This window comes from Bos grunniens, chromosome 8 (assembly GCF_055505025.1).
Source record: "Bos grunniens cultivar Pamir isolate PY7600 chromosome 8, Bosgru_T2T1.0, whole genome shotgun sequence".
NCBI lineage: Eukaryota > Metazoa > Chordata > Mammalia > Artiodactyla > Bovidae > Bos > Bos grunniens.
This window is the reverse complement of record NC_141172.1, coordinates 89,217,354-89,289,034: the sequence shown is the minus strand read 5'-3', so window position 1 is coordinate 89,289,034 and position 71,681 is coordinate 89,217,354. Positions and strand designations below refer to the sequence as shown.

General features: G+C 45.9%; 1 protein-coding gene and 1 long non-coding RNA gene across 3 annotated transcripts; one reads left to right on the top strand and one right to left on the bottom strand.

Moving 5' to 3' along the window:
- Nucleotides 1-13,775: 13,775 nt before the first annotated feature.
- Nucleotides 13,776-30,888, bottom strand: LOC147367648 (uncharacterized). The gene is made up of 2 exons (XR_015131944.1): nucleotides 30,614-30,888; nucleotides 13,776-14,230 (listed from the first exon to the last, which is right to left on the bottom strand). It is a non-coding gene; the product is annotated as an uncharacterized LOC147367648 (long non-coding RNA).
- On the top strand, nucleotides 27,059-38,512 carry NXNL2 (nucleoredoxin like 2). Of its 2 annotated transcripts, none has more exons than XM_086315667.1 (3): nucleotides 27,059-30,825; nucleotides 31,229-31,581; nucleotides 37,649-38,512. In XM_086315667.1, the coding sequence occupies exons 1-3, from the start codon at nucleotides 30,742-30,744 to the stop codon at nucleotides 37,815-37,817; spliced, it is 606 nt and encodes a 201-aa protein (XP_086171793.1). In that variant the 5' UTR covers nucleotides 27,059-30,741; the 3' UTR covers nucleotides 37,818-38,512. The 2 variants fall into 2 exon arrangements, with proteins under 2 accessions (XP_086171793.1, XP_086171792.1); XM_086315666.1 differs by lacking the exon at nucleotides 27,059-30,825 and adding an exon at nucleotides 30,897-31,124.
- Nucleotides 38,513-71,681: the final 33,169 nt, after the last annotated feature.

The window sequence follows — 71,681 nt, the reverse complement described above, 5'->3', positions numbered from 1 at the left end:
AGCAAAAAAAAGACCAGGAGCTGACTGTGACTCAGACCATGAACTCCTTATTGCCAAATTCAGACTTAAATTGAAGAAAGTAGGGAAAGCCACTAGACCATTCAGGTATGACCTAAATCAAATCCCTTATGATTATACAGTGGAAGTGAGAAATAGATTTAAGAGACTAGATCTGATACAGTGCCTGATGAACTATGGAATGAGGTTCATGACATTGTACAGGAGACAGGGATGAAGAACATCCCCATGGAAAAGAAATGCAAAAAAGCAAAATGGCTGTTTGGGGAGGCCTTACAAATAGCTGTGAAAAGAAGAGAAGTGAAAAGCAAAGGAGAACAGGAAAGATATAAGCATCTGAATGCAGAGTTCCAAAGAATAGCAAGAAGAGATAAGAAAGCCTTCCTCAGTGATCAATGCAAAGAAATAGAGGAAAACAACAGAATGGGAAAGACTAAAGATCTCTTCAAGAAAATTAGGGATACCAAGGGAAAATTTCATGCAAAGATGGGCTTGATAAAGGACGGAAATGGAATGGACCTAACAGAAGCAGAAGATATTAAGAAGAGGTGGCAAGAATACATAGAAGAACTGTACAAAGAAGATCCTCATGACCCAGATAATCACGATGGTGTGATCACTGACCTAGAGCCAGACATCCTGGAATGTGAAGTCAAGTGGGCCTTAGAAAGCATCACTACAAACAAAGCTAGTGGAGGTGATGGAATTCCAGTTGAGCTATTTCAAATCCTGAAAGATGATGCTATGAAAGTGCTGCACTCAATATGCCAGCAAATTTGGAAAACTCAGCAGTGACCACAGGACTGGAAAAGGTCAGTTTTCATTCCAATCCCAAAGAAAGGCAATGCCAAAGAATGCTCAAACTACCACACAATTTCACTCATCTCACACACTAGTAAAGTGATGCTCAAAATTCTCCAAGCCAGGCTTCAACAGCACGTGAACCGTGAACTTCCTGATGTTCAAGCTGGTTTTAGAAAAGGCAGAGGAACCAGAGATCAAATGGCCAACATCTGCTGGATCATGGAAAAAGCAAGAGAGTTCGAGAAAAACATCTATTTCTGCTTTATTGACTATGCCAAAGCCTTTGACTCTGTGGATCACAATAAAATCTTCTGTGGAAAATAAAATCCTATATGGAAAATTCTGAAAGACATGGGAATACCAGACCACCTGACCTGCCTCTTGAGAAACCTATATGCAGGTCAGGAAGCAACAGTTAGAACTGGACACGGAACAACAGACTGGTTCCAAATAGGAAAAGGAGTACATCAAGGCTATATGTTGTCACCCTGCTTATTTATCTTATATGCAGAGTACATCATGAGAAACGCTGGGCTGGAAGAAGCACAAGCTGGAATCAAGATTGCCAGGAGAAATATCAATAACCTCAGACATGCAGATGACACCACCCTTATGGCAGAAAGTGAAGAGGAACTAAAAAGCCTCTTGATGAAAGTGAAAGAGGAGAGTGAAAAAGTTGGCTTAAAGCTCAACATTCAGAAAACAAAGATCATGGCATCTAGTCCCATCACTTCATGGGAAATAGATGGGGAAACAGTGGAAACAGTGTAAGACTTTATTTTTTGGGGCTCCAAAATCACTGCAGATGGTGATTGCAGCCATGAAATTAAAAGATGCTTACTCCTTGGAAGGAAAGTTATGACCAACTAGATAGCATATTAAAAAGCAGAGACATTACCTTGCCAACCTTGTTTGTCTAGTCAAGGCTATGGTTTTTCCAGTGGTCACGTATGGATGTGAGAGTTGGACTGTGAAGAAAGCTGAGTGCCGAAGAATTGATGCTTTTGAACTGTGGTGTTGGAGAAGACTCTTGAGAGTCCCTTGGACTGCAAGGAGATCCAACCAGTCCATCCTAAAGGAGATCAGTCCTGGGTGTTCATTGGAAGCACGGATGCTGAAGCTGAAACTCCAATACTTTGGCCACCTCATGCGAAGAGTTGACTCATTGGAAAAGACCCTGATGCTTGGAGGGATTATGGGCAGGAGGAGAAGGGGGCGACAGAGGATGAGATGGTTGGATGGCATCACTGACTCAACGGACATGAGTTTGGGTAAACTCCAGGAGTTGGTGATGGACAGGGAGGACTGGTGTGCTGTGGTTCATGGGGTCGCAAAGTCGGACACGACTGAGCAACTGAACTGAACTGACATGGTCCAGAGTTTGAAGGTGGACTTGCTGGGACAGGGCGTTTAAACAGAGGCCTGAAGCGGGAGGAGGACTAGTGAACTGAAGAGAGGCAGAAGAAACAGCATGTGCAAAGGCCCTGGGGTGAGGAAGCACATGGCTTGTTATGTTAGAGAAACTGGAGGGTGGGCAGTGAGGGTGAGAAAGGAGGAGAGATGGGCAGGATGAAGTTTGGTCTCAACAACCATCTCAGGCAATATTTTAATTGTCAATGTTAGTGTACTCAGGCCAGAGGGGGCCAGTGAGAGCTACACCTGCTTGTGTCCTGTATCCTCTAACATGCTCTCACACTTTGTATTTCTCTGTTTTAATTCTCTCACAGACTTCTTTGTAAGATCAGCTCTTATCAATAAAGATTTTCTGACTTTCTCATGGGGTCTTACCTGGTGGCTCAGTGGTAAAGAATCTGCCTGCCAGTGCAGGAGATACAGGAGACTCAAGTTCAATCCCTGGATTGGGAAGATCCCCTGGAGGAGGAAATGGCAACCCACTCCACTGTTGTTGCCTGGAAAAGTCCATGGACAGAGGAGGCTGCCAGTCTAGGGCTCATAGGGTCACAAAGAGTCAGACAGGGCTAAGCAACTGACCATGAGCATGAACTTCCTCATGCCACATATTTGTGATCTATCAGAGAGCCCTCCATGCATTTTGTTAGTTCATTCAAGGGTGTTAAGGGATTTCCATTTGTAGTTACAATTGAGGTCTATGAGACTGCCCATTGGCTTCTGAAAACAATAGTCCTCTCTGACAGAGTCATTGCCTGTGGACCAGATCTCTGCAGCAGAGAAGGCAAGGGGGTGGTACATAGAGCCCTGTGTTTTAGGGGATCCTCTGTAAGCAAAGCAACAACATAATATATATTCTGTTCTGGCAAAACAAGTTTGGGTGCCAGGACAGTAGGTCGAGGTCCCATGTATGTGTGTGTGTGTGAGAGAGAGAGAGAGAAAGAGAGAGAGTGTGCGTGCAAGTGAGTAGTGGCAGGGGTTACAGGGAAAGGACAGTCAGAGTGCTAGCCATTCACCGTGTGCTTTTAGAGCCTTGAAGGATGCTGTACATGGGGAGTCTGGAGACAGTTGACACAGGTACCTTGAGCTAATGGTTTCCATTACTGTACATGAGGAACTCTAGATCTCTCATTGGAAACTAACCATCTCTAAGCAAGAAATCATTTCAGCTCTTTATGTCCTAACAGGCGACTCATCTCTGCCTTCATGCCTTGTCACGCAGGGTGTGGTGGTCAGGCTTCAGATCTCCACCTTTAAAATGGGCTCATTACCCCCTTTAGGAACTCTTTAAGGGGCTGTCACAAGGAGTGAGTGTGACCTCCACCAGAGTGACCCCAGGAACAGGCAAAGGCACTGCAGGTCTGACTAGACGCACCTGTCAAATCATGATTCTGAGCTGCGTTGTCTCCCTGAGATTCCGTCACATTCAGTAGGAAAAGTATGTGGCATGACACCTTATACAAGATAGAGATTTTAGACAAAGCACCACCTAGGGTATTTTCCACAACAGTGACAGAACACGTTGGCTCGGACAGGAATGGGTCACCTCCATAACTGGAGGCTCTCAGAAGGGGCGGACAGGAATGGGTCACCCCCCATAACTGGAGGCTCTCGAAGGGGCGGACAGGAATGGGTCACCCCCCATAACTGGAGGCTCTCGAAGGGGCGGACAGGAATGGGTCACCCCCCATAACTGGAGGCTCTCAGAAGGGGCGGACAGGAATGGGTCACCCCCATAACTGGAGGCTCTCGAAGGGGCGGACAGGAATGGGTCACCCCCCATAACTGGAGGCTCTTGAAGGGGCGGACAGGAATGGGTCACCCCCATAACTGGAGGCTCTCGAAGGGGCGGACAGGAATGGGTCACCCCCATAACTGGAGGCTCTCGAAGGGGCGGACAGGAATGGGTCACCCCCCATAACTGGAGGCTCTCGAAGGGGCGGACAGGAATGGGTCACCCCCCATAACTGGAGGCTCTCGAAGGGGCGGACAGGAATGGGTCACCCCCATAACTGGAGGCTCTCGAAGGGGCGGACAGGAATGGGTCACCCCCATAACTGGAGGCTCTCGAAGGGGCGGACAGGAATGGGTCACCCCCATAACTGGAGGCTCTCGAAGGGGCGGACAGGAATGGGTCACCCCCCATAACTGGAGGCTCTCGAAGGGGCGGACAGGAATGGGTCACCCCCCATAACTGGAGGCTCTCGAAGGGGCGGACAGGAATGGGTCACCCCCCATAACTGGAGGCTCTCGAAGGGGCGGACAGGAATGGGTCACCCCCCATAACTGGAGGCTCTCAGAAGGGGCGGACAGGAATGGGTCACCCCCATAACTGGAGGCTCTCGAAGGGGCGGACAGGAATGGGTCACCCCCCATAACTGGAGGCTCTCGAAGGGGCGGACAGGAATGGGTCACCCCCCATAACTGGAGGCTCTCAGAAGGGGCGGTATGATGAGGCACAGTGTGTCAGGGTCGCCTCTGTCTTCTCCATCCTCAGTTTTACCCATAAAACTGCATCAGTCTGACAGCAAGACGGGTGCTGCTGTCCCAGGTATCATGTCTACTCCTCGTCCAGTCCCGAGGACCTAAGTCTGTTAAGGGACAGTAGGACCCGGGCAAGAGGAGCAGGACATAGGCGAGAAAGTCCACACAGACGGGTACTTTCCGGGGGATCTCCCTTGCCTGCTGGGAGGCCAGACGGAGGGGTTGGAGTGGTCAGGACCCTGCTCGCAGGATGCATGCCAGCTTACCAACAATCAGGGCAGAGAGAGATGGACTGCTACCTTGCTGCACTTCCCAGCCCGAAATGCATACCAGATGGGGCTTCTAGTACCAGCAGCACCTAGGCACTGAATCTGGGGTGGATGGGCCCTGGGAGAAGACTCAGTCTAGCTGCACAGAGATGGCCTGGGGGTCTGGGGTGTGATATGGTTTGAACCTTGGAGCCCCTCGTTAGCATGAGAATGACAAGTGTGGTCCTCCACTGGAGCCCATTGTCAGTGCATTAACAGTGGGGCACAGGTCCAGCAGAAGCAGGGGTGCTGGCGTGCATATCTGGGTGGTGCCTCAGAAACACACGTCTCACGTGGACAGCCCCTGGGGAGGAATATGCAGCAGTTCCTTTCCTGGGAGGGGTGCTCTGCTTCTGCCCACCCCTTACCACAGTTTGGAGCTGGATCTGGGATGATCAGGTCCTGGGAGAGACCTACTATAGAGGCGTCCAGGTCCCATGCAGCAGCACAACTACCCAACTACCTTCGTCCCTGTAGCCACAGTGCCCTGGCCCCCAGCACCAGCCCAGGATGAGGTGTAGGATAAACACAGTGGAGGAAAGGATGTGACCTTGGGCTGCTTCCACGTGACCGTGGACTACAGCACAGGTGGTGAGTGGGTTCACTGTGACCACAGGGACCTCAGTTGCTTCAGCACTCACCTCCTTTGGGACAGAGCATGCAGTCAAAGGCAACAGAATGTTATTTAATCCATCCATCAGGGCTTCTACTCCAACAACAGGGGAGCAGACCCTGCCCCTGACAGGGCTGTGATGGCTATGGAACAGAGAGGAGCCCCTGCCCAATAACCAGTGCTGGCTCTGGATCTCACAACATTAATTATACCCACTGTCGAGTGGATAGGGCTTCCCAGATGGCTCAGAGGAAAATAATCCATGTGCAGGGTAGGTGATGCAGGAGACACAGGTTCAGTCCTTGAGTTGGCAAAAGCCCCTGGAGGAGGAAATGGCAACCCACTCCAGTATACTTGCCTGAAAAACCCCATGGACAGGAGCCTGGTGGACTATAGTCCTTGAGGTCGCAAAAAGTCGAACATGACTGAGCAGCTGAGCACAGCACATCACGTGGGGAACAGCCAGCACACACTGACAAAAGACACCCGTATCAAAAATACTGGACTCTCACAGTCTACACAGAGGAGCTCCCACAGAAAAACACCCCTTCAAGGACCATAAGAGGTAATTTTCTCCTAAAGTTATACAGGCAGAGAAAGTGAAGTAAAATGAGGAATCACTCTCAATTAAAAGAACAAGAAAAATCCCATGAAAGAACAAATAATGAAACAGACCTCACCAGTCTATAAGACACTGAGCTCAAAAAAGAGGTAATAAAAAGGCTAAAGGAAATAAAGATTTTAAATAGAAATGCAGATCACTCTAACAAGAAACTAGAAACTGTAAAAAGGAATGAATCAAAATTAGACAACTCAATTGCTGAGATAAAAACCAATCTAGAAGCAGTTAATACCAAACTAAGTAACACAGAAGAACAAGTAAGTGATCTGGAAAATAGAATAATGGAAATCACCCAATCAGAACAGCACACAGAAAGGCAAATGAAAACAAATGAAAGCAACATACGAGATTTGTGGGATAATATAAAGCATGAAAAATAAAGGTACCAGAAGGAGAAAAGAGAGAGAAGGGGATCAAAAATGTATTTGAAGAAATGTTGGCTGAAAAATTCCCAAACTTCAAGAAGGAAATAGATATTCAGGTGCAGGAAGTACAGAGGGTCCCAAATAAGATGAATCCAAACAGACCCACACTCAGACATAAATATTAAAATAAAGAGTTGATATAATTAAAGAGAGGATTCTAAATGCAGCAGAAGCAGGGACAGAGGATGAGATAGTTGGATGGCTTCACCAACTCAGTGAACACAAGTTTGAGCAAACTCCAAGAGATAGTGAGGGGCAAGGAAACCTGATGTGCTACAGTTCATGGGGTTGCAAAGAGTTGGACACTACTTAATGACTGAACAAAGGTAGCAAGAGAACCTTCAAAAGGCTATCAGCTGATTTCTCTGCAGAAATTTTGCAGGCCAGAATGGAGTGGCATGATATATTCAAAGTCCTGAAAGAGGAAAACCCACAACCAAGGATACCTTACCCAGGAAGATAAACATTTTGAATAGAGAGAAAGAATTTCTCAGAAAAGCAAAAGCCAGAAGAATGCAACAGTACTAAACCTATTCTAAAAGAAATATTGAAAGGTGTTTTCTAAATAGAGAAGGAGCAAGAATCCATAGAAAAGGGAAAATCACAATAGGAAAGGCAAATATATGAAACTATTGAAGATCACTTTAAAAAGTCAGTTGTTTAGTCACTAAGTTGTGTTGAACTCTTTTGCAACCCCATGGACTGTAGCCCACCAGGCTCCACTATCCATGGGATTTCCCAGGCAAGAATACTAGAGTGGGTTGCCATATCCTTCTTCAGGAGATCTTCCCAACTCAGGGATCAAACCCGGTTCTCCTGCATTGGGAGATGAATTCTTTACTACTGAGCCACCAGTTGTTCAGTCACTCAGTAGTGTCTGACTCTTTGCGACCCCATGAACGGCAGCATGCCAGGCTTCCCTGTCCTTCACCGTCTTCCTGAATTTGCTCCAACTCATGTCCATTGAGTCAGTGATGCCATCCAACCATCTCATCCTCTGTCCCCTTCTCTTCCTGCCCTCAATCCTTCCCAGCATCAGGGTCTTTTCCAATGATTTGGCTCTTCACATCAGGTGGCTGAAGTATTGGAGCTTCAGCTTTAGCATCAGTTCATTCAATGAATATTCACGGTTGATTTCCTTTAGGATGGACTGGTTTGATCTCCTTGCTGTCCAAGGGACTCTCAAGAGTCTTCTCCAGTACCACAGTTCGAAAGCATCAATTCTTTGGCACTCAGCCTTCTTTATGTTCCAGCTGTTACACTGGAAAAAATCATACCTTTGGCTATCTGGAACTTTGTCAGCAAAATATGTCTCTGCTTCTTAATACACTGTCTAGGTTTGTCATAGCTTTTCTTCCAAGGAACAATGTCTTTTAACTTTATGGCTTCAGTCACTGTCCACAGTGATTTTGGAGTCTAAGAAAATAAAATCTGTCACTGTTTCCATTTTTTCTTCTATTTGCTATGAAGTGATGGGACCAGACACCATGATCTTAGTTTTTTGAATATTGAGTTTTAAGCCAGCTTTTTCACTCTCCTCTTTTACCTTCATCAAGAGGCTCTTTAGTCCCTCTTGCTTTCTGCCACTAGAATGCTATCATCTGCATATCTGAGGTTGTTGATGTTTCTCCCCACAACCTTGATTCCAGCTTTGATTTATCCAACCCAGCATTTCACATGATGTATTCTGCCTAGAAGTTAAATAAGCAGGATGACAATATACAGCCTTGTTGTACTCCTTTCCCAAAATTTGAACCAGTCCTTTGCTCCATATCCAGTTCTAACTGTTGCTTATTGTCCTGCATACAGATTTCTCAGGAGGCAGGTAAGGTGGTCTGTTATTCCCATCTCTTGAAGAATTTTCCAAAGTTTGTTGTGATCCACACAGTCAAAGGCTTTTGCATAGTCAATGAAGCAGAAATAGATGTTTTTCCAGAATTCCCTTGCTTTCTCTATGATCCAACGAATACTGGCAAATTTTATCTCTGGTTCCGCTGCCTTTTCTAAATCCACTTTGTACATCTGGAAGTTCTCTGTACATCAGGAAGTATATCGGTCTCCTGAGAAACCTGTATGCAAGTCAAGAAGCAACAGTTAGAACCCTACATGGAACAACAGACTGTTTCAAAATTGGGGAAGGTATACATCAAGGTTATATACTGTCACCCTGCTTATTTAACTTCTACACAGTACATCATGCGAAATGCCAGGCTGGATGAATCACAAGCTGGAATCAAGATTGCTGGGAAAAATATCAACAAGTCCAGATATGCAGATGAAACCACTGTAATGGCAGAAAGCAAGAGGAACTAAACATCCTCTTGATGAAGGTGAAAGAGAAGAGTAAAAAAGCTGGCCTGAAACTCAACATTAAAAAAAGTAAGATCATGGCATCTGGTTCCATCAGTTCAGTTCAGTCGCTCAGTCGTGTCCAACTCTTTGCGACCCCATGAATCGCAGCACGCCAGGCCTCCCTGTCCATTGCCAACTCCCGGAGTTCACTCAGACTCACGTCCATCGAGTCAGTGATGCCATCCAGCCATCTCATCCTCTGTCGCCCCCTTCTCCTCCTGCCCCCAATCCCTCCCAGCCTCAGAGTCTTTTCCAATGAGTCAACTCTTCGCATGAGGTGGCCAAAGTACTGGACTTTCAGCTTCAGCATCTTTCCCTCCAAAGAAATCCCAGGGCTGATCTCCTTCAGAATGGACTGGTTGGATCTCCTTGCAGTCCAAGGGACTCTCAAGGGTCTTCTCCAACACCGCAGTTCAAAAGCATCAATTCTTCGGCACTCAGCCTTCTTCACAGTCCAACTCTCACATCCATACATGACCACAGGAAAAACCATAGCCTTGACTAGATGGACCTTTGTTGGCAAAGTAATGTCTCTGCTTTTGAATATGCTATCTAGGTTGGTCATAACTTTCCTTCCAAGGAGTAAGCGTCTTTTAATTTCCTGGCTGCAGTCACCATCTGCAGTGATTTTGGAGCCCCCCAAAATAAAGTCTGACACTGTTTTCATCACTTCATGGCAAATAGAACAGGGAAAATGGAAACAGTGACAGACTTTATTTTCTTGGGCTCCAAAATCACTGCAGACAGAAACCGTAGCCATTATTGCAGAAATTATTAATAAAAGATGTTTGCTTCTTGGAAGGAAAACTATGACAAACCTAGACAGTGTATTAAAAAACAGAGACATCACTTTGCTGACAAAGATCCATCTAGTCAAAGATATTGTTTTTCCAGTAGTCACATGTAGATGTGAAAGTTGGACTATAAAGAAGGCTGAGCACCGAAGCATTGATGCTTTCTAATTGTGATGTTAGAGAAGACTCTTGAGAGTCCTTTGGACTGGAAGGAGATCAAACCAGTCAATCTGAAAGGAAATTAACCTTGAATATTCATTGAATGGACTGATGCTGAAACTGAAACTCCAATACTTTGGCCACCTGTTGTGAAGAACTGACTCATTTGAAAAGACCCTGATGCTGGGAAAGATTGAGGGCAGGCAGAGAAAGCGGTGACAGAGGATGAGATGGTTGGATGGCATCACTGACTCAATGGACATGACTTTGAGCAAACTCTGGGAGATAGTGAAGGGCAGGGAAGCCTGGTGTGCTGCAGTCCATGGGGTCCTAAAGAGTCAGACATGACTAGTAGTTTGTAAAGGTGGCTCAGCTGGAGAAATATCCCCAGAGAGGCCAGTACTCCCTGCAGGGGGACGTCACATTTGTAGAGTTCACTGTTGAACCAGGGCACTGCCTTAAGCCAACACTTGTAGCAACTGCAAGGCTTACCATGCCAGCAAACTGAAAGGCAGATGCATGTCATTCTTTTTTTTTTTTTTTTTTAAGGAGAGTAGTTTACAACTGCTGAGTTTGTGCATGCATGCTTAGTCGCTTCAGTTGTGTCCTAATCTGCAATCCCATGGACTGTAGCAAGCCAGGCTGCTCTGCCGACAGGCAACCATTGTCAGAGTCTGGTTACTGCACTAGGTTAGTAATTCTCATTCCTGCACAAGTTAAAGGCAGCAAGTTGGAAACTGTATTTTTAGTTTTGTATCCATTGCCCTACCGATGCCCGGTATTCTATGGCTGGTTTGAGACTGCCTCCAAGAGCCGTCAGACTCCTTTTCCTCAGCGGACCCCGAGAACTGCCCTCTGCATGTGTCAGAATGGGGCTATTGAGTGCACTGAGCCCCCAGATCACATTTGTTCTAACAGTGGGTGGCATCCTCCCATCTCCATGTGGCCTAGGGGAAGAAGAATGAGCACGTTGGGCCCCTGGAGGGCCTGGAAAGATAGGAAGAAAGTCTCCTGCCCTTGCAAGCAGACCCTGAGCCAGCAGCACCCCAGGACACTTCTGTCCCCTTCCTGGGAAGGGAAAGAGGCCTGCAGGATATTCCTGGTCTGCAGCAAGGCTGTGTCATGGCCTACATGGGGATGTTTATCTTAAGCTGCATCTTTGTTTTATGTGATTTTACAAATCCCTTTTTTTCTTTACAGTAAAAACTTAAAGAAGTACACAGATGAGATAAGAAAAATCCATGGAGGAGCCAAAAAGAACACCAGAAGCTAAGCGTCTATGGAGAGATGCCAGATGCTGTTGCCTCTACATGTCAGAAGTTGGGATGGAAAAATTCTACATAAAGAATACTTGCCTTTGTCTTTGGCCTTTTAGTTAAGAATTGAAGACAGTTTCCCTTGGTGGGGATACCATTGGCTTCTGGATATGATTGCTTTGTGCTTGGTGTTGATAAAAATGTGAGCAGGCCTGGGAGTTGTATGGTTTTCTCATTATCCAAATGCTAGCTCCTTGAGGCCACCAAGTTTGGTCTGATGTGGAGCCTCCTCTATAGATGGATGTGAGGATGAAGTAAGATCAAATATTATAGCTGTGTTCATGCTTCCTGTTTACTCCCACCCAGCTTATCAAACTTCCTGCCAAAGTCAGGCCAACTGCTCTCCCAATGTGGCTGAAAGAACCCTCAGGACAGATGTGAGAGACTGGAGAGATGGGGATTCTTAGAATGCTAAACGTGAGAGCTGGAAACACCTCCTTCCATCTCTGCCCAAACTGGACAGCTCCTTATTAACTCATTATTAACTGGGGGATTTTTGCAGAAAGTAATGCCTGTGGCCAGCGATTTTTATTTTGCCTGGCCGAAAATTAATTCTGTTACTTCACTAACACTCTGCGGGGTCTTGCATTCAGTTGTTACACCTGATACACCAGTAAAGTCTTCTCCAGCACCAGGAGTTTCATTTTCACTTTCCATGTAAGAATCAATCACTGAAGCTTTTTGTCTTTTTGTTGGTCTAATATTCCCATCATCTGAATCAGAACCAAGTTCTGAAGAAGTATTATCTTCTGAGACACTGGTATATATGTCTCTCAGACAATCAGAGAAAGTATCTGGATAAAATTCACTGAAACATTCTTCTTCACTCAAAATTTTGCAATGCATCATGTTTGAAAATTTTATGGTAATTAACTTATGTTTATAATATGCACAAAGTTGGAACAAAACCCAACAGAGCAAAACGTGAATGATAATGACAATCATAAGTTGTATAATAATCAATGTTAAGCTCCAACAGCTTCACACAGTGATGTTAATTGTATCATTCTGTCAAAACATATTGTCATGTCTCAGGTCAGTAATGTGTTAAGTCACCAGCAGTCTCACAGCCCAGTCATCTTCCTCCCTCCTTGCTCCAGAAGGAAATTAAATCAACCAATAGAAATAGACAAGTTAAAAAAAGACAACATGAAACTGGAAAGAGAAAATGAGGGTGGGGAAGCCTGGCTGGGCACATTGGCTGATCTGAGCCTGAGTCCCCAGGGAAAGGGCCCCAACTTTTGGGGGTCCCCAAGGCTGGATCCCCATCTGTGCTGTCAGTCAGTGTAGGGCCCCTGAGTTCTGCTTGGCCATTGAGGCGCCCATGCTCCTGGGGAGTTGCAGCTTTTCTTTCTGTTTTTCCCTGTGCATTGAACTATCTCCAAATCCTATTTAGATTAGTTATCTTGAAATAAAAAGACCAACAATCACCAAACACACTGGAAGTGAGGAAAGTGCCCTCAATGGGCAGCATGGCCTGGACTGGATGTGAAGGCCCGCCCAGGAGCAGAGGAGAGCAAGAGGAGCTGCTGGCAGGTGGATGCTGAGGTCAGGCTCATGGGGCCTGGGAATGGGGTGGGAAGCCCAGCAAGTCCAGCTCCATTGTAAATTTAATGTGACGTGATAAGAAGTGGTTTTAAAGCAATCAACGTCATCTACCGTAGGCGTATTTTGTAACTTCACATAATTCTGTAAAATCCGGTTCACTTTTCCTAGACAATCACACAGACATTAAAGGTTTATGAACAGGGGGGAGCAGCAGAGACAGATGGATCTCTTTGCAGTGAAAGGAGAGGCATCACAGCAGCAAAATGTGTCTGTGGAAAAGAGAGTGCAGTTAAACTCACTCTGTTTCTTCGGTTTGATTAGTGGATTGGCTTGCTTCATCATGATTAGCCCTGGATCATCAATAGTCTCTATTCTTTAGCTCCTCTGATCAGCACAAGAGAAGGGATTTCCAGCATTACTTACAAAAATGAATTCTTCTGTAGCATGAAACAGACACTAGCACTGACCTTGAAGACCCCAGACTTCTCAGACTTCTGTTCTCAGGATCCTTTGTAGTCTCATGAATGATTGAGGAGCCAAAGACCTTTTATTCATGTATGGTGAATGTATTACTATTTACTGTATTAGAACTTAAAAATAATAAAATTTTTATGTGCGTGCTGCATGCTAAGTTGCTTCAGTCATGTCCGACTCCTTGCGACCCTGTGGACTGTAGCCCGCCAGGCTCTTCTGTCTTTTGAAATCTCCAGACAAGAATATTGGAGTGGGTTGCCATGCCCTCCTCCTGGGGAGATTCCTGACCCAGGGATCGAACCTGAGTCTCCTGCATTGGCAGGTGGGTTCTTTAGCACTAGCACCGTCTAAAATAACACTAATAAACCCATTAAATGTTAATTCACATATTTTTAAAAAAATGATGTTTTACCAGTAATTATTTTGTTTGAAGAAGAGTGTCACTGTGTGCCTTTTTGCAAATCTCTTTAATGGCTGGCTTAATAAAAGATAGCTGGATTATAATATCTACTTCTGCATCCAATCTTCTGTGATGGGTTTTATTTTTCATTTTATTTATTTTTGGCTGCATTGAGTCTTCATTGCTGCACGCAGGCTTTCTCTAGTTGCTCTCTGCAGGCTTCTCATTGCTGCAGTTTCTCTTGTTGTGGAGCATGGGCTCTAGGCGTGCAGGCATGTGGTTCAGCAGTTGGTGCTTGAGGGTTCTAGGGCACAGGCTCAGTAGTTGTGGCCCATGGACTTAATTGCTTTGCTGCATACTATGGCATATGGGATCTTCCCAGATTAGGGATCGAACCCAGGTCTCCTGCATTGGCAGGCAGATTCTTTACCACTGAGCCACAAGGGAAGCCTGATAGGTTGTTTTGATTGAAGTATATGAAGAAAATCCAACCTCACTTAGATCTGTAGTTTTAAAAGAGAAGAGAATTTGAAAAGCCTTTCAGATAGTTGTGAATCCTTCTTTGATATGACATCAACACTTGACTAGTGGTAGCTTCTTAAAGGTTAGCTGCAATATGCAATCTGAAATCATATCAATGGACTTTTTGTCCTCCATTAAAATAAAATCAGTTAGAGTATCTTGCACTTTGAACAGATTTTTCAATCTGTGCATGGTTTTGTACAAAAATGCATTGGCCATTTGGAAAATATTGGTTCACTAAGGTACATGGAACTTCCAAATGTTGATCTAATTATTACAGAACATGAAACAAATCACAATTGTTAATATCACTACCCACCTCTCAAGTATTTTAATGATTGAAAGGCTCTTGAGCTCATGGTTCTTGGTATAAGCTTTTCAAAATTTCAATTTTTGCTTGAAAGATTGAATGGTATCACAGGCAACAAAAAATGTCAATCGTTTTTCTTGAATCGACAGGCTCCATTTATTCATTTCTGAGAAAACATCTGCCAAATACCCAAGTCTAAATATTCAGTTTGTCTGCTAATTGTTCTTTCAGGAAGAAATGATGTTCCATGAAAAAGTGGCTAGTTTGGCTTGCTATTCAAACAATTGCACAAGTGTTTTTCCTCAAGAAAACCATAGTGTTTTGGGATGCAACAAAAGTCCTTTTTGTGAACTTTCCATTTTGTCATACAGAATACAAAACACTTGTACTCAGAGATTGAGAGTTAATAAATTAATAACTCATAGCATCATCATGAGCGAAACTGGCCTTTGTTTTTTAAGTGTGTGAATGCATGTGAGGGAGGAATATGATCTACAGTACAGTCTGGTGCTGCTGGCTTGATTCAGGTTGTGCCAGCAGTTTTACCCATTGTTTCTTTTATACCATTTGGGCAAATGTCAGTGCAATGAACGTGAATACCATTTTAGTGTTATTATGAAAACAGTTTCTACCCTGTAAGCCATCTGAAAGGCTCTTGGGTCACACAGTGTTCTGCAGAACATACTTTGAAAACCCCTGAGATAGGTTTTTTCTTTTTTCTTTCTTTCATTTTACTTTTTCTCTTTTTGATTTTTATTTCTTCTTCCAGTTTTATTGAGATATGTTACAGCACTGTATAAATTTAAGGTGTACAGTGTAATGATTGGAATGATCATCACAATAAGTTTAGTGAGCATGCTTCATCTCATATAGATACAAAATTAAAGAAAGAAAAATTTTTCATTGTTATGAGAACTCTTAGAATTTACTCTCCTAATGACTTTCATATATAACATGTTAATTGCTCAGTTGTGTCTGACTCTTTGTGACCCCATGGACTGTAGCCTGCCAGACTCCTCTGTCTGTGGAATTCTCCAGGCAAGAATACTGGAGTGGGTAGCCATTCCCTTTTCCAGGGGATCTCCCCAATCCAGGGACTGAACCCATGTTTCTTGCCTTGCAGGCAGATTATTTTGGTCTGAGCCACCAGGGAAGTCCCATCATATATAACATACAACAATATTAATTAGTGGTTTATTTTTCTTATAAGCCATCTTGCCAGCCTTCTGGAGATAGGTAAGCTCCAGACAGGGGGTTCTGCTTATTCCTTTTGTACCACTGAAAGAAGATTCCAGGAAAAGCCTTACTTCCCACTGGTCAGGCCTGCAGGAGGATCAGAAAGGAAGCATTTGGGTTTTCATACTTCTTGGGTGGGTGGGGGGAATGGCAGCAGAGAGAATGGAGGATGGGGTTAGTGAGGGGAAGCCTCAGTGCCTGAACAAGGAAAGTATTTCTGGGCTTCACCATTTCTCATTTTAATAAAACAAAAGTCCACATTTCTGATTTTACAGTTTCTTTTTTAAAGAGAGGAGCTACATATATTGCTTTGTTTCTGCGATACCTTATGAGACTTTTTGGAGGACTGAATAAGATAACACGAAATAGGGGATGCACATAACACAGTGCCTGGCACATATCATGGATTAAATGCCATCATCATCACATATACCAGGCATCCAGGGCCCTGCCTGAGCTGGCACAATCAGCCTTCCACCATCCTCTCCATCCACCCTCCTGACAAATGTCCACCCAAGCCAAATCGAGATGCTTGCCATTTCCTCTCCCCAGTCTGCTTGAGTTCAACTCCCACCACCTCTTTCTTGGGCTCCTGTCTCTACAAAGTCTCCCAATCCTCCTCCTTGAAATAATTGTCCTTCCTCTAGACTCATGTTATGTCCTGAATCATATCCCGCAAGGAATATATATCGATGTCCTGATCCCCAGAACTTCAGAATGTGACCTTATTTGGAAATTGGGGCATTGCAGATGTGATTAAAGTTAAAATGATGGTCTACTGCAGGAGACTGGGCCCATGATCCAGTGTGACCAGTGTCACAAAAAGGCCCTGTGAAGGTGGAGGGCTGGAGAGATGAATCTGCAAGCCAAGGGACACCAGCAATTGCTGCAAACTCCTGGAAGCCAGAAAGAGGCAAGCACGGATTCCACTACTGACTTCAGAGGGCAAGGGTTCCTCTTGGATCCCAGCTCTACTCTCTTTGCATTTTGATCTCTCTGACTTTATTTTACATACCTGTATTTTGTTTGTCGAAGCTTCTTGATAAGTCCCCCTTCTATCTGAAGGGGAGAAATCTGTGCTTCTCTGTGTTTTAGGCAGCAATGGCACCCGACTCCAGTACTCTTGCCTGGAAAATCCCATGGACGGAGGAGCCTGGTGGGCTCCAGTCCATGGGGTCGCTAAGAGTCGGACACGACTGAGCGACTTCACTTTCACTTTTCACTTTCATGCATTGGAGAAGGAAATGGCAACCCACTCCAGTGTTCTTGCCTGGAGAATCCCAGGGACGGCGGAGCCTGATGGGCTGCCATCATGGGGTCGCACAGAGTTGGACACAACTGAAGTGACTTAGCAGTAGCAGCAGCAGGATTACTGGGACTTCCCTGGTGGCTCAGTGGTAAAGAATCCACCTGCCAATGCAGTAGGATTCAATCCCTGGGTCGGGAAGATCCCCTCCCTGGGGGAGGGCATGGCAACCTACTCCATTATTTTTGCCTGGAGAATCCCATGGACAGAGGGGCCTGGCGTGCTACAGTCCAGGGGGTTGCAAAAGAGTCAGACATGACTTAATGACTTAACAGCAACAGGATTACTCTCCTCAGAGATTGTTTTAGGGAATTCAAAGGCAAAGATGGGTTCTACCTGGTCTAAAACTCTTTCTTCACTGTCCTCCAGAATACCTGTTTCTGGAGACTTCCCTGTCAGTCCAGTGGTTAAGACTCTGTGCTTTCAAAGCAGGGCATTTGGATTTGATCCCTGGTTGGAGAACCAAGATCCTACAGGCTGAGTGGTATGGCCAAAAGAAAAAGCAATCCTGTTTCCCATGTGTATACCCATTATGGACCAGGAACTTGGCCTTTCTGGGTAATGGGTGAACTTTTGGATAATTTGGAACTGTTAATGGCCACTTTGGGGAAACCTCAATTTAGACAAGTCAACCTGAAGGGGCATCCTTGAAAAAAGGACCTCACATCTTTCAGAGACAGTGGAAAGCAGTCTTTGATTGGTATGCAGAAACAAAGACAAAATGATTCCAAAAATATCTTTTCTAAAAGAATCCTTACAGCATTAAAAAACAAAAACAAAAAAAACTTTAGCAAAAAACTGGTCACCTGAGCAGGTAAACTTAGTCCAGCAGCCAGAAACACAGTTAGTATCCAGCTATTCTTTTGGGTTTTGTATTATTGTACCTGAGACATGGCTAAAATTTTTAAGTGAAAGCTATAAGGTCTCTGTTTGTGTCGGTCTATATTATTATGTGTATCTCTTCAAGTATTTATATTATGTATGCATTATTTTTTAAAGTGTTCTATTTAATTGGCTAAAAGAAGAATAAGTGATTATAAAAAGTATTTGCAAAATACAGAAATATAGAATCTAACACAAATATTTTTTAAGTTCACATGATCTGGGGTAATCTTGGGTAAATAAAATGTAGTTTAAGTGTGTTGGTTTAATAAAACAGGAATGTCTTCAGAATTGCCAGCATTAAATGTAACACAAACATGCAATTTTTCCTACCTAGGTTTACTATTCAAATTAGGTCATCCTATCTCTACATTGGCAAAGTAATGTCTCTGCTTTTGAATATGCTATCTAGGTTGGTCATAACTTTCCTTCCAAGGAGTAAGCGTCTTTTAATTTCATGGCTGCGGTCACCATCTGCAGTGATTTTGGAGCCCCAAAATATAAAGTCTGACACTGTTTCCACTGTTACCCCGTCTATTTCCCATGAAGTGATGGGACCAGATGCCATGATCTTTGTTTTCTGAATGTTGAGCTTTAAGCCAACTTTTTCACTCTCCACTTTCACTTTCATCAAGAAGCTTTTTAGTTCCTCTTCACTTTCTGCCATAAGGGTGGTGTCATCTGCGAGAGTTGGACTGTGAAGAAGGCTGAGTGCCGAAGAATTGAATCCTTTGAACTGTGGTGTTGGAGAAGACTCTTGAGAGTCCCTTGGACTGCAAGGAGATCCAACCAGTCCATTCTGAAGGAGATCAGCCCTAGGATTTCTTTGGAAGGAATGATGCTAAAGCTGAAACTCCAGTACTTTGGCCACCTCATGTGAAGAGTTGACTCATTGGAAAAGACTCTGATGCTGGGAGGGATTGGGGGGCAGGAGGGGAAGGGGACGACAGAGGATGAGATGGGTGGATGGCATCACTGACTCGATGGACGTGAGTCTGGGTGAACTCCGGGAGTTGGCGATGGACAGGGAGGCCTGGCGTGCTGCGATTCATGGGGTCGCAAAGAGTCGGACACGACTGAGCAACTGAACTGACTGATCTCTACATTACAAAATTGTCAATAAGAAAAATAACTTAAGATAATGGTTAGCTGTTTGATGTCTAACCTAGGCATAATTGTTAAGAGTAATTTAAATAAGATAAAATTTACACTAAGTTTAACTATATAATGGATATATTTTGAATATTTAGGTCATATCGGATAAAGTAGTATACTGAGATTTTGATCACTAAACAGCAGTTTGTCTACTTTTAGCTTTTAATTTTTATGGAGAGACAGTGGATATCTGGGTCTGTAATCAATATATCATTTGACACATTAACAAAAGGATGCTATGAAAAAATGTCTCTACCAAGTATAGATTTTTATAATTATGTACAGTTGGCCCTGTGCATCCTTGGGTTCTGCAAGCATGGATTCAACTAACTGTGGATCGAAAATATTCAGAAAAAAATTTCAGAAAGTATGCCACATGTTGGCAACTATATACATAGCATTTATACTGCATTAAGTATCATAGGTAGTTTAGAGACGATTTAAAGTGTATAGGAGAATGTGTGTAGATTTTGCAAATATACATCATTTTGGAGAGGGAAATGGCAACCCACTCCAGTATTCTTGCCTGGAAAAATCACATGGATGGAGCAGCCTGGTGGGCTATAGTCCATGGGGTCTTTGAGTTGGACACGACTTAGCGACTATACAGCAACAACAATGATATACATCATTTTATGTAAAGGACTTGAGCATCTGCAATTTTAGTATCCATTGGGGTCTGGAGTCAATCCCTAGAAGGTACAGAGGAGCCATTGTATTTATACATTTGCTAATCTACTGCTGCTGCTGCTGCTAAGTCACTTCTGTCGTGTCCGACTCTGTGCGACACCATAGACGGCAGCCCACCAGGCTCCCCCATCCCTGGGATTCTCCAGGCAAGAACACTGGAGTGGGTTGCCATTTCCTCCTCCAATGCATGAAAGTGAAAAGTGAAAGTGAAGTCGCTCAGTCGTGTCCGACTCTAGCAACCCCATGGACTCCTCCATCCATGGGATTTTCCAGGCAAGAGTACTGGAGTGGGGTGCCATTGCCTTCTCCTGCTAATCTACTACATGATGTTAATAGGTGATCGTTCACTAGGGCCTGCTTCCTAGTTTTCACTGGGAAGTAAAGATTGTAATAGTTAAAATTTATAATCAATATGTAAAAATAGAACTACTGGTAACAATAAGAACAAAGGAAAACAACTTTGTATATAACATATGTGAAGAAAATGGGATATATTTTTATATGAAGAGTATGCAAGTAATATAGAATGTGTTTTTGTTAAAAGAGAGGGATGTTGTCTAAAATAAAATGACTGGTTGTTCAAGAATAAGAAGAGAAAAAATAAGACAAAACCTAAATGGATATAGAAAACTGCAGGAGGTTTATGGAAAATATATTTTATGTTGTGAGGTCACAGCTGGCCAAAAATGAATAGATACAAGGGTTTTTAAAAAATGAGCTTTAATAAATAGGGTACTTATGTAAAACTAAAACAATGCTCTTTCATCTGCTAAAAGGACAAAGTTTGGTTAGACTCTTAGTCTGCTCTTGCTGATTTTGAAAGGTTTTTCTTTACTTTTTAAGTAGTCTGCCTAGAAAACAAAGATTCTGTTGTTTATGAAAATAATTTCCTGTGCTTCATGTTGTCTCTATTGAGTCTGATTACTTAAGAAAACTGAGTCTTCTCTATTAAAAGAGCTAGGGTTTTTTACAACTACAGCTGACCTTTGAACAACATGGGTTTGAACTGCACAGGTTCACTTATACTCATATTTTTTAATAAATAGGTATTATGATACTACAATATCCAAGGTTGGTTGGATCCAAGGATACCGAATCTCAGATTTGGAGGGCCAACTATAGAGCTACATGTGGATTTTTGACTGCACAGAGGGTTGTGCTCCTGCCTTCATGTTGTTCAAGGGTCAGCTGTATATAACTTTTTGTATTTGCCTTTGAAATCTTTTCATTGTCACTTTGGTTGAATGAATAATGAAGTGTTGTTTTACAGTGAACTGTGATCTTATTTGATCAAGTGTCTTAAACATTTTGACATTTTTGACACAGTTCCCAAAATCAATTATGAAAGTCTTTTTGATCTCAGAGTAACTTTGGGATTTTTCCAGAGGGTCCCTGGAAGATCTCAAGAGAATTGCTCTCCCTCCCTATAATTTATTAGGCTTAATTTATTAGGTTTTTAGGCTTATTTTAAATGTTAAGTTACAGGGGAAACATAATCAAAATAAAAACTGTTTAACTTTCTTAGATTTTATTTACATGGTTATATATTAACATAAGTAATTCAGAAATTATGTGAAATTCCTAAAAATCCAATATGTCCTGCTGTAATGTTATCAGTCATAACTTCAGTTATTATGTTATAGTATTGAAAGTGAAAGTTGCTCAGTTATGGACTACACAGTCCATGGAGTTCTCCAGGTCAGAATACCGGAGTGGGTAGCCTATCCCTTCTCCAGGGGATCTTCCCAACCCAGGAATCAAACCGGGGTCTCCTGCATTGCAGGCAGATTCTTTACCAGCTGAGCTACCAGGGAAGCCCAACATCACAAAATAAACGTTTGCTTCTCAATTGCATTATGATTATTATTATTTTGGTCTATTTTAACCATGGCTATTTTTAAGCCTTTTGTCACCCTCAGACAGGTATTTTTCATTCTCTATTCTTCTCTGAATGCACTTACAATCAACTACAGATGAAAATGCTTCATCTTCAAAGAGATTCATGAAAGGACCCTGACAACATGACAAGTACTCTAACTGGTTTTTTGGTTCAAGTCGCGATCTGAGTTACAGGGTTTCAGTCCCATTTCTAAAAGCAACCATTTAATAGTGTCTTTAGAGTGGAAAGGCAATTGAGAGAGGGGATTATTAGAATAAGTATTCAAATAAAGGAGTATTAAAAGGAGTAGGAGTTAAAGTTTTTGTCCCTTTTATATCATTAACCTTTAGTTAACCATCTGCAAATCTTTCCATTAGGCTATTTTGGAATTCTGAAGCCTTTTGGGGCTTCTGTATACCAATTAAAATAGATACAGTGGTTTGAAATAAGAGCTCTCTAAAACGTTAACAATTTGAAGACTTTTGAATTCTGAGGATCCAAGGAGCTAGCTCTTGCCTACAAATATTTCCCTCTGCTAATCTAATTTTAGAAAAGAGAAAAACTTACTGCTGTTATTTCCAGTAGACCCTGCAGACAGAGATCCAGAAGTCTGCAACCCACTCCAGTATTTTTGCCTGGAGATATTCCATGGACAGAGGAGCCTGGAGAGCTACAGTCCATGGGGTGGCAAAGAGTCAGACACAACTTGGCAACTAAACAAGAACTAAACAAGAATTTTATGTGAAAAATTTCTGGAGAGCCAGAAGAACCCAATTTTTGCCATTTCAGGGTCTGATTTCCTTCAATTTCTAATCAAGTACTTGTAAGCATATATAAACCCAGCTGGTATTCCCATAGGTGACTGTCTGCATGGGACCTGTTTGGCTTTTGAGTACAATTTCCCATTACTAATTTGGTAGGCTAATTCAGATATGAAATATGATCTGAACAACTTTCTGAGGCCAGTGTGGTAGATCAAATGTGTGCTGCTTCTGAGTCTAGATCCCCAAGGGGTTACCCTTGGGTCAATTCAACTCTGATACTTCTCAGTTTCTCCCTGTTGCAGTCTAAAACTGCCATCGGCGCTAGGTTATCAGCCTCTGTCTCAGCCCTTGAACCTCCTCACCTCACCATGAGCAGTATTTACTTGATGGTGGTAGAGGTCAGTCTCTCTTGTTCTTTGGAGCTGAATAATTCAGTCTCATTTCATCAGCAGAAGTTTTACTCAGGCCATATATCAACTAGTTTAAAACAAACTTAACAAAACCCCAGCCATCCATGTTTCCCTGGATGTCTTGCCCAGATGCCTTTAGGCCCCTGCCTAGGAAATGCACTGGTGCCCATTACAACTTCAAGAAAACAGCTGGAATAAAATTTTCAGGACCATCACTCAAATAACGGGATGCAATATCAGGAGAACTCATCAGAATACCTGAGCAGTGATAAAAAGGTAGTGGGGTTCAATGGATCCTATGCTGGTTTCAGGTAGGTTCCAGGTGTCCCCTGTTGGATATCTCTGATATTCTGCTGACCACACCATACATATCATGAAAAATTGATCAGTTGATCTAAGAAAAATTTTGAGTCAAATTGAGAGTTATAACATGGGAACAACCATCCAGAAAGCTCCAAGAACTGTTCTGCCTGTTAGAGGTCAGAGTGAAGTTATTTAAGCTTTTGAGACAGAGGTTGTTGTTGTTTAGTTGCTAAGTTGTGTCCAACTCTTTGCAACCCCATGGACTGTAGCCCTCCAGACTCCTCTGTCCATGGAATATTTCCATGCAAAAATACTGGAGTGGGTTGCTATTTCCTTCTCCAGTGGATCTTTCGAACCCCGAGTCTCCTTCTGCATTAGCTTTTACTGCTGAGTCACTAGGAAAGCTTGAGATTAAGGGCTATACGTTAAATGAAGTATTATTGATAGTTCATGTAACCACATCCATGTGTAATGGGTCATCATGGTCCCTTACAAGGTTAAGAAGGGAGGTTATCTCCTAACGAGGTCAGGTTAATGTGAATGCACACTACACACTAAAAGGGAGGGAGGAGCCCAAAAGAGGAAAGAAGAATTTTATGTTTATTTTTTTTCTCATCTTGTCACGGAATATGAATTTTATTTCATCACCACTTACAGACCTCAGAGCACTCACTACAACAGATCATATGTGGACAACCTCCATTTCTGTTGCTGTATGGTACACGTGAGGACATGATTAAAGACCGTCAAACTGCAAACAAGGAAAATCCATCAGATTGAAACTGCCAGCCTCATTCCATCATCTAAAGATGCCTCAAACTCAAATCTAGAAATTTTCTCAACTAGCTGTTCTCCAAGCTTGGAAACTGAATTTATAATTTGCTTGAACTCTTAACCTTTGTTTTTCTTCTGTTTTCATACCTATTTGCCCACATAATATAGAGGTCAAATTTAGGTGGATGCTCACCTAACATCACCTCTTGAAAGAAAACATTTCCATGTTCATCCATTCCTAAATAATAATGATGTGTGTTTGCTAATACATCATGCTATATCTATGTAAATAAAGATAATATAGATTGACTTAGACAAGTAAAACCTGTATTTGATTAGAACCTAAGTTATTTTATTGGTGAAATTTTGGCTTAAAAACAAATCTTGGCTTCTCGGAATCTCTGCTAAGGGGAGTTTTACAATCCTTGGCTATTTTCCTCCTCATCCTCATCATATTAACCTGTCTAGTTTGTTGTATTCTCTCAAGGTTTTCAATACCTTTTGGTAGCCACTCACACTTCAAATGACATCTGTCAGGATTGGACAACCTAACGAACTTAATGATTGACATCCAATGTGTATGATGCTGATGCAACTGTTGGTAACAGTGACTACAATGACCCTCTGTCCTGATGATTCAATTAGCTGAAACATCCAATATCTGATTCTTCACCCTGGTGGCAACAACAGTGGGAACTGAGAGTAATACCATATAGTTGGTCACACTCCCAACTTGCTGAGAGAATGATTAAACTTTTGGCTGTTGGTGATTGATCCAACCTCCATTCCCTTTTTCTTCCCCAAGGGACAGGATGGTTGGGATTGAAAGCTCAAACCTTCTAAGCACCTGGTTAACTCCTTTGGTAACCAGGCCCGGTCCTCTGGAGCATTTCAAAAACCTCATTAACATAAAAAAGATACCTTTATTCCTCTCATCACTTAGGAAATCCCAAGGGTTTTAGGAGCTCTGCACCAGGATTGGGGAACAAAGACCACATAAAGATTTTTTTTTGTTATTAATAACAATATCACAAGAAGTCACTGGATTAAGGAGCCTTAATCCAATAGACTATGGCTTTATAAGGGGAGGAAGATATCTCTTCCTCCTCTCTCCTCACTCACCTCTCTCTCTCTGCCATATGTGGACATAGTGAAAAGATGGCTGAAAAGCCAAGAAGGAAGCTCTCACCAGAACCTTGAACTTGGACATCCAACTCCAAAACTGTAAGAAAGTAACCTTCTGTTGTTTGATCTGCCCAGGGCGTGTCCTTTGTTATGGTAGCCCAAGCTAAGTGAGACACACTGCCATCTTCTGCACCTGTTCTGCATTTTCTGTTCTAAGCCATCTGGTGGAGCAATCCAACTGCTTCTAGAATTATCTAAAAGCATCACTGGGAAGAACTAATGGGACCAAGGAGCACTTCCTTGTCCATCACGAGGCCTGTGTGAAGTGCTAAACATTATCATCTCTGAGAAGCTGGTATCCATTGAGGATGACTTGCCCCCGGCCCCACAGCTCATCATTGATAAACCCAGGCTTCTGTTTGTCACTTCAACGTCCTTTCCCTGCAATGGGCCAACCACTGTTTTGAAAAATGAGTCACAAAAACCTCATGATACCAATCCTTAGGAACAAATATTTAAATACAGGAAAATAAGTAAGCATGAATATTTAAAACCGGGAAATTCAGAATGTAATATTTGCACACTAGGATATCTAATTTGTTTGCTATGCTGATCAGAGCAGAACAAAGTTCTCATGGTTCTATTTATATATTCGTAAGGAGTAGTACACAGAAATGAACCATCATTTGTACATTTTGGCAATGAAAAGAAAAAGTCAACTTTATGTCAAGCAGCTGAGGGTACCATATTCTTCACACGTTCCTCTTGTGTCACGCAGAAGAAATTCAGTGTGTCAACAAAAGAGGACAGAGCAGAAGTGCACTGATGGGAACTTCAAACATTCCTGCTTAGAAAAGGAATTTCACTAGTGAGAAATAGCCTCATTCAGAAGTGGAGAGAGTGTGCATGCTGAACACAGAAATGCAGAGCCATAATTTTACTGGAGCGTTTCTCCTTGGAGAGCCTTTGAAGACCCCACATACGCAGCCAGCCAGTAGTTAGCTCTGGAAACATTCTGCCTGTCAGTCTATGTCATGGTTATAAGCAAACTGAGGTGTCACAGTCTTTGATGACTGTTCAGAAGAAATAGAGCCAGACCCTAGTTAAAGGCAGATAAGATTTTATTCATACTACTGCAATAAGGGGAAAGAGTTGAGCTCAATTCCTAAGGCAGGAAAAAGTGGGAATTTATGGCTAAGAAAGGGGAGTCAGTCAGTCAGTCCAGTTGCTCTGTTGTGTCCAACTCTTTGCAACTCCATGAACCGCAGCACGCCAGGCCTTCCTGTCCATCACCAAGAGTTATCAAATGGAAGACTACTGAGAGGGACATCAAGGGTGAGCTACTCTTACTAAATCTACCTAGGATTCTTGCTGAAGGCAGGCCAGAGTGGTCAGTTCAGGGGTGAGGGATGACAGCAGGATTCTTGGCGAGGACTGGCTGAGGCAGGCCAATGATGGGCCCTGAATGAAACCGCAGAACACATCTCAGAGCTCAGTGGCTCTCATGTTCTTTCTGTTTCAGTGTGGAAAGAATTCAGGGAGAGGCAAAGTGATAGATAAGAAGTGATTTATTTGAGGGGATATATGTATACCTATTGGAGAAGGCAATGGCACCCCACTGCAGTACTCTTGCCTGGAAAATCCCATGGACGGAGGAGCCTGGTGGGCTGCAGCCCATGGGGTCGCTAAGAGTCGGATATGACTGAGCGACTTCACTTTCACTTTTCACTTTCATGCATTGGAGAAGGAAATGGCAACCCACTCCAGTGTTCTTGCCTGGAGAATCCCAGGGATGGGGGAGCCTGGTGGGCTGCCGTCTATGGGGTCGCACAGAGTCGGACACGACTGAAGCGACTTAGCAGCAGCAGCAGCAGCATGTATACCTATGGCTGATTCATGTTGAGATTTGACAGAAAACAACAAAATTCTGTAAAGCAATTATCCTTCAATTAAAAATATTATAAATAAATTTTTTAAAAAGAAGTGATTTATTTGTATAAGATGCTTGTGAAGGATACACGTGGGCAGGTAAAAGGGCTCTGCTCTGAGAACTTAGTAGGCTACATTTTTACAATCAAAGGAAAAGTGGGATGGGGGAGAAGACCATCTCTTCTTCATTCTTTTTAAAAATCAATCAGTTAATTAATTTTTGACTATGGTGGGTCTTTGCTGCTGTGAGGGCTTTTCTCTAGTTGTGGCAAGCAGGGGCTACTCTCTAGTTGCGGTGCGTGGTCTTCTCATTACAGTGGCTTCTCTTGTTGCAGAACACGGGCTCTAGGGTGTGTGGGCTTCAGTATTTGTGACACATGGGCTAAACAGGATGGATCCCAGGCTCTAGAACACTGGCTTAGAAGTTGTGATGCAGGGTTAAATTGCTCCAGGGCAGGTGGGATCTTCCTACACCAGGGATTGAACCCATGTCTCCTGCACCGGCAGGTGGATTCTTTACCACTGAGCCACGAGGAAAGCCCTCTCATTCTTTTTAAAAAGTATTCATCTATTTATTTGGCTGCCACAGGTCTTGATTGCAGTGTTTGCATCATGTTGCATCATGCAGGATCTTTTGTTGAGGCACGTGGGCTCTCTCCAGTTGTGGTGCATGGGCTTAGTTGCCTGTGGCATGTGGCATTTCAGTTCCCCAACCAAGGATTGAACCTGTGCCCCCGGCATTGCAAGGCAGATTCTTAATCACTGGACCACCAGGGAAGTCTCCTCTTCCTCATTCTAGACTAGACATCAAGCTTCCTTCATCAGCTACTCCTCCACCCTGGGTGGTACAGTTTTTTGATTGCTACGTAATCAGACTGGGATTGTCAAGGTGCTATTCAAATCAGCAGAAGGGTGGTAACATATGCTAAAATATGGTTAATCATCTCAAGCTTCTGTATAATGAGGGTCTTCTACTTTGGAATGTTGCCTTTCCTATATATATATATATATTTATATTTATATACACACACATAAATAATTTTATTTATTTAATTATTGGCTGTTCTGGGTCTTCATTGTTGCAAGAGGGCTTTCTCTAGTTGAGGAGAGCAGGGGTTACTCTCTCTTGTTGCGGAGCACAGGCTCTAGGGCACTTGAATTTCTATAGTTGAGGTGCATGGGCTTAATAGTTGTGGCTCTTGGGTGTTAGAGCATGGGCTCAGTAGTTGTTGTACACAGGCATAGCTGCCCTGAGGCATGTGGGATCTTCCCAACCCTGGGATCGAACCTGTGTCCTCTGCATTGGCAGGCAGATTCTTAACCACTGGACCACAAGGGAAGCCCTATTTTTGTTTTTAGTTCATATACAGAGGAACATGTGCTAGGGATCATTAACTTACTGACCTCAACCAGCAGGATGCAGGTGTCACTGACTTGACACACAGTTTTGTTATTAAGCAAGCCTGCTTTGTTTCACAATTTTCTGATTGCTTTCTTGATGATCATTCACTTACAATGGTCTCTCAAAGCCCCCTAAAGTTCCCCGTCTATTTATAATTTCCTAGTGGGATTTTTAAACTAGCTATTTGACTGTCTTACTCTAGACTTATCATGAAGACAAGGCCTAGTGGAGAAGAGGGTTCAGAGGAGCCTGTCTAAAGTTTGATCGAGGAAACCCTTTAACAGAACTGAAGTTATCAGACAGAGACAATGCAGAAAATGTTGCCCTTAAATTCAGGTGGGAAATGGGTAATAAGGTAGAGTATGTGAACAGTAAATTATTTTTAGAGTAATGGCAGGGGTCTGGGAGAGGAGGCAGGGGAGGGAGGCAGGTGTGAGGAGGCCCTCATGGAGCTGCTCTCAAGCATCAGGAGTAAGAATGTTGTTCAGTTCCGCTGAGATTATCCAGGACACATAAAGCTGGTTAGCAGAGGCCAGCAATCCAGCCACCCTTTGATGCCCTGGAAGGAAGTCAGGTATGAACGGATGCTGCATGTCTCAGCTGGGGTTAGTCACCCTATCCTGTTTCCAGGACTCCATTTATGGCTGTTCTTGTGCTCAGTGGAGGAAAAGGGGTAGGAGACTTGGTTCCAGAAGAGGCAAGGAAAGGGTTCTGGGCTTCCTCTCATAGCATCTGCAGCCCTCTCCCACCTTAAGGATCAGCCAGTGCGATGGGTCAGAAGCAAATGACACAGGATCATGGCTCAGGAAGGGCCTTGGGAAAGTTCCTTCACAGACTGGTTGAGAATATCCAGTAGATGCAGAGCTGGAGGAGAGCTGAGCCGCGCCTATGTTTCTCTTGAGGGGGTTCTTGAGGGCGGGGTCCCCGACTTACACACACACACACACACACACACACACACGCACTCACTCAAAGCAGTCACAAGAGGAGGGTCCCTAGGTGCGGAGAAGTGCTGGCTTGCTCTTCTCCCCAGGATTTCTCTTCCCTGGAGGGCTGTGCCCCTTTCACCACGGTAACTGAGTGGGGCTGTGCTCCCAGGAAGGGACATCTACTCCTCCCCCAAGCACTCGGAGGGCACATAATACTTATACCCCAAATCGGGAATTTGTTGGTGGGCAGGTGGCATCATCACTAAAAGGAATGTTCCCTACTTTCCCCACTATGGTGATAAACGAATAAAAGCCAAACATGAAAAATACAGTCCTCACGATATTTAGTTTCGCTACATTTATCTTAGTTCTGAGTTTTAAGAAATGTCAGGGACCTGTACATGCAAGATTTATAGTGCTTGTAGTTCCTCTCAATCTTTTCCTCCCTTCCATTTCGCCTACAAATCCCCCCTTCTTCCAAGAGGACAGTGAATCGGAGCTTTGGCAGCACGCTTCATGGAACAGCATCAACCCTCGGAGAGAATTTCCCTTAGCCCTGGCTCTGCCAAGCGCAGGTACACAACCAACCGAGGAGGTGGGGCTAGTAGTGAAAACTGTCCGCGCATTTTCGTCCCATTTCCCTGGGAAGCCGAGGGGACAGCGGGTGGCTGGAGGAAGTTCATCTGCGGGCGACCCCGCCTTCACCATCCGCGCTTCCTTTCCCTCCTCGTACCATCGCAAGGGCTCTGTATTTTCCTTATTCACCTTTTTTTTTTTTTTCCTCTTGTCCCCGCGGGAACATAAGCACCGCGAGGCTGGGCTCGAGACGGGACTCAGGGCGAGAGGAGCTCGGTCGGCGTCCAACGGCAGGGTGGTGGGATCCTGTCCTTACATGTTTGATGTTTTGCTCATCATAAACTTTTTTTGCATTAACATCAGAATACTATTTTTTTTTTCAGAATACTATTTAAATTGACCACTGAACTTTTTTTTTTTTTTTGGCTCTAAATCTTTTAAAATGAGTCCCGCGCGAATGCCTCACCCATCCCGGGCAGGAAGTTGAAGCTGTTTCGCTCGCTACTGAATCCCAGTGCCGGGCACAGTAATACTCTGGTTCTCCGAATAAAACATTCTTTAAGAACCGCCCCTAATTTCTTGCAGGGACCCTCTCTGCCAGGGCGCAGTACTTCGGGACAAACCTCGAGAAAGAACAGGGCCCAGGTCTCCCCAGCGCTGGATCCCTGCCCCCTACAGATCGAACCGCTCTTACCTTTCCTCGCTGGTGGGACCCCTGGGACAGGTGGGAAGGGATTGAGCGCCGACTGGGGCGAGCGCCCCGGGGACTTAGGGCGAGGGCGCGGCGGGAGGGGCCCAGGGGAGGGCGCGGAGGGGGAGGGCATGCGAGGGTGGCGGAGAAGAGTGCGTCGCCCAGGAGCGCGGAGGCGGCGAGCAGCGAGCAGCGCAGGGCACAGAGCTGCGCAGGTAGGTGGGACGTGCAAAGGGTCGCGGAGGAAGGAGTGGGGCGGGGCGCCGAGGCAGGAGGGGGCGGTGCAGAGGCAGAAGGGGGCGGGGCAGGGGCGGGGCGGCTCGGTTCCCTGGAGGCTGGTGCTGCGGTTGTTGGTGCTACGGCCGCTACACCTGGGGTCGCGGGTGTTTGTGAGTGTTTCCCCTTACCCCAGCGCGGACGTCCCTGCTCCCGCCGGAGGCCGAGGCTCAGGCTGGTGCAGAGGTTCGGGCACCCGGTGGTGCGAAGGGAGCCAGACATCGCTGCCCGCCCGCAGGTGACCGTTCCCCCGCAGGGATCAGCCACCTGAGTTCATTCACCCAGATCCGCTCCTCCGCTAGGATCCGGGCCCCGCGCTCACCGCCCCGCCTCTCCCCTCAGGTGTCCTTCTGCCGCAGGTGTCCTCCCCCGCAGGTGTCCCCGCGCCCGGACATGGTGGACGTGCTGGGCGGGCGGCGCCTGGTGACCTGCGACGGCGCGTGGGTGGAGGCCGAGGCGGCGCTGCAGAACAAGGTGGTGGCGCTATACTTCGCCGCGGGCCGGTGCGCGCCCAGCCGCGACTTCACGCCGCTGCTCTGCGACTTCTACGAGGAGCTCGTGGACGAGGCGCGGCCGCCGGCGCCCTTCGAGGTGGTCTTCGTGTCCGCCGACGGCAGCGCGCAGGAAATGCTGGAATTCATGAAGGAACTGCACGGTGCCTGGCTGGCGCTGCCCTTCCACGACCCCTACCGGCAGTGAGTGGAGGCAGTGTGTGTGGGAGGTGCTGGGAGCTCCCACACCAACCCCCACCCCAGTCCCTCTTCTCCGGGCTTCTCCCAACTCTCAGGGCCTCTTTGATAGCCTCCATCCCCACCCCTTCGTGTTTGAGCCTCTTTGCTTTGGCTTCCCAGGGAGGCTCTAGCGTTGGCTGACGGGGAACTCGGTGGGCGCGGACCTTGGTCCACCTTCGTCTTTGGTTCAGTAGATCTGAGGCTCTGGGAATCTGAATGTATAAGTTCTGGTGATGATTATTCTGCGGCAGGGAGCCCACTCGAGTAATCATAGCCCTGAGGTGCTGCACCCGACTATGCAGGGAGGGCTTCCCAGGTGCCTCAGCTGTAAAGAATCTGCCTGCCAATGCAGGAGACACAATCGCCGCAGATTCCATCTGTGGGTTGGGAAGATCCCCCGGAGGAGGAAATGGCAACCCACTCCAGTATTCTTGCCTGGAGAATCCCATGGACAGAGGAGCCCGGCGGGCTACAGGCCGTAGGGTCCTCAAAGATTCGGACACAGCATTGAGCACACAGGCACTGCACAGGGAAGACACTGACGCTTATCTGGAGAGTAAGAGAGGGAGATCCAGAATGGATGCTCAGGTCAGAACTGGAGATGAGGGGTGGACTACCCTGTCCCAGTAGCCTGGGCCTGGGTACCAGGTGCTGGGAGAAGGGTCAGGACTCAAGTCCTGGAGGAAACTACTGTAAGCCAGGTTGCAATTTCAGTTTTATTGACAGTGACCGAAATTTCATAAAGGTGTCTCCTGCTCCTATACCTGTAAGAAGCAGCAGCTTCCTGGACTCTTGAGACAGATGTCAGAGGTGACAAAAATCCATGCTCCCTGAAGGGATCTTGCCCCACCCTTGCTTTTAGAAAAATATGTGACATGGATTTCGGAATTTGTGAACAAACTAGAAATTGACCCTAGCGCTCAACTTTTTTTTTCATTTTCATTTTTTTTTTGCCATTCTGTGTACCATGTGGAATCTTAGTTTCCCAACCACGGATTGAGCCCACAGGCCCTGCACTAGAAGCTCAGAATCTTAACCACTGTACCTCTAGGGGAGTCCCAGCCCTGGTGTTCTGTTGGCTGTGGTCATGGGATCTATGGAGGGGAGGAGGGAGAAGGTGGGGGGGTGGTGTGTTAGGGAAGAGAGAGGACATGGGAGGACTTTGTGGAGGATTGGAAGAGGGAAGTGGGGCACAGGCACCGATTGTCTGGAATGCTGGGGTCACCTGTGGTGTAAGAGTCCAGACTGAGGTTAATTGTTCTTCACCAAGTACATTACCCCACCATCCCCTTAACAGATATGGAGGCGAATTTCTGGATTTTTTTTTTTTTTAATAGCACCACGTGGTACATTTTTCTGGGAATTAGTTTTCAATTGTGACGTTCTCCCAAATTAATTATTCTGAAATGGTTTTCCTTCTGGACACTTAAAAATGAAAGCTAACTTTGGAAAGTTCCCTGGAGGAATAATTTTTCCCAAGCACATGCTTTTGCTGATGCCAAGCAAAAGGTGAGGCCCAGGCCCTTCAAGGGAGGTTACCTGCTTCCCAAGGCCTCACTCAAGGCAGGACTAGGAAAAGTCATCCATGATACATCCAAATGACCATGATTTACTTGGTTGAAAGTTCCTATAGCTTCACATCTAGTGGTAGTTGTAAAAGGAGTTTTGATTTGCTTAGCGTTCAAGTTACACACCGCTTTTGAAAGAATACACTTATTTTTGAAAGTGACAGTGTTAGTAATCAAGCAAAGAGCTCAGGCCCCCGGCAGAATTCAGTTGTGGGATCTATTTGTGGGGTGACTGTAGGCAAGGTATTCAGTTGCTGAGTATAATGACATGGCACGTGATGGATGAGAACTGCACTGATGCACGCATTCAGAGCTATGCCAGCTGGTTGTGTAGCAGCACTTTCCGTGTTGCCCATTTCACTGATGTGCTATTGAAGTGCAGAGATGGGTGCCCCTGGCTCTGGAGCCAGTCCTTTCTGCTCCAGCTTCCTCTCCCAGGGGACACTGAGCCTCAGGACAGTCTTGCTGGGGGTGGGGATAAGGGTGGGGTTGGGGGGCTTACAGCGTGCTCTCTGCTTCCTGGATTAACTGGTCAAGGCCCTTTGGTCCACTGCAGGTGCTGAGCTGTTTAGGGCCCGGCATGGGGCTGCACTAGGCCCTGGCCATCTCCGGCTGCCAGCCTCACCTAGGAGGAATCTGATAAGGGTTGGGGGGTGGGCAGGGTGGGAGGCAGCAGTTTGGGGAGAAGTTAGTTCCTGGGGCCTCCCCTTCCCAGATTGAACTTTGTTAATCCTGTCATTGCAATTTATAAATTAGGAAATGTGGTATTCTGTGGGAAATTCTTGGAGCTAAGCCCTAAATTTTGCTTATCCCAGCCTGCATTTTGAAATCAGATCGCGAGCAAAAATGGAAGTAACAGCCACCAAGGAGAACTAAAGTATGTAGGAAGCCTCCAGGAGGCCTTTTGAGAAGTTCTCAATATGTGCAGAGCATGGCATTCTTCTTGGTGCTGTGAGAAGGTGAGGGACCCGGGCTGTCTTTTTTCAGTGGTCCACACGTGTCATCTGCTGTCCTCTGGTTTTCTGATGACCTGCCTGAGGCTCATGCGTCCATGCATACTAAGTCGCTTCAGTTCGTGTGTGACTCTTTGCAACCCTATAGCCTGCCAGACTCCTCTGTCCAGGGGATTCTCCCAGGCAAGAATACTGGAGTGGGTAGCCATTCCCTTCTCCAGGGGATCTTCCCAATCCAGGGATTGAAACCACATCTTTTACGTCTCCTACATTTGCAGATCAGTTCTTTACCACTAGCACCGCTTGGGAAGGTTTGCCTTAGGCTCAGGAGGTGGTAGATCACCACAGAGGCACTCCACCCCACTAAGCTTACCCTGGGCATGGCTGGAGGCGGTGACGATGGAGATGCAACTGCAAGAAGAAACTTTCTAGAACCGCTCACCTCAAGCTCGGTCAGATCTTGGCTGTCCAGAGAAGAATGCACACAAGACCCAACCCCAAGTGCCACCCTTCTGCCTAGAGAGGCAAATATCTAGTGACGTGCCTATAGCGAGGGGCAGTGGGGGCCCAGGGTGGGCTCTCAGGTCCTGCCTTGATGCCTGTGTGTGCAGCTGGGCGAGAGGTCTGAGCAAGGGGGCAGCGTTGAAGACAGATTCTGTCCTGCCTTCCCTCCCTCTTTTTATGAGCCAAGTAAGGAATAAAGAAAAATCCCTGACTTTGCCAGCAGGAATTTCTGTTGCATGCTGCCAGGCATGCAAGACCCACTCAGTCCATGTCTCACACATCCCCCTCCAGTATTTGACCCTCACTCATTTTATTTCTTGTTGTCTCGTTTACATCTGTGTTCTGGTCAGACTTGACAACTAATATGCCAAAATACTCCACACACTTTCCCACCTCCAAAGGTCTTACACATGCGGCATCCTCCAACCCTGGAGCCTCCCACTTCTCTTCCTAGGAGCTCTCCCTTTGTGCCCCCGGGGACACAGGGCACATGTCTGGCTCCTGAGGCCTATGCCCTCCATAGCTTGAGCCAGCGCCACTCCTGTTGTCGGAGTGTGTGTCTGGTGGGGGCGGTGGTCTCTGTAGTCCCAGAGGTTGAACTAGACATTGTTCAGGGCTTGGCACCTGCAGGGCACTTGTTTGATGGATACTTGAAGCAAGTAGAGAGATTTGCTCGGTAACAGCCTGGCTACCAGTGGCTGAGATGGAAAGAGACTGGAGCCAGAAGTTGCCATGACAACCCAGAAGCAGTTGTGCCAGGGATAAGGATGCACTGCTTTAGATGAAGGGAGGGAGCCAGTGCTTCAACTGAATGCAGGGTGAGGAGGGAATGGACTCTCACATTTCCCTGAAATGGTTAAAATGCTGAGTTATCACTTCATTCTGCCCAGCAACAAGGCTTTCCTTTCTGAGGCTTGGTCTACTCTCTCTGGACACAGCTCCCAGAGGAGACAGAGATGACTTCATGGTTCCAGGGTAACACCTGTCACCAGGCAGAGGCTGCCGGGGTGGGGATGTAGGGTCCACACTGGGTGATTCTCTGAAGAGAAGCTGGAGCAATGAAATGTCTTCAGACCTCCTCCTCACTCCTCCAAGGCCTGCCTGACTCCTGATGTCCCTGTGTTGTCCCTTTTTCCTTCTCAGTCTCGATAGAGCTTTTCTCTGTTTCTTAGTCTAAGAGCCGGGTTTTGTTTTGTTGCTCACCCCATGTGGATTCATTTCCTACTCCAGTGATTTCTGTCCTCTGTCTTCTTTTGCCTTCTTTCTACTTTCTCTATAATTGCTTCATCACTGTTTTTCTGGTTTCTTGAATTAAACGCAGAACTCATCTATATAGAGGCCTTTTAGTTTTAGACAAGAATATGTAAGATAACTCTCTGTGTCTAATTGTACCTATAGCTTGGGACCCATAGTATATTCCATATTGCCCTGTTCTAATTATTTTGTAAGTCTGCTTTACAATTTCATAGATAACATATGGTTATTTAGTTTTTAACTCATTCCAAAAATTATTGCTTGTTGCTTTCCAGTTCTATTATGTTATGGTCTGATTAAGCAATCTGCACTGATTACTTGAAACTTATTAAGATCCCTTTATGACCAACAACATGGCTGGTGTTGTCACCATTTCATAGATGCGTGAAAGCAAGGCATATTTTCTCTGTTGGGTGTAGATACTGTTTTTTTTTTTTTCCAGTTTGAATTAAGATTTGTCTTGGAGCAGGATACCAGAAAGCAGCAGGAAGAACCTGATGGAGGTGTCACAGGGGAGGTTTGGTAACAGGAGGGTCTCAAATGCATTTCTTCTTCCTCTCAGGTTCACAACCCTGAGGGCGCCAGATAAGGGAAATCAGATTACTGCTAACCTGAGGCCCTGGCAAACTGGTAACAGGACGGGATTTGCACCCACCTGTCCTGTCCTGAGGGCGATAATCCCTGTGAAGGTTATGGGGAGATTTGCAAAACTGAGAAGGCAGACACTCCTTTCCCTAAATGAATACAAATAATTTTGTAAAATGGTCACACAAGGGGTTATTACATGTGAAGGTAAAATGTTTCACCCATAATGTTAATCAGCATGTCCTTGAATTTACAGGATAGAAAGTCTAGTAAGCCTTTGCATTTGTCTAAAACTTATGGAATTTTAACTTTTACCATTATAGGTACCTGATGTATTTAAACCTCTTGAGATGTAGGAAGGATCCAAATTTATTGGGTTACTTGTGGGTTTAAAATTGCACTGTGTCATTCGGCAGCCACTAGCTACATGTGACTACTTAAATTTAAAATAGACTGAAATAGGGAATTCCGTGGTGGTCTAGTGGTCAACTTCCCTAGTGGTCAACTTCCCTCCTGTCTTAGTGGGTAAAGCATCTGCCTGCAGTGCAGGAGACCCGGGTTTGATCCCTGAGTTGGGAAGATCCCCTGAAGAAGGAAATGGCAACCCACTCCAGTATTCTTGCCTGGAAAATCCCATGGACAGAGGAGCCTGGTAGGCTACAGTCCATAGGGTCTCAAAGAGTCAGACACTACTGAGCGACTTCACTTTCTTTTCACTTTCTAGTGGTTATGACTTGGTGCTCTTACTTCCATGGCTGGGTTCAATTCCTGGTTAGGGAACTAAGATCCTGCAAGCCGCTTGGCACAGCCAGAAAATACATAAACAAACAAATAACATGAACTAAAACCAAAAATTCAATTCCTCAGGCTCACCAGCCAGATTTCAAGTGCTCAGTCATCGCGGGTAACCATGGCTATGACGTTGAGTAGCACAGATGCAGAACGGTTTCATCACCAGATGCTCCTCTGGGACAGCATTGGCTGAGAACCAGCCAGCAGCAAGAAGAGCCCACAGGAATCCTCACCCCAGTGGGAGGGCTCACCGGGCGGGCTGGGTGCTAAGGCTTTGCGGGCTCAGCTGGCTCTGGGGAGGCGCCGGTCCCTGCAGACGTGCAGCGGCCTGGCCTGTCCCACGCTGACCCTCCGCCGCCCTCTTCTCTCCCACAGCGAGCTGAGGACCAGGTACCACATCACGGCCATCCCCAGGCTTGTGATCCTGAAGCCCAGCGGGGAGGTCATCACCGACAAAGGGCGGAAGCAGATCCGGGAGCGGGGGCTGGCCTGCTTCCAGAACTGGGTGGAGGCAGCGGACATCTTCCAGAATTTCTCCGGTTGAGCAGAGGGCGGGTCTCCAGGGGGCCCGGACAGGTGTGCAGTCACTCCTGTTGCTGCAGCCTCAACCCAGCAGAGAAGAAGAGCATCCTGTTTCTCTGTGTTGGTGGTTTCTTTTAGAGCAGAAGCACTCATCTGTGATGGAAAGAAAATGTTGCTCAGGGAATGGCCTCCCTCTAGCTTTGTTGGTAGTTATTTTTATTATTCTTAGCATAGCTTTCTCCACATGAGCTTAAGTGTGTTCACAATGAGCTATTGGAAATCTATGCAAAACATGAATTTATTATACAAGCTCTTCAGGTAAAATGGCATATTTATTGATACATTTTTTTCTGGAGATGTCTTTATTTTCCTTTTATTTTTTTTAACTGAAGGATAATTGCTTTACAGAATTTTCTTGTTTTCTGTCAAACCTCAACATGAATCAGCCATAGGTATACATATATCCCTTCCCTTTTGAACCTCCTTCCCCTGGAAACTTGCATTACCATATGTAAAATAGATAGACGATGGGAATTTGCTATATGGCTCAGGAAACTCAAACAGGGGCTCTATATCAACCTAGAGGGGTAGAATGGGGAAGGGAATGGGAGGGGAGGTTCAAAAGAGATGTCTTTATTTTAATGATATGCTCTCATGACTATATTTGTTACTAAAGTTTGTACAGTCTTTTCGCTTTAATAAACACACCTATCTGCACCTGGAGCCCTCTGATATCCTTCTTTCAAACCAAGTGCCTTTATGAGGAAAGTGAAACACTCAAGAAATACCATTCTCAAACACTTTGTTTTGTTTTTCAAAAGGGATAGTTTTTAATTATAGGTCTTCTTGGGAATTTTTCTTCTGTTTGTTTTCTTACACTTTTAGTAGCATCATATCTTAGAAAAGAAAATTTCAAGGCTGCATACTCATATCTTCAAGATCAAATCTCCCCATCTTCTAAAAGATGCTGATTAATCCAGGTAGACAAAAGTTCACACACAATCTTTCATTTTTTAGAATTTCTATTGAAATGTAGTTGATTTACAATGTTGTGTTAGTTTCAGGTGTACAACAAAGTGATTCATTTATACATTGGAGAAGGCAATGGCACCCCACTCTAGTACTCTTGCCTGGAAAATTCCATGGACGGAGGAGCCTGGTAGGCTGCAGTCCATGGGGTCGCTAAGAGTAAGACAAGACTGAGTAACTTCACTTTCACTTTTCACTTTTCACTTTCATGCATTGGAGAAGGAAATGGCAACCCACTCCAGTGTTCTTGCCTGGAGAATCCCAGGGACGGGGGAGCCTGGTGGGCTGCTGTCTATGGGGTCGCACAGAGTTGGACATGTATACAAATATACATATATTCTTTTTTAACATTTTCCCTTATTATAAGATTATTATATTTTTATTTATTATATTTTATAAGATTATTGTATTATTATTATAAGGTTATTACAAGATATTGAGTAGAATTCCCTGTGCTATTCGGTAGGTCCTTGTTGGTTATCTATTTTATATACAGTTGTGTGTATCTTTGCTGATAACAGGAGGGATGTGTGCAGTGCCTGCCTGCTGGAGGTGGCCAGCCGTGATCTGATCCACGTGATTGGAGTCGTGAAATACCAGGCACCCACCTCTAGCCCAGTTCCCATCTGCCAACCCACTTGGCTCACTGGGTCCCTCGCCAGGGATCTGGAGCAAAGCTGTCCCTTGTAGGACCCAGGAACCCCCACATTCCCTAAGGAGGCCCTCTGTAGAGCAATGCTGGGTGAAGTGAAGAAGGCTGCTGGGCTGCTCAGGTAACCCAGAATGTGAGAGTTGAATCCAAGAGGGTGAGGCCGTGTCATTGGTTAATTATATCAGGGCCAGGGAACTCCACAGCACAGTCACCTTGATGTGCTCTCCCCACCGTCAGTCAGGTTCCCCATGGATTGACTAAAGATATATTTGATGAAGCTAACCTGGTCATTATTTGCCCCAGAAATAAAGCTTAAAAGTACAGTTTTCCTCTCAAAACAAAAGATGGCATATTTCACTTAATTTTGGTATTTTCCCCAGTACCATGGTGTTAGCTACTCTCTTTATCATATCACATGGTTATCACTTGATCTTATCCAAAAGGCTGAGAAGCAGAGACATCACTTTGCTGACAAAGGTCCGTCTAGTCAAAGCTATGATTTTTCCAGTAGTCATGTATGAATGTGAGAGTTGGACCATAAAGAAGGCTGAGCACTGAAGAATTAATGCTTTTGAACTGTGATGCTGGAGAAGACTCTTGCGAATCCCTTGGACAGCAAAGAGATCAAACCAGTCAATCTTAAAGGAAGTCATCTCTGAATATTCATTGGAAGGACTGATGCTGAAGCTGAAGCTCCAATACTTTGGTCATCTGATGTGAAGAGAAGACTCATTGGAAAAGACTGTGATGCTGGAAAAGATTGAAGGCAAGAGGAAATGGGGGCAACAGAGGATGAGATGGTTGGATGGCATCACTTACTCAGTGAACATGAGTTTGAGCAAACTCTGGGAGATGGTGAAGGACAGGGAAACCTGGCATGCTGTAGTCCGTCTGGTCGCAAAGATTCGGACATGACTGAGTGACTGAACAGCAACAACAGTGGTTACCACTGCTTTTTTGTGATGAAATAATGTAAGATCGGATTACAGTAATTCAAATCACACATTTTGGGAGGGGGTGTGGGCATTTCTTGTAGGTGTAACATCCTGGTGGGTGGATGCACACATATGCATGCATGTTTTGTGTGTGTGTGTGTGAACCACAACCAGACTTCTTAAAAAGTGTAGGTAAGTTCCTCCTGGTAAACATGCTCATTAGTTGCCATGATGGAGCCCAAGCACCGTGGTTACCCCTGAGGCTGGAGCATCACACTGCTTTCAGCTTGGGAGCTGCATGGGGTTGTGTGTGTGGAAAGCATTCAGCACCTGGAGGGAGGGAGAGGTCCCGGCAGAGGCCACCCCACATCTGCACCGAAGTAGCACATTGGAGGTTAGGGTTTCCACATGTGAATTTTAGGGGCACACGAATATTCAGACCACAGTAGTGGCCCCACCCTAGCCCTGCATTCCATCAAAATTCCTGGGTCTCTCTGTGTGTGCTGATTTTACAGAAGTACTGCTCTACAAGGTGTCTGTCTACTAAATTTTGTGAAATCATTTACACTGAGCCTATAATTGTAGCATCTTTTCTCACACCTGGGCTGCCCAATAAGCAGGAAGTATTAGCTGCAGGCTAGGGAGGTCCAGCCACTCAGTTTTGTACAGAATCATGTGCAAATCCCAGGAGGTCTCCGCAGCAATTTCACTTGAGAAAGATGTTGCTTATTGTGTGCTTGTGTGGGGCAGCCACTGGGAGAACATGTGGACACACACACAACACACAAACACCACACCACATATATACCACATATACATCACACACTATATACCATACATGGATACATACCACACATCACACACGGACACATACCATACACATGTATGTGTATACATGTATGCATACACATACATGGATACATACCACACACAAACATCACACACTGCACACACAGATACACACCACACATCACATGCACACCAGTTATGCACAATATCACACATACTATACCACACCACATGCACATACTACACATCACACAGACACACCACACACTCACCATAAACAGCACACAAACACCACACACACAAAAAGCATACCACATATACACCACAGACACACACACTACACACCACACACAAACAAATCACATGCAAACACCACATACTACACACAGACACATGCCACACACAGACAACACCACACACACTACATTCACACCACATTCACACCACACATACCACAAACACACATACCATACTCACATCACATTTGTCTTCTGAGTCTTTCTGTCCTCCCTTCCTTTCTTTTCTTCTCTCATAGTGTTTTGTTCTAATTCCATGAAAGCAGGATCTTCCTATCTCTTCACAGGACACTGATGGGGTTTGTGGGGACCAGATGGAACCCCAGTGGGCTTGCTAACTTTGAGTTCCCTTTAGAGTGATCTTCCTGGGCCATTTTGCCAGTGAGACTTTCTTCCTGGGCTGGTCACATTCACCAGGTAACACCCTCCCATCCCCACTGGCAGGAGAGGACTGGGGGCTGGCAGAGAGAACACATTTTCCCCTGATTTCCTGAAGTTCAGCAAATTTCAGCACCCCGCCTTCAACTGTGTCTCTCCCACCGTGAAAGACCACCAGCCACCTCTGGGTGAGGTGGGACACCCAGGGTAACAGGGTGCAGAGGTAATCTGTTGTTGTGTTAGTCCCTCAGTCATGTCTGACTCTGTGACCCCATGAACTGTAGCCTGCCAGGCTCCTCTGTCCATGGAATTCTCCAGGCAAAAATACCGGAGTGGGTGGCTATTCCCTTCTCCATAGGATCTTCACAACCCAGGGATCAAGCCAGTGTCTCCTGCAGGCAGAGTGCAGGCAGATTCTTTACCATATGAGCCACCGGGGAAGGGAATCTAGGTCTGATTTCATGTACAGACCCCAATCCTCATGGGTGCTGTGTGTCCCCCTCAAGGGGTTTCTGGAGCTGCCAGGTCTCAGGTCTTCAGGATTCCCGGCTAAAACCAGTAAGTTTCTGCTTCCCTAGTGCTGGCCAGGATCCTCGGTGTGCGTGTGTATGTGTGCGTGTGTTATGTGTGCGTGTTATGTGTGTGTTAAGTGTGTGTGTGTTATGTGTGCGTGTGTATGTGTGCGTGTGTATGTGTGCGTGTTAAGTGTGCGTGTGTATGTGTGCGTGTGTTATGTGTGCGTGTGTTATGTGTGTGTTAAATGTGCGTGTGTTAAGTGTGCGTGTGTTAAGTGTGCGTGTGTATGTGTGCGTGTGTTAAGTGTGCGTGTGTTAAGTATGCGTGTGTATGTGTGCGTGTGTTATGTGTGCATGTGCTATGTGTGTGTTATGTGCGCGCGTGTTATGTGTGTGTGCTATGTGTGTGTGTTATGTGTGCGTGTGTTATGTGCGCATGTGTTATGTGTGCGTGTGCTATGTGTGTGTTATGTGTGCATGTGTTAAGTGTGCGTGTGTTATGTGTGCGTGTGTTATGTGCACATGTGTTATGTGTGCGTGTGCTATGTGTGTGTTATGTGTGCATGTGCTATGTGTGTGTTATGTGCGCGCGTGTTATGTGTGTGTGCTATGTGTGTGTGTTAAGTATGCGTGTGTATGTGCGCATGTGTTATGTGTGCGTGTGCTATGTGTGTGTTATGTGTGCATGTGTTAAGTGTGCGTGTGTTATGTGTGCGTGTGCCTGTAGAGGCAGCCACCACCCCTGTCACTTTCAGAGCTTCCAAACATTTCTTCTTCCCTCTTTGTTTTCCCATCATTTAAAAAATCCCTTCATTGTCATTTTAATGACTCTGTCAAGGAGTTAAATTATATGCAGGTGTTCAAACTGCTTGTTTGCCTGAGAGTTGAGAAGTGTCCATTTTAAGTTTGTAATGCCACCAGGACGATCTCTTTGAAATTTTTATTGGATTTAGTGAACTGACAAAATGCTGTGTAAATCTAGCTTTCTGCTTTCAACATAATTTCTAACTTTGACAATGTCTCCACAGTTGTAATTGCATGTCCGGTATTACTTCTACAACACCTCTCTGCCTTTGCCACTGAAGCACAAGAATGAAAATGCTTGTGCCTGGTTGGACCCAGACGCTTCACATCATGGATGGGGAGCAGTGATGATGTGGCCTGGATTAGGATCTAAAAGGATGATTTTAATCCAGGTGCAGCTAGATGTGAATTTTAGGTCTAAAAATCCTGGATGAAAGCTCTCTACTTCATATGAAAGCCGTCTGTAATCCAGTATTCTGTGAGCACAGACTCTCCTTCAAAGAACAACTGCTTGTAGGCAATAGTAATTGAAAAGGAGGGGACTTCACTGGTGGCCCAGTGGCTAAGGTTCTATGCTCCCAATGCAGGGGACCAGGGGTCAATCATTGGTCAGGGAACTAGATTCCACATGCTGCAACTAAGAGTTCGCCTCAACTAAAAAGAGCCCACATGCTGCGATGAAGATCGAAGGTCTAGCATGCTGCCAAGAAGACCCTGCACGTGTGGTGGTGGTTTTAGTCGTGTTTGGGACCCCACGGACTGTAGCCTGCCAGGTTCCTCTGTCCATGGGGATTTCCCAGGCAAAAATACTGGAGTGGGTTGCCATTCCCTTCTCCTGGGGATTCTCCAAACCCAGGGATCAAACCCAGGTCTTCTGCATCACAAGAGGATTCTTTACTGACTGAGCTATCAGGGAAACCTGACCTGGCGCAGGCAAATAAATAAATATTAAAAAAAAAGAAAAGAAAAGGAATTCCATTTCTTTCTGACATCATTGAAAAGTAACTAAGGAGATCCTTTCCAAAGTCCCAAACTACACATGGAAAACTCACCTTGCCTCTGCTCCCCAAAGCTCCCTCCAAAATCTCCTGTCCACTCCCACACCTCTGGTTCCCCATAGCTCTGCTCTCTCCCTCTCAGTTTCGCACGGTCTGTCTTGGCATCTCTGGTTCCATTTGCATCGCTTTCCTTGTTCTCCAGATTCTGCCTTTCCTCACTTGGAATCTCTGCTGACCTGGAGGACTCCTGGTGGCTGTAGGAAGTGGTGAGTTTACAGGGTACAGAGAACTTTGGCTGTGGAATAACAGAGAGAAGGCTGCTAGGGACGTGGCAAAACACGCCTCATACATTGTATATAATACATCTCTTGTTATTCCAGGTAAATGCAAATCCCTGGGTTAAAGTCTTAAGATTTGAGGGTTAGCATTCTCAGTGATTGGTCAGAAGATAAATCATTTTTATTTCTTATGTTCTTTTACTTTCTTGCTTTCCTCTTAATGATGAAGAATCATTATCTTTAGTCTCTTTCCCTTACATAGGTATCATGATAATTTTATTTGTTACATATAAGCAGCTTCGGTTTGGGGGTAAGATGCATATACTGATACAAGGCTTTGGATATTAACCAATACATTCATTCATCCATTCATTCAACAAGCATCTGGAGCTCGCCAGGCATCTAGGCTGGCAGACATTAATTGTATCATTAAATGGTCTGTGACAGAGCGTGGGGATCTCAGGCAGGGTTTAGGCTCAGAGGTGAGAGAGGCGGGTGGAGTTAGTGAAACTGGCAAGAACAGCTGCTCACCTGACATGATAGCCCTTCAATCAGGACCTCAGAGAGTGGGTCTGAGGCCATTCCCGGGGTGTGATTACTTCTCAGCGTGAATGACAGCCATCTGCTGCGAGTTGGACAGGAGACTCTCTCTGCAGTGAAGGAAGTCATCCAGGAGCATTTCTGTACTGGAGGGCCCTGGAGGTGATGACATACCACAGAATCCACGGAAGGACAGCTGATGCAGCCGGGACGGTGCCCTGCGTGTTTCTCTTTCCCTCTGTGGGCAGACTTTGCTCCGTGACATTTTCTCCAAGACAGATTCACCAGGCATCCTTCGTCAGGCCAGCATCATGCTGGTGCTCATTGAGTGGGTTTTCCTGGAAGAATTAACATAACCAATTGCTTGAAATAAAGTCCCAGGTTGACAGGACAAGGGGGACATGCTGGGGATTTTCTGGGTTCATGAAACAGATTTTGTGGCAAAAAGTGTGTGAGGCTTTGAGATTGCAGGAGAAGGGAGGCCACGTTAAAAAAAAAAATTATTTATTTATTTGACCGTGAAAATTATGTATTTATTTGACCGTGCCGGGTCTTAGTTGCAGCAGGCAGGATCTTTTGTGAATTCTTAGTTGCGGCATGTGGGATCTAGTTCCCTGGAGAGGGATAGAACCTGGACCCCCTGGATTGGGAGTGTGAATCCTTAGCCACTGGACCACCAGGGAACTTCCGAGAGGCAACAATTTTAATTGCAGCGAATATCTTTACAGGCTGCGTTTTTGTACATCTCAGCTGACAAGGCTCCTCTTTCCTCCTCCCTCTCCCAGCTTCAAAAGAGACCCAAGAAACCACAGGCTTAGGTGGCTCCCCTTCCGGGTGGGTGTCAGACAGAGCTCCCTTCAAGAGCCTCTGTGGTGAGGTTCCTGGCTCTGCAGCCACTTGCATCAAGATTTCTGGAGCACTTACACTGTGAGAATGTTCTTAAACCTGATCATACAGACAAATATATACATAAACAAACCATGTTTGCTGTCATAGTTCATCCCAATTTGTAGAATTGGTGGGTTAGAAATGCTTTTCCTCCTTCCCTGTGTGCAGGCAGGGAGACTCTCTGACCAATAACCTGAGATGAGGGGTGAAACCCAGCCCCAGAGTGTCCTGGTGCTGCTGCTGCTACTGCTAAGTCGTTTTAGTCATGTCCGACTCTGTGCAACCCCATAGACGGCAGCCCACCAGGCTCCCCCATCCCTGGGATTCTCCAGGCAAGAACACTGGAGTGGGTTGCCATTTCCTTCTCCAATGCATGAAAGTGAAAAGTGAAAGGGAAGTCGCTCAGTCATGTCCGACTCTATCGACCCCATGGACTGCAGCCCACCAGGCTCCTCTGTCCATGGGATTTTCTAGGCAAAAGTACTGGAGTGGGGTGCCATTGCCTTCTCCGCTAGAGTGTCCACCTTATTCCAAAACAGCCCCCAATTTGTTGTGTGGATATAGATGCATTTTGAAGCCTCACCCACCCAAAGCAAGTAAGGCGGAAACCAGTGAACAAGGAACTGAACCGTGTCCCCCTCCACTCAAGAACCTTTGAGCCAGGGGAAGAAAATTTATAGGAGAGGTCAGTTCACCCTCTCGTTTTATAATAAACTCCGGTGGCAAAGTTCTCTCTTCCGAATTTCAGGAACTGCCCTTCGGTTATTTGCCCCCTCCTTGCTTCCGTGAGAGCAAAGGTCATTTGAGGACTTGTTCAATGGAAAAATGATAGTGCCTCTTTGTCCCTGCCAGGGCTTCCCAGGACCTAGGTTAGAAGGGGAGGAGACAGGCCTTCTATTCCCAGGGGGTAGGTCACTCCATACTCACAGGGCTTCCTGTCTCCACATTCAACCTCTTGGTACCTGTACCAGTCAGCTCGGGCTGAGTAACAAAGCGGCACACACCGAGTGGCTTAAACAACGGACATTTATCCCTCACAGTTTTGGAGGCTGGAAGTCCAAGATCAAGGTGTGGGCAGGGCTGTTTCTCCCGAGGCCTCTCTCCTTGGTTTGTAGACGGCCGCCTTCTCCCTGTGTCCTCTGTGGTCTTCCCTCTGGGCGTGTGTGTCTCAATCTCTTCTTATAGGGATACCAGTCTGCCGGGAGCCACCACAGGAGATCCCACCCATGACAAGGTCATGTGGAAGAGCCATGACGAGCAAGGTGGATCATGGCTCAAGGGACCCCCTGGATCTGCTTGAGCATCTACCCCAAAACCAGAATCTGTCTGTCTTACTATTTTGTGCCTTTCACCAACTCTTCTGATATTAACAGGGGGCTATCCCCGACCACCTTTTTCTGGAAAAAATCAACTTAGGGCTTTAGTTAATAAGTCTCCTGGGCATGAAAGGAATATTTCTATTTTAACCCCTCTGTTGGCATTCTAGCTTGCCTGACAGGTTTATCCATACTCTTGCAATTAACACACATGATTGTTCACAACTCCCCAACTTTGAAAGGCATGGGAAGCCAAAACATTCTAAAAGTCCTAATGAGCATAGAGTCCTTTAAGGGATGAAAAATTATTGGAATAGATAGTACTGGTAAAGGGCTTCATTATTGGGCCAATGCTTGCTGCTGAGTTCCCATATGCCTTATCCATTGCGCACCTGGGAGTGCATTGGTTAACACAGTTGGAATGTAAGAAAAACAAGCAGCAGCCTTGGAATTAACCACATCAGACCTTTGAGCTAATTGGTTCTTTCTTTGTTGTGACCCACTGCACCTTTGCTCTGTGAGAATGTAACTTTATTTAGTATTTTCTGAGGCTGGGAAAAATAGAGAAAAAACACTTTAAGAGAAAATAAGTTTTCTGGTTGAGCAGCCTTTATCAAAAAAGGGTCATAAAATGTCCACAGGCCTCCAAGGCCAGAAGATAATGTACACAACAATGTTTATGGGAAAGGTATGCAGAAAAAATCCTGGTTTCGATAAAGACAAAACAGATGTAATGTTTGGGCTGATTCTGTATGACTTTGCATCTTTCATTTCCCTCTATGAACAAGTCAAGGTATAAAAGTTCCTTTTGAAAATAAAGTTATGGGCCTCGCTCACCGAAGCTTGGTGTCCCCATGTCGTTCTTTTTTTCCTTTTCTCTCCTTTTCTCTCTCTGTTCTTCTTTCAGGATGACTCCTTGGAACACAGGAGGTTTATTGGCTTTCTGTGTAAACCAAGGAAGATCAAGCCTCTTTCTCTTCTCTTTTATCTATCCCTAATTGCCTAAGCTGTCATCCTGAGGGTACCCCTGGATCTTGCTGGGGCTGGACCCCGGCACCAGTCATTTTGGATTAGGACCACTCTAACTTCATCATTTTAATGTAATCACCTCTGTGAAGATGCTATCTCCAAATACAGTCATGTTCTGCAGTACTGAGGGTAATTCAATATATAGATTTTGGGGAGATGCAAGTCAGCTCATAACAGCACTCAACCTCCTGAAAGCACTCTGCACTGAGCAGAGACATCTGCTTCAGCTACTATGCTCTGAGTTTACCAACAAGCACAGACGACCCAGAAACAGTGGGGGAGGAGAGGAGAAGGTCCAGTGAGCCTCACAGCGACCTCTTTCCTTTCAGAACCATCAGCTCTCCTGTACTGCCCACCTTAGGTGGGCTCTTGGGTGTAGGACACGGAACTGGAGGGCCTCTTCCTGGGGCCAGGCAGGTGGATGTTGTGGCTGGCAGGTAATGTGGCAAATGCGTGGATACCACCGGGAGCAATAGTGGCTCTCTGGAGACTGGAAGCTAACTGTGGCTAATCCAAGACACCACGCTCTACTGAGACCCCAGAGAGATGGCTGCCATGGGGGAGCCTCCAGAGACTTAGTGACTCACCACCTACCAGGCTGGTGCTCCATGACTGGCCGCCCTCCACTGCTTGCTCCCTCACCCAGCAACAGTGACAGCAGTTGCTGTAACTGCAAAGGGCTTGCTCTTTCCCATGAGCGTCCACTCATGTGCTCTCCTCCCACTCAGTGCCCGCAGGAGCTCCCGGCCCCAACTTTATGATAGAATCCACACTCCACACCCTGCACTTCCCGCCAGGTGTAACCTCATGCAACTTGCTCAGTCCATTTAAACTCGAGCTTCAGAGCAGCAGTGATGGTGTGAGTCCTTCCACCTGAAATGGCAAAATAAATGGAGTAAGTGGAAAGATTGTTTATCCTCCTCTGAGGGAACGGGGCTCGCTCCCTCACTGGGCTGCTCTCCTGGCTAGGTCCACTCCCCACGTCCAGCAAAGCCACGTCCTGATACTGCAGGTGGGAGAGACTAGGGAGTCTGAGACCTTGGGGGTGACCTAGGAAAGCCAGTGAGACCTCCCAGAATGGCGCATTCCCTTCTCCTTTCTGCAGGCCCTTAAAAAGATGTAGGGGCACCTGTATATGGACCATTGATCTTAAAGAGGAAAGAGCTGACAGAAAACATGAGCAGAAAGGGGACTGTGGCCTTCTCAGGAATCATTGCACGCTCTGCCTTTCTTTCAGCATCTGGAAATCTGAACATAGATCTTCACTCAGTGGTGTGAATTCTGCTGATGTTACAAAAAAACCTGTCGCCTTCTGCATAATGGCCTCTCCTGGACCAGCTTGATGCCTCTCTTTGCCAGCTCTGGCCTCGCTGTCCCTCTGGCCCCATCATCCTTGTGGAGATGAACTTCCCACTCTCATCCATCTTCCACTTGCCACAGGCTCCTTCCTTCACCAGGGGCTGTTGATCAGGGTGTTGACTGCAAAGGTTCTCAGGTGTGACAACCTTGATTACTGCAGAGCCCTTGGGTTTCCTGCATTGCAGGCAGATTCTTTCCTGTCTGAGCTACCAGGGAAGCCCCAAACCCCCAAAACACAGATGATAAATAGAGTTCATACGACGAGTTTGGACTTCCCTGATGGTGTAGTGGTAAAGAATCCATCTGCCAATTGAAGGAGACACAAGAGGCACAGGTTCAGTAACTGGTATGGGAAGATCCCCTGGAGAAGGAAATGGTAACCCACTCCAGTATTACTGCCTGGAAAATGCCATGGACAGAGGAGCCTGACGGGCTACTGTCCATGGGGTCGCAGAGTCAGGCATGTCTGGGCATACACACATATGACTGGTTTACATAAAAAGTGAGTATTTCTGTGACAGAACTAGTGAGCAAGTGATTACTAGAGAAGGCATTTGCAGTGGTTGAATCCAACACGAGATTCCTCCCCACGTTGTCTGTGAAGCTCCTGCAAGTGACAAGAAAGGACATGGGGAACGTGATAAAAGCATGAACGCGTGTCTTACAGAAGAGGAGACCAAGAGGCTCACAGGCCCCTCTGGAGACATTAACCCCCACAGTCATTGGATACAAACTACAAGAGCCCAGCTGGGCTTGGAAGACTGCCTGGACGGTGTGGAGGGGCAACATGGTGGATGGCACCAGGTGGGACAACAGCAACTAGAGGCCTCAGATTAGAGGTTCAAATAGGTAAATAACACTCCACATGGCAGGATACCTTGATTCTGAAGATCTTGGAAGACTGAAGAGCAGAAAGAGGATGTAGTAGCGGTGCCTGGGGATGTTGCTGCAGGTCACCTTGCTTTGGAATCAGCATCACATACAGGACTCCGGCCTTGACCTGAGAACCAGGTGGTCAGTTTCCAACACGTTTTTAGCAGTGACCTGAGTACAAGCAGCATGGATGGCTATTAAAAACATCACATTGAGTGAAGACAATAAAATACAGAGTGAATTATGAAATGGGTAAGCAGTATTATCATTTATATCATTGAACATACACACATGAGAAAACCCCACACATGTCCCAAAACACATGCAAACAAATATATGCCCAATAAGACCCACAGAGTGAACTCCTCGTGATCGAGGAGGGTTGTGGAGTTAAAAGGGGGCGTAAACACGGGAGAAATAAAAAATAAGAGGTGAGTCGCATGTTGGCCAGTAATGACACTGCACATGGACCTCTGCCCAAAGGATAGAAAATGAAATGCACAAGTTCAAGGTTCGACACCTGCCATTCCCATCAGGATGACTAAGTTACTAAGACGGAAAACATCAAGAGCAGGGCGCACTGCTCGGGGAGTGTGGACTGATGCAGTCGTTTCACTGCTCTGGTTTGACTGATTCTGCTAAAGCTGAAACTTTGCACAGCCTGTGACTTAGGGATGCCAAGGTCTATCCCAAGAGATCATACATCACCAGAAAACACAAACTAGGATGTACATAGCAACGCTGTTGTTAACAGTCCCAAGCTGGGAGAGGCTCATGGCCCATCAGTAGCAGAATGGATAATCCTTTGAGGTATAGTTACAAAGCAAGGATGTGCAATCACCCATAAAATAGTGATGCGTTTCAACAGTCAGTAAGAGGTGAAAAGAATCAGACAGAGAGACTAAAACGTATGTTTTCTTTGACACAGTGCTATGAACAGGTGAAGTGGATCTGAGTGGTTAGAAATTAGGACGGCCATTGCCCAGGCAGAGGGGCTGGAAATGAAACGGGCCTCAAGGGTGCCCCTGGGGTGCTGGTGACAGTGTGTGCACTTTGTGAGACTCCATCCAGCCATGCATCTCTGTTAGCTTTCAGTAAAAAGGAAGAAAAAGAGTAAGACAAAGAAATCATAAGAGGGCAGATAATAAGAGATCACATAGGAAATTTTGCTTATTGACCAAACATTAAAATACAGACTGAGGGCTCGCCGCATGGGGGACTGGGGTCAGAATACAGGGTGGGTGGTCTACTGCCTGTTAGTGGCGCTGAACCCTGATGCACCCTGATAAAAGAAACGGTCACATACTGAGGTATGGTGAAGTCATTCTGGCTTGTACATGAGTTAATTTGAACATTATTCTAACTAAAACACCCTGTTTGTGGCCTATCAAACAAGCATTGTACGTCTGCTTTAATTATTAAAGGAAAGAGTGTCTCTGACTCTTGACCAGAAGTAACAAATGTCCATGTTAAAAATAAAGATTAAATGCCTCCCTTTCTGGGATACCAGCACATCCACATTTAATTCATATGTTTGATGAGAACTGACACCGCTCCACTATTGAGCTTCAATCCAGTGATGACATCTGCTTGGCCTTTTATTTGTTTGTTTTCTGTCTCTTGCTGGTGTCTTAGTTCTTCCTGCATAGCCCTGCCTCTGTTTTGCTTCTTTTCACACATATTTGTTGCTGTTGCCTTTGTAAAGAGAATTCTTTCTTCCTTTTTTTCCTCCCTCAACTTGGTTTTTATCTATACATAGAAAAGAAGCCCCCATAGCATGTGAAATTGTCACCAGCTGACTTATGGCTTTTATGACGGTTGCTAAGTTGAGATACCAAGGGAACATTTCATGCAAAGATGGGCTTGATAAAGGACAGAAATGGTATGGACCTAACAGAAGCAGAAGATATTAAGAAGAGGTGGCAAGAATACATGGAAGAACTGTACAAAAAAGATCCTCACGACCCAGATGATCATGATGGTGTGATCACTCTCATAGAGCCAGACGTCCTGGAATGTGAAGTCAAGTGGGCCTTAGGAAGCATCACTACGAACAAAGCTAGTGAAGGTGATGGAATTCCAGTTGAGCTATTTCAAATCCTGAAAGATGATGCTGTGAAAGTGCTGCACTCAATATGCCAGCAAATTTGGAAAACTCAGCAGTGGTCACAGGACTGGAAAAAATCAGTTTTCATTCCAATCCCAAAGAAAGGCAATGCCAAAGAATGCTCAAACTACCACACAATTGCACCCATCTCACATGCTAGTAAAGTAACGCTCAAAATTCTCCAAGCCAGGCTTCAACAATATGTGAACTGTGAACTTCCAGGTGTTCAAGCTGGTTTTAGAAAAGGCAGAGGAACCAGAGATCAAATTGCCAACATCCACTGGATCATGGAAAAAGCAAGAGAGTTCCAGAAAAACATCTATTTCTGCTTTATTGACTATGCCAAAGCCTTTGAATGTATGGGCCACAATAAACTGTGGAAAATTCTGAAAGAGATGGGAATACCAGACCACCTGACTTGCCTCTTGAGAAACCTATATGTAGGTCAGGAAGCAACAGTTAGAACTGGACATGGAACAACAGACTGGTTCCAAATAAGAGAAGGAATTCTTCAAGGCTGTATATTGTCACCCTGCTTATTTAACTTATATGCAGAGTACATCATGAGAAACGCTGGACTGGAAGAAACACAAGCTGGAATCAAGATTGCCAGGAGAAATATCAATAATTTCAGATATGCAGATGACACCACCTTTATGGCAGAAAGTGAAGAGGAACTAAAAAGCCTCTTGATGAAAGTGAAAGAGGAGAGTGAAAAAGTTGGCTTAAAGCTCAACATTCAGGAAACAAAGATCATGGCATCTGGTCCCATCACTTCATGGGAAATAGATGGGGAAACAGTGGAAACAGTGTGAGACTTTATTTTTTGGGGCTCCAAAATCACTGCAGATGGTGACTGCAGCCATGAAATTAAAAGACGCTTACTCCTTGGAAGGAAAGTTATAACCAACCTAGATAGCATATTCAAAAGCAGAGATATTACTTTGCCAACAAAGGTTCACCTAGTCAAGGCTATGGTTTTTCCAGTGGTCATGTACGGATGTGAGAGTTGGACTGTGAAGAAAGCTGAGTGCCGAAGAATTGATGCTTTTGAACTGTAGTGTTGGAGAAGACTCTTGAGAGTCCCTTGGACTGCAAGGAGATCCAACCAGTCCATCCTAAAGGAGATCATTCCTGGGTGTTCATTGGAAGGGTTGATGCTGAAGCTGAAACTCCAATACTTTGGCCATCTGACGCAAAGAGTTGACTCATTGGAAAAGACCCTGATGCTGGGAAAGATTGAAGGCGGGAGGAGAAGGGGACAACAGAGGATGAGATGATTGGATGGCATCACCGACTCGAAGGACATGGGTTTGGGTGGATTCCGGGAGTTGGTGATGGACAGGGAGGCCTGGTGTGCTGCAGTCCATGGGATCTCAAAGAGTCGGACATGACTGAGCGACTGAACTGAACTGAACTGAGGTTGTGTCTGGATTTCCCCAACACGTGGTGGTGTCAGTTTTCATGGTGGTGGTTTCAGCTTTTCCTTCTTCACTGTTTTCAGCTCTTGTGTTCCTCTCTCACCTTAAACCAATATTTACATAATGAGAATGTTTCCGGTATTTCATTATAAAGATTGGTACTTATTTTTGGTTTAAAATATGCTTTTAAATCATAATAAGAAAATACTCACTTATTGTTAAGTGTTTTTAAAATTTAATCAGGAATGGATGCTGAGTTTTCTAAAATATCATTTTAGCTTCTCTGCAGATAATTATGTGGTTTTTCTTCTTTGACTTACTAATGTTGTCAGTTGTGTGAATTGATGTCCTAATTTGAATTATCCTTGCATTCCTGAGGGGTAAATCCTACTTGGCTGTGGTTCATTATTATTTTAATGAGCATTTTGAATTAAATTTGTTAATATTTTATTGAGGCTATTTGCAGAGATATTCACATATAAATCTGCTCATTTTGTGCTCCTGCGTCTTGCCCTGCCCAGCAGCATGCTGCCTGTGAATGTGCCACTCTCCAAGACAGTGTACATGGGCCAGCTTTTCATACCGGTGACTCAGTTGCGCTCCTTTTATACTTTTCAAAGTGTGCTTTTCTTTTGGCAAGTAGAGAGTGTCGTGTGCATGCTAAGTCACTTCAGCCATGTCAGACTCTTTGCCACCCTATAGACTGTAGCCCAAGAGGCTCCTCTGACTATGGGATTCTCCAGGCAAGAATACTGGAATGGGTTGACATGACCTCCTCCTGGGGATCTTCCCTACTCAGGGATCAAATCCAGTATCTTTTGTCTCCTGCCTTGGCAGGAGGGTTCTTTACCACTAGCGCCATCTGGGAAGCCCCAGGGAGTATGATGCCTAGGGTTAAAATCTGTATTGAGACAGAACCTCTTAGGTGTCTTTGTTCACTTTGTCAGGCCTCACCTTCCTCACTTGTAAAATTGCAGTATTATCACACCTCTTTTATAAGGCTGCTGCTGCTTTTAAGTTGCTTCAGTTGTGTCCAACTCTGTGCGACCCCATAGATGGCAGCCCACCAGGCTCCCCCGTCCCTGGGATTCTCCAGGCTATTGGGGATTAAATGGATGAACAACACACACAGACTTGGAAGAACAGCATCCAGTAAAGAATAAATACTATGTAAGTGTTTGCTATTATTTTGACCAATGCTATTATTCACTTGTTAATAAATGAATAATACTCATTCATTATGATTCTCTCATTCTTCAAAGAATGTCAAGTTTAACTGGAGGAACCCCGTGCTGGCTTGATGCCTTTAAATGCTCAGAGTTGGATGTGTGTGGGAAAGGGCCTCTTGTATAGTCTAGCACTGAGGCCTGTGGGTGGGAAAATCGTAGAAGCTGCTGAGCTAGCCGGCAGAACTTGGAACTAGCGTTTCCTTGCTGGTTGAAACCCTCTTCTGTCCTCACACCATTTGAGGCTGTTGGCTGCCTGGGTAACCTGGATGTGAGTGCGGTGAGTGGGACCTGTTGTGGTGGTTGCCATGGCAGAGTTGCTGTTTCCAGGCAAGGGTCAAGTTAACTCAGCGGCTAACTCCCAGGTCAGTGCATTTAGTCCTGTCCTGGAAAATTCATCAAGGGCTTTGAACCATCTGGTGGCACCTTGGAGTCTAGCCTTGAGCACGCAGGGCATATGTGCGTGTTAGGTTACTTCAGTTCTGTCTGACTCTTTGCGACCCTATGGACTGTAGCCCACCAGGCTCCTCTGTCCATGGGGATTCTCCAGGTAAGAAAACTGGAGTGGGTTGCCGTGCCCTTCTCCAGGGCATCTTCCCGACCCAGGGATCAACCCAGGTCTCATATCTCCTGCATTGTCAGGTGGATTCTTTACCACTAGTGCCACCTGGGAAGCCCTGAGAAAGTGGGGGACATCACACCAGATAAACTGCTGCCTGGAGCTGCAGGCCAGATTCCCTCAGGATCGCACCCCACCCACACACATCTTCTTGCAGACTTCAGTCAGATTGTCTAGTCACAGAGAAATGGTTTTGAGCATGAGGCAGCAGCCTTCTTGGATAGCCTCTGTGGCTGCAGACCCTCTGATTGGGTTTAGGGGTAAATTGTTGTTTAGTCACTAAATCGTGTTTGACTCTTTTGTGACCCCAGTCTCTTCTGTCCACGGGATTTTCCAGGCAAGAATACTGGAGAGGTTGCCATTTCCTTCTCCAGGGGATCTTCCCAACCCACGGATCGAACCTGCATTGGCCGGCGGGTTCTTTACCACTGAGCCACCAAGGAAGCCCTTAGGGGTAAGTACCTGTTGTATAATAAAGGATACATCTAGTCTTTGTCCTGGGATCCTGGCATGGAGCTTTTAAACCCTTAGGAATTCCTGAATGATAGGAGTGTCTTATTGGTAATGAGCCCTTGGACCACATATAAGTTTATGTACTGAGGAGACTCATGATGGATGCATAGAATCCATCAGAATGGGGTGGTCAATCCAGAAGCACCAACCACATGATTAGAGGGTTGGGGCTTAGAGCCCCCATCAGCCAGACTTCCCACCCTCCAGGGCAGGGGGAGGGGAGTGGCTGGAGATTGGTTTCAACCACCTGGCTGACCAACGATTCATCATTCAATGATGATGTCATTAAACTCCAATGAAAACTCTGGACACCAAAGCTTCCTGCTGCCCCCTGGTTGGTGAACATGCGATGTGCTAGGACGTGGTGTAGCCTGACATGTAGGAAGAGTGTTACACAGAAGCTCTGTGTTGGGGACCCCCCCCAGATTTCATGCTATGCATCTCTTCATTTGGCTTGTCCTGATTGTATTTGAGGAGAAGGCAATGGCACCCCACTCCAGTACTCTTGCCTGGAAAATCCCATGGACGGAGGAGCCTGGTAGGCTGCAGTCCATGGGGTCGCTAGAGTCGGACATGACTGAGCGACTTCACTTTCACTTTTCACTTTCATGCACTGGAGGAGGAAATGGCAACCCACTCCAGTGTTCTTGCCTGGAGAATCCCAGGGACAGGGGAGCCTGGTGGGCTGCCGTCTGTGGGGTCACACAGAGTCGAACATGACTGAAGCGACTTAGCAGCAGCAGCAGCAGCAGATTTGTATTTGAACTTATGGAATGAGGTTCATGACATTGTACAGGAGACAGGGATCCAGACCATTCCCATGGAAAAAAAATGCAGAAAAGCAAAATGGCTGTCTGGGGAGGCCTTACAAATAGCTGTGAAAAGAAGAGAAGTGAAAAGCAAAGGAGAAAAGGAAAGATATAAACATCTGAATGCAGAGTTCCAAAGAATAGCAAGAAGAGATAAGAAAGCCTTCTTCAGCGATCAATGCAAAGAAATAGAGGAAAACAACAGAATGGAAAAGACTAGGGATCTCTTCAAGAAAATCAGAGATACCAAAGGAACATTTCATGCAAAGATGAGCTCGATAAAGGACAGAAATGGTATGGACCTAACAGAAGCACAAGATATTAAGAAGAGATGGCAAGAATACACAGAAAAACTGTACAAAAAAGATCTTCACGACCCAGATAATCACGATGGTGTGATCGCTGATCTAGAGCCAGACATCCTGGAATGTGAAGTCAAGTGGGCCTTAGGAAGCATCACTATGAACAAAGCTAGTGGAGGTGATAGAATTCCAGTTGAGCTATTTCAAATCCTGAAAGATGATGCTGTGAAAGTGCTATACTCAATATGCCAGCAAATTTGGAAAACTCAGCAGTGGCCACAGGACTGGAAAAGGTCAGTTTTCATTCCAATCCCAAAGAAAGGCAATGCCAAAGAATGCTCAAACTACCACACAATTGCACTCATCTCACATGCTAGTAAAGTAATGCTCAAAATTCTCCAAGCCAGGCTTCGGCAATATGTGAACTGTGAACTTCCTGATGTTCAAGCTGGTTTTAGAAAAGGCAGAGGAACCAGAGATCAAATTGCCAACATCCACTGGATCATGGAAAAAGCAAGTGAGTTCCAGAAAAGCATCTATTTCTGCTTTATTGACTATGCCAAAGCCTTTGACTGTGTGGATCACAATAAACTGTGGAAAATTCTGAAAGAGATGGGAATACCAGACCACCTGACCTGCCTCTTGAGAAACCTGTATGCAGGTCAGGAAGCAACAGTTAGAACTGGACATGGAACAATAGACTGGTTCCAAACAGGAAAAGGAGTACATCAAGGCTGTATATTGTCACCCTGCTTATTTAACTTATATGCAGAGAACATCATGAGAAACGCTGGACTGGAAAAAGTACTCAGTAGGAGACTGAAGCAAGGGAGTCTGGCCTTTTTGTCACTCTTTCTCTTAATTCAATTGCAGGAGCATCACCACAGGTTAACCTGGTGGTTCCAACAGTAAGAACCCACCTGCAATGCAGGAGACCTGAGTTTGATCCCTGGGTTGGGAAGATTCTCTGGAGAAGGGCATGGCAACCTACTCCAGTATTCTTGCTTGGAGAATCCCATGGACAGAGGCACCTGGCAGGCTACAGTCCTTGGGGTCGCAAAGAGTCAAACACAACTGAGCAACTTTACGTTCACCACAGATGACAGCTGATATGATTTTTTCCTGTTGCCATTTTTGGCTTGGATCTTTCCAAATTCCTCCAAACTGGAGTATATAAAGCAGCTTTGTTTAGGGAATCAGCAGGGGCTCTCATTGGTCCAGTCACCCTCCAAGAGGGCTGCAGAAGACCTTCATTTAGACCATCAATAACTGTTTTATTCACCCCATTTCTTCGTAACTGTTTCAGGATTTCCATTCCATGGCACGAGTCCTGTGGCTCTCCCCTCATCTTTGCCCCTTCCTTTGGCCATCAGCCTTCCTTGTCATGTGCTATTTCGGCACACCTTTTTCCCTTGGATATTGCTCTGAGACTAGATGCAGTAATTTGAGTTGGGTCTGCGTCTGAATCCCCAGCATATCCTCCACTGAGGGCCCGGAGACAAGAGGCTGTGGTTCCCCAGCCATAAGCTAAGCTTAGCCTTTTCATTTTTAGCTCTCACATAGAACAATAACCAAGGGATTGTATCTTTTGGTCTTTTCATATTATTTTGCATTTCCTTACACATCCACTGAGCCAACTCCCCAGAATTTGGATTCATCACCTCTAAATTCCACTGGGAACTTCTACCTCCAGGAACTGACATCAGCATAGCAGCTGCTCCATACCACTGGTTATTCAAGGTGGAGTCCCTGAGAAGAAGAGTTTTTTGGCTAATCTGAATGGAGGGAAATTGCCAGCCTGGTGGCAGTGTTTGCTGGACTTGAAAGAGTTCCTGCAAAGGTTGAGTGAGACGCCCCAGGTGTTCTGCAAACTGGAGTGGAGGTCCTGACAGGGGCTGAGTAGTTTGAGCACAGACCCCAAGGACAGAGATTTTATTGGTGTTCTGGGTCACACCTGGCTCATGTCAGATGACTTACTTGAAACCATTTTTTTCCTTGTAGAATTCCTTAACTGAATTTTTAAACCACATTTTGAAGCTTAAAAAAGATTACCGAAAGATTTGCTGTTAAGTTCCCCTTTCATTCTCGTGATTCAGGTGAGGGAGTGAGGAAGGAAGCAGAGGGGAAGCTCGAGCCCTCCCACTCCTGGACTAGGCAGCACCCGATCCCCCCGGCCAGGGATTTATCCAGGCCTGCTGGGCCCTCCTGAGAGGGTCCCAGGGGTGGGCTGGGGTGCACCTGGTGTCTCAGCTTTCATACCTGCTTCGGCCGCTGGCTCCTCCTTTCTCATTTTGGAGGCTGCGGGCTGGAGTGTGTGGAGAAGTCCCAGGTGCTCTGCTGCTGCTTCTGTTGCTAAGTCGCTTCAGTTGTGTCTGACTCTGTGCGACCCCATAGATGGCAGCCCACCAGGCTCCCCCGTCCCTGGGATTCTCCAGGCAAGAACACTGGAGTGGGTTGCCATTTCCTTCTCCAATGCATGAAAGTGAAAAGTGAAAGTGAAGTCGCTCAGTCGTGTCTGACCCTCAGCGACTCCATGGACTGCAGCCTTCCAGGCTCCTCCATCCATGGGATTTTCCAGGCAAGAGTACTGGAGTGGGGTGCCATTGCCTTCTCCGCCCAGGTGCCCTAGGAGGATTCTGTTCAACTCATGGCTCCTTACGTGGTGCGAGGGCATCCCCCAGAAATTAGAAACAAGCAGAGTTCTGTTCTTTGTGGGACCGTAGGCGACTTGGAGAGCCTGGGCCATGGGAGGCAAGGTGGCCTCTGCTCTATTTCTGAGGCTGCCTAGGTGCAGGCGTCTGGGGTTGCGGGCCTCCTCAGAACTCCATCCTGTCATGACCCTGCCAGAGTGTCTCCATGAAATGCTTCCTCTTGACCTGGGCACATGGAAAGAGTTTCAGCAAAGAAGGGTCAACCGTCCCCTCACACGGCGGTGGGCAGGGTTCCAGGTTCCCACCTGAAATGAGTCTGCATTTAGGCTTGTGGCCAAGACCTCATGGGCAGATGCTGAGGTAGGGCCTGTGTGACCCACATTGTATCGTCCAGAGGCAGCTGAGATGCTACTGGGTGGGGGGTGGTGGGCAGGAGGGCGGGAAGGCGGGCTGGAGCCTGGGGACCAGGAGCCTGGGGCAGGAGAGACAGAGGGAGGTATGAGAGAAGGATGGTCACAGAGGCGGGTGTGAAGGAGGGCAAATGGGGGACAGAAAGAGGGAAGGATGGGGAAGTGGGGAGGGGAGGAGAGGAGGAGACAGTTGTGCGGAAACATGTTGAAATACGTAGACAGCTGCGCCGGTAACGGGGAGTGCCTGTCGGGGTCCTAGACAGCGGCCTCCTGTGCAGCGGTCAGCCCAGTACTCAGGGTCACCGGGATCCCCTCTCTAGAAGTGAGACACTGCATGGATTTCTGAGCAATTCTTGGCATTAGGATGAAGAACTGACTCTAAGGTTCTTTTCCTTTGTGCTTATTTCCCCCTGTTAATGGCTTTTCCTCACACTTCATGGCTTACTGCAGCTTCAAGGTCTAAGTTAGAGTTTAAGAGTCAGCCTGAACACCGTCTCTGTATCAGTACTGTGTTATTTCGGAGGAGAAATGAGACGGTTTTGCCTTTGAAAGTGCAGGGGACCCAGCTGCTGCCTGTGTGTGAGGAGAGGGCTGGTTGTACACTCAGTGACGTGGGTCTGAGGTCACACCTGGTGTCCGGGGTGAAGCTGTCATCTCCTGCGTGAGGATGGGGTATGCAGGTGATCTTGGGGGGCACTATGGGGTACAGGGGCTCCAGGCCAGAAGGGGTGGACCAACCTCCTGCTCCTTCCCAGCCCTGAGAGCCCACGAGGGCAGCTGGTGTGGGGGTGTTTTTGGTGCCTTCCTGGACAGAGGCACAGATGCCCCACAAGGACGTTGGGGAAGCCTCTGGGTGTGAGGCCTCTGAGGAGAACACAGGGCCTGAGGGGCCCGGTGACCCTGAGTACAGGGCTGGCTGCCGCACAGGAGGCCGCTGAGAGCCTCAGGCCATCCCAGCATGGTCACCAGTCCCCATGAGGCTCAGCCTTCAGCCTTGCCACAGCTGAGGTGGAAGGTGGGAAATCGGGAAGACTCAGTAACTGAGAATTTGGGCACTGATTGCTCTGAAGGAAAGTTGGGTAGAATAGTCCCCAGAAAAATCCTCAAGAATGCAAAAGGCAGGTGTTTTAACTTATAAGAAGAAATGGGATTCATCTACAACAAGGTAACTGGGCATGTGGGGACAGAGCAACCTTGGCCAAGGGAGGGGCTCCTGGATCCAGGTGGCCCAGGACAGCCTGGCACAGCGCTTCAGGTGTGTGGCTCCCCTTGAGGGGGGAATGTCTGTAGTGCCCACGGCTCCACTCAGGGTCTTTGTAGGGGAAATGTGTGAATTTGCAACATGTGGGTATGGATGATGCATAAAAAAAGAAACCTCTATTGACCTAGCCTGAAATTGATTTGGTTGTGAAAGTTATTTATTAACGATAGAAAATGTGGAAAATACAAAAGAAGACAGAAGAGAATAGAAATAACCTTCAGTCCGGAAAGACTGAAGGCCAGAGGAGAAGGGGACGACAGAGGATGAGATGGCTGGATGGCATCCCCGACTCAATGGACATGAGTTTGAGTAAGCTCCGGGACTTGGTGATGGACAGGGAGGCCTGGCGTGCTGCAGTCCGTGGGGTTGCAGAGTTGGACACGACTGAACTGAACTGAACTGCAGGCCCACCACTGGCCAGCAGGTCGGTGCTTTTTCTTCTCCTGGGTGTGCTGGCTAACTGTGTGAAACACGGAGGCGTGACCTGAGGATGTGGCAGGGCTGGCCTGTGATGTGTTCACACTGCCCCCTGGTGGCCCCTGCATGGGCAGCCACCTGCATCTCAGAGAGGCACATACAGAGCCAGGAGCAGATCAGAGGGTCTGCTTTATAATCTGGAATCCGGGGAGGGAACCTAACGAGTCCAGGGCTTTGAGGGGACAGCTTCAGAGAGGTGAGCTTCATCCAGACTGTCGGGACTATGGTGGGCAGGGCAGAGGGCCTGTGTACTTAGAGCCGGGCCCAGCAGACAGTGGGTGGGAAGTCCGTCTGCTTTGGCTGGACAGTCACTACATCCCCACCCAGGAACCGAGGAAGGGATGAGGGGGCCTGGGGACCAAAGACTGGCTTTCTTGCTACGTATGTGGAGAAGGGGGTTCGGATCATCGAGATTTGGGCAAGTAGGCAAATGTGATACATTTGTCCCTGTCAGAAGGCAAAGCTGGGGGACACACGGGTGGTCTCTGTCCCCTCCTATCACCACCTTCACTGATGCTGCCTTTTCATAGCTCAGCACTCGGACACTCAGCACTGACTTGGGGAGTCAGTGAGTCTTCCTTCCCTTTGCATCAGCGGATGAAAGGCAGCTGAATATGGCTCTCTCTCCTCCTTTTCCTCCTCCCCTCCTCCTTCTGCTACTCCTCCCCTCCCCTTCTCCTCTCTCCTTTCTTCTTATTAAAATTTGAAGAGATTTTATTAAAAAATTGTAAAAACATTATTTTGAATTGACTTTGGACTCAAAGTTGCCTAATGAGAGCAGAGAATTTCCATCTGTTCCCCTAGTGTTAGCATCTTTGCATGAGTTAATGTGGGGCTTCCCAGGTGGCTCAGTGGTAAAGAGTCTGCTTGCCAATGCAGGAGATGCAAGAGATATGGGTTCAATCCCTGGGTCAGGAAGATCCCCTAGCATAGGAAACGGAAACCTACTCCAGTGTTCTTGCCTAGAAAATTCCACGGACAGAGGAGCTATAGTCCATGGAGCTGCAAGGAGTCAGATGCAACTGAGAACAGATCAGTCCCTGATAATGGTCAAACCAAGGACTCTGCCATTATGCAGCACTGTGAACAAGTCCATGAACCTCATTCAGATATCACCCATGGCTCTGCGAATGTCTTTTTCTGGGCCAGCACCCAGCCCGGTCTCACATGTTATATTTAGTCACCATGTGTCCTTGGCTGTTTTACTCTGGAATGTTCCTCTGCCTTTCTTTGTCTTTCACAACCTTGAGACTTTTGAAGATCAATGGCTGGGATTGGTCACATGTTTTCTCACAATTCAGTTTAGGTCATGCATTTTGGGTGAGAATATCATACATGACAGTGTCCTCCCCGGTGCATCATGTTGTGAGTCCCATGATGTCGGTGTCACACCACTGGTGCCAGCTTGGATCACCTGTTAAGGTGGGCCTGCCAGGCTTTCCTCGTTGAGGTTATCTGCACCTTTGTAATTCGTACAAGTCCAACACTGGCCTTTAAACGCACTGACTTCCACCACCTGACAGTTTAGTTTTCCAGGCCTGCCACTGCCCATCCCTTCTGGAAAACCTTCTGTCTTCAAGCGCTGTGCGGAGGGGAGGATGGCAACTGGAGCAGCGAGGAAGTGGGGGAGGCCTGGGCAGGATGCGGCTTCTGCTCAGTTCCTGATCAATGAGCTCCAAAGTCGGGGGGAGTCAAAGACAATACAAGCAAACACTGGTTTGGCCAAAACGTTTGTTGGAGTTTTCTGTACATTTTATGGAAAAAACAGGAACTTTTTGGTCAAATCGATAGCGTCACTCATTCTTTTTAACTTAATAGTGAATGTTGGTGATTTTAAATGAGGTAACTCTTCTACTAGCTCATTTATTTGTGAATGCCTTGTTTCCAAATTGATAAAAGTGTATTTTGAATGGACTTCGCTGCACAGAGCACCTGCTGACGCGTAAGCCTTTCTCTTCAGTTGTTGTTCCCTCACTCGGTGGTGTCTGACTCTCTGTGGCCCCATGGACTGCAGCACACCAGGCTTTCCTGTCCTTCACTATCTCCTGGAGTATGCTCAAACTCATGTCCATTGAGTAGGTGATGCCATCCAACCGTCTCATTCTCTGTCGTCACCTTCTCTTCCTACTTTCAGTCTTTCCCAGCATCAGGGTCTTTTCCAATGCATCAGCTCTTCGTATCAGTTGGCCAAAGTATTGGAGCTTCAGCCTCAGCATCAATGAGTACCTCTAATGAGTATTCGGGATTGATTTGATTTCCTTTAGGATGGACTGGTTTGTTCTCCTTGCAATCCAAGGGACTCTCAAGAGTCTTCTTTACAGTTGAGAAGGTGTCATTTAAAGGTGATTCCTAACCCTGATCAAGATGACAACAGTTGTGGTTGGTGTCGGCAAACGTGAACCTGGGGAGGACAGTGGTGTTTGGGATATGTCCGTATGGGAGGCCCTGACATCTTTTCCTGTTAATCGAGAGCTCCCTTTGAGCTCTCACTTGCTGGTTCTGTCATCCTCTCACCTGGATTCTGGAAGAATATTTGAGTTGTGAGAATTTTGCTCTTTGTGACTCTGTAGCTATATCTTTCTAAAAGGAAACGGACTGTTTTTTTTTGTGGGGGGGTGGCGGTGAAGATTGAACTGCTCATTAGAGGAGCAGCTTAAGCGAGGAATTGCACGGTTAGCTTTTGCTGCACAAGAAGCATCCCAAAATTTACAGGTAGAAAACAGCAGTTATTTTCTACTGTTTGCAAGTCTAAGAGACTCTAGCGCCAACTCAGTGGTCTCTGCTGGACTCTCCCACATATCTGTGGTCAGATGGCAGACGGGCATCTGGGCACTGTGGTTCTGTTCCTTGTGGTGGCTAATCCCCCAGCAGGCTCACTTGAGTTCATTCCCACGGGAATTCGGGGGTGCCAAGCAGATGCAACTCAGTCAAGTCCGTTTGCATCACATTCAGTGTCTTTCCACTGGTGGCTCTACCCAAAGTCAGTGTGGGAGGAGGCTGCCTGAGGGTGTGAACATGGAGACAAATTATCAGCCATGTTTGCAAGCCGTTTCCCATAAGTGAGACACAAACATCACTGCTTATAGGGCATTAAGCACCAAATTAACAAAATAATGAGAAAGCAATTCCCTCTTCATTTTATGGGGCTTTCTTGGTAGCTCAGCTGGTAAAGGATCCGCCTGCAATGCAGGAGACTCCAGTTGGATCCCTGGGTTGGGGAGATCCCCTGGAGAAGGGGAAGATCCCCTGGAGAAGGGAAAGGCTACCCACTCCAGTATTCTGGAGAATTCGATGGATTGTATAGTCCTTGGGGTCGCAAAGAGTCGGACACAGCTGAGCACCTTTCACTTTTCATTCTATCATGTGTGTGTTCCATAGCTCTGTCCTTTCTCAAATGTATGCTCGCCGGAAATAGAGAAACAACCTAACACATCAACAAAGACTTTCGCTGACAAACTAGTTCCTTAAGTTTTTGGAGCAGACACATCACTTAAAACCTAGACAAAGAAGAAAATTCTGTTATTGTCTTGGAAAATTAGTCAATTCTGTGCAATTATCCTAGGTAGGTTTTTTTTTCCCCTGAGAAGTTGTATTAACATCCCTTTGAATCCAAGAAAATACTTAATGATTGCATGCACAGTTTTCTCCAGTAGTCATGTTATTCTCATGGCTAGGAATTTCATTTCTTGGATTTTTGTTGCTTGAAGTTTCCTTGAACATATCACAGTCCTGTGCATAAATGCAGCAGCAGCAGCACATTACAAATTCTCCTCTCTATCAGATGTCTAGGAATACTAGGAAAAAATATTCCCCAACATTGATTAGAAAAGTATAAAGGAGTAAAGTCAAGACATTTCATTTTGAATCATTACCAAGTTTGATACAGACCTTTCCAGGTATCTTTATCAGCCCCCATCTCCTCCCTCCCACCTGGGTTTTGTGCCTGTCTCCAAGAGTTTGTCTTCACTTGTCCTCAGAGTCCTTGCCCTCTGGCCTCTGTAAAGCTAATTTATTGCCTTGATCCCTAATTGCGGCCCTTCCTCTTTCTGCCTTTTCACAGACAAATTTCAGCTTGGTCATCATTGCTGCTACTGCTAAGTCGCTTCAGTCGTGTCCGACTCTGTGTGACCCCATAGACGGCAGCCCACCAGGCTCCCCCATCCCTGGGATTCTCCAGGGAGGAACACTGGAGTGGGTTGCCATTTCCTTCTCCAATGCATGAAAGTGAAAAGTGAAAGTGAAGTCACTCAGTCGTGTCCGACTCTTAGCAATCCCATGGACTGCAGCCTACCAGGCTCCTCCATCCATGGGATTTTCAAGGCAAGAGTACTGGAGTGGGGTGCCATTGCATTCTCCGAAGAATATTTATTTATTGAAATGAATAAATATTTATTAATGTAAAACATACTTGTGATTGAAAGTATTAAACAGAACCGATAGTCTCAAGATAAAAATAGTAGACCCCTTGGTCACCTTCTCTGTCAGTCACTTTTAGACTTCTATTTAGCTGTTGCTTCTGGCCCTCACCTCCATGCTTGTAGACAAGGTACTTATACCATTATTTCTTTTAGTTTTTTGTCTTTTACATTTCATTTATTTGGCTGCTTTGGGTCTCAGTTGCAGCACACAAGTGCCTTGTGGCATCTGAGATCGTTCGCTGTAGTGCACGGGCTCTACATCACAGGCTCAGGTTACAGTGTGCAGGCTTGGTTGCCCAGTGGCCTGTGGGCTCTTAGTTCCCCGACCAGGGGTTGAACCACATCCCCTGTATTGGAAGGCAGATTCTTAACCACTGGACCAGCAGGGACGTCCCTCGTTATTTCTTGATTTGATAAATTTTAGGCATTGTCAATGGGCTTTCTCCAATGAGAGATTTTTCTTCCATGTCTTCTGTGACATCGTCTAGGAGAGGTGGATTAATAATCAATATTTACGTTACTAGTATAGCTATGTATTGCTCTTTGAGGCTCCAGCTGAATATTTCCTTTCTTGTGAGAATTTTTGTTTCTCCTGAAGGTTGTAATTGTTTCATTTTTTTCTACTTGTTTAATTTCCTACTCACATAGTTTTATATTGTCCCCAAAGGTACAATTTTTTATCATTTGTTCTCCTTTTCCCCCATGAATCTTACCTTCCAAATACTTCTATAACCCACTAAATCTGAACTGTTTGCTGTCTAGGCCCATGGCATATTTTTCAACCTGGAGCTTCCCCTAACTCTTGGGGTTGGACCTGTTGTTTCTTTACTTCCGTCTCTTCCTAATTTTGCCGGAGATTATCTCTAGTAGTTCCTTAAGGAAGGTGAAAGAAAAATCAATTTTGAAATTCATTATATGAATGAAAATGTCTTTAGTCTATTTTTACTTATGACTGATGTTTTGCCGAGTTTATAATTCCAAGTTGAAAATAATTTTTCTTCAGAATTTTTTAGGCATTAGTATCTTTACCAACATAAGATGACATAAGAACCTCACCATACAGTGTAATATGGAGGCTGTTCTATGTGAGCCTTAATTCTAAGCTTACAGATTCATAGACGTTCCTGGTTCCACCCTCTGTATGCAACCAGTCGCCTGACTGCTTCAATATGGAGCCAGTGCGTGATCTTCAGAATGGTCAGTCTTCACAGTGCCGAAGGGCTCTGCCTAGATGATTCCAGCCTATCATGACATCCAGCACATCTTTGTCTTTTATAAAAAACAGTATTTTGTTATTTTCTCAGCAGCTTTTTTTCTGCTATTTTTGTTAGGAGAATGTTGCTACCTATTCTTTGTGATTTTCCTTTTTCAATTGGAATGACGTGTCCATTTCTGAACAGACCTGAAGAATTGCAGCAGCTCGTGTTTCTGTTCTCAGTTTTGCTAGCAAGCTGACCAGGGTGGGGCGCAGCCCTGCTGGGTCACAGCACACGGTGACTTAGTGCATGGAGGGACCAGGGCATGCGGGTGTATCTGGGGGAGGGGTGGGCACACCCTCTGTGGATCTGCGGTGGAGGGGGGAGCCCGGAGCCAGGCAAGGAGATCAGAGCAGCACAGGAGGGTGGGGTGTGAGGAGGCGCTCCTGAGTGGGTCCTTCCTGCCCAGTGATTGAGCCTGGCTGCCAGGCAGATGTCAGGTCCCAGTCCAGTGCTGGAGGGAGAGACGGAGGGAGAGTAACACTTGGTTTGTATAATGGGATCAAATTAGTTCTAATTTTGAATTTAAAAAATCCATGCCATGACCCATGAAACACAAGCCACCTTCAGAAATATGCTTCAAAAATGCATTTAAAACCAGGCAGAGAACAGTCTCTTCTGTCACTAAAAGAAATTGTAAGATGATTTCCCCCAAACATTTCTTGTGTCTTCTGCATGTATCCCCGACAGACAGACCTCTCCCTGAAGCTTCTTGGGAGGAAACAGGGACTCCAAGCTCACAGATGCAGGCAACCAGCCCTGGTCTCCACGTCCTGCATGAATGTAGGGGTACAGGTCTCCAGTGTTCCGGGTCATGCTTTGCTTTGGTTCCTGCCAAGCAAGCATTGCAGGTGACCCAAGGAGGTGGGCACATTGAGTGTCTGTAGCCACAAGGAGACTAGCTGTCTCACTAAGTGCCTCCTTGCGGGTTGCCAACAGTGGGAGCTGCTCCTGAGAGGTCAGTTCTCCATGTCAACAGGGGTAACATGTCTGCGATAATTTTCCTGTGTGGATCCCAGATTTCTGGGCTGTTCCTTCCTTAATGGCACCTCCAGGGGATAGAAGGGGGTGTGTGGGAATGGGGGACAGTGGAGAAAGGAGAAAGGTGGTAACGGGGGACAGGTGGAGACACCATCTGCATTGTGAAGACCTGCAGCCTGGGGCAAGCCGGTGAGGGTGACCTCTGCTTTCAAAGATGAGAAACAGTTCTGGTTTTAGTGGAAAATGCAGGATGCTTTTATTTATTTATTTAAAATTTTTTTAAAATTTAGTTTTATTTGGAGGATAATTGCTTTACAATGCTATTTTGGTTTCTCCCATGCTGCTGCTACTACTGCTGCTAAGTCGCTTCAGTAGTGTCCGACTCTGTGTGACCCCATAGATGGCAGCCCACCAGGCTCCCCCGTCCCTGGGATTCTCCAGGCAAGAACACTGGAGTGGGGTGCCATTTCCTTCTCCAATGCATGAAAGTGAAAAGTGAAAGTGAAGTCGCTCAGTCGTGTCCGACTCTTAGCGACCCCATGGACTGCACCCTACCTGACTTCTCCATCCATGGGATTTTCCAGGCAAGAGTACTGGAGTGGGGTGCCATTGCCGTCTGCCATACAACAACAAAAATCAGCCATAATTATACTTATATCCCTTATCTCTTGAGCCTCCTTCCCCTCCCCACCCCAGGTCATCAGAGAGCACTAGGTTTGGCTTCCTGTTATATAGCAACTTCCCAGCAGCTATCTATTTGTAGGATGCTTTTAAAGTAGAAATTCTCAGGTGTCTTTACACACTCACCTGAGGGTGAAATAAAAGTGTGTGACCTGTTTGGGCAAGACCTCATGCCTTATCCAGCCATGCTGACTTCTTTAGAGGAGCTTGGATAGCTTTGGGGCACTTGAATCACATGCCCCTCCAAAAAGGGACCTTGCCATTCTGAGGAGGGACAGATTCTGGGAGGAGCCTCCCGGGCCCAGCGTGGTGCCGAAGCCAGTAGTGGGGGAGATCTCAGTGGCTTCACACAAAGAGATGCAGGAAGAAAGATCTGTTCCGTACCTCACTTGCCACTTAGGTTACAGGGGAGGAGGATTATAATGACAGGCTTCTTGTGGTTACTAATACAAATCTACTTCCATTGCAACTAACCAACCAACACATCACCCAACATTATTAAGCACCACTGTATACCAGGTACTTAATTGGCATTTCCAAGCGTCACTCATGTAACTTTCATAACAGCCATGGGACACATACTCGTCATTTCACAGACAGGACACTAAAGCTCAGAGAGGTTAAGTGACTTCTGCGGGTCACACAGCAAAAGCATCTGACTTCAGAGCCTTCTGCTGCAGCCTCGGTTGCTTGGATAGCTTTGGGGCATCAAGCTCTTTCAGTGTGGTAGCTGACCTGATTCATGTTTGTTGGGGTTCCCTGAGCTCATGACCAAATATGATGAGTTGTGGAGAGTGAGAGCCCTTCACTGTTTAGGTCATGTCTGCTCTGTCCCAGATATGTATTCTTTAGGACCTCATTCCTTTACTTCTGCAACAGCTTAGGGATGAAGGCAAGTTCTTTGCTGAAAAGCTGCCAACCAGATGTGGTTGCTTCCCAAAATGTTAGGTATACCTGAAAAGTAAACATTCATTTTCTCCTTTCTTTGCTCCAAAAGCTACCTTCTGTGTCTCTAACCCCACTGCCCAGAGATGGCCCCTTGCTTCAGCATTGGTGGAAACTTGCTTGGCCCCTTTACCACTTAGAGCATGTTTTACTGGCTTCCTGTCTCTTCTGGAACCCAGTGTCTGGACCTTAGAACAGTCATGCTATGCTATGCTAAGTCGCTTCAGTCGTGTCCGACTCTGTGCAACCCCACAAACGGCAGCCAACCAGGCTCTGCCATCTCTGGGATCCTCCAGGCAAGAACACTGGAGTGGGTTGCCATTTCCTTCTCCAGTGCATGAAAGTGAAAAGTGAAAGGGAAGTCTCTCAGTCGTGTCCAACTCCTAGCGACCCCATGGACTGCAGCCTACCAGGCTCCTCTGTCCATGGAATTTTCCAAGCAAGAGTGCTGGAGTGGACAGTCATAGTTTCTATTTTTGGAGGCTAGCCCAGATTGATCACTAGTGATTGCTTACAGCTCTGTGCTAAAATGACCCTGAGACATGGTTGGATGCAGTTCTGGGTTCCATTATTAGTGTTTGTTATGGTTAAAGGATGGGAAATGGTGCTAAGTGTGATGATAGTCTACGGCCCTTTCTATAAAGTGATAGGTCTTGGTGAAGTGTAGGAAAGAAGGCCCTGCCTCAAATTACTGCTATAGTGTCCTTGGGAATGATGGTCAAATGAGCCCCCTCTGTCTCCTTTGGGACTTCCTTGATGGTCCAGTGACTAAGACTCTGTGCTCCCAATGCAGATGGCCTGGGTTTGATCCCTGGTTGGGGAACTAGATCCCACATGCAACTAAAGATTCTTCATGCCACAAGTAAGACCTGGTGCAGGACTTGGGAGAGTTGGACCATAAAGAAGGTTGAGTGCTGAAGAATTGATGCTTTTGACTGTGGTGTTGGAGAAGACTCTTGAGAGTCCTTTGAACTGCAAGAAGATCAAATCAGTCAATCCTAAAGGAAATCAATCCTGAATATTCATTGGAAGGACTGATGCTGAAGCTGAAGCTGAAGCTCCAATACGTTGGCCAGCTGATGCGAAGAGCCAACTCACTAGAAAAGACCCTGATGGGAAAGAGAAGGAGT

Excerpts from the sequence above, each read along its gene's own strand:
- NXNL2 (XM_086315667.1), top strand. The coding sequence starts at position 30,742 with ATGCGAGGGTGGCGGAGAAGAGTGCGTCGCCCAGGAGCGCGGAGGCGG. Across the intron at positions 30,826-31,228 it reads CAGGGCACAGAGCTGCGCAG|GTGTCCTTCTGCCGCAGGTG; the intron begins GTAGGTGGGACG and ends CTCTCCCCTCAG. Across the intron at positions 31,582-37,648 it reads TTCCACGACCCCTACCGGCA|CGAGCTGAGGACCAGGTACC; the intron begins GTGAGTGGAGGC and ends TCTCTCCCACAG.